The sequence below is a fragment of the Cryptomeria japonica genome, chromosome 9, assembly GCF_030272615.1.
Source record: "Cryptomeria japonica chromosome 9, Sugi_1.0, whole genome shotgun sequence".
NCBI classification, from domain to species: Eukaryota; Viridiplantae; Streptophyta; class Pinopsida; order Cupressales; family Cupressaceae; genus Cryptomeria; species Cryptomeria japonica.
This window is the reverse complement of record NC_081413.1, coordinates 553265052-553337140: the sequence shown is the minus strand read 5'-3', so window position 1 is coordinate 553337140 and position 72089 is coordinate 553265052. Positions and strand designations below refer to the sequence as shown.

Genomic DNA, 72089 nt, shown 5'->3' with positions numbered 1-72089 from the left:
AGGGTCAAATGTAATACAGGGGTTCTTAGGTATCGCTTGTTTCTCTACCATATTCACTAAATTTGAAGTTGTGGTAGTAATATCAGAGGGAGAGAAAGATGTATGTTCATTATCAATCACGTTAGAGGTATGAGAAGGAAAAGGAACAGTAAAATCTTAAGATTTTGATTAGGAGGAGCTACTGATTTGTTTCCCTTATCATTCACACCTACCACGGATATAGTATTATTATCAATCAAATCTTTAATTTTACTTTTCAATGTAAAACATTTCTCAGTATCATGATCAGGCTAACGATGAAATTGACAAAAGAAATTGCTATCAAAATAAGGGGATACAAGCTTAGATGGGTCCATTGGTCTTATAGGAGGAAGTTTGATAACATTTCTTTGTAACAACTGAGACTTGATACTATGTAAATATTCTTTCAAAGGAGTAAATTGTCTTTCTCTTTTATAGAATTTAGAAATAGGAGGCACACATGTTGTAGCATTCACATTGTTGTTGTTGATTGTATCATTGAACTTGATGAAGCCTTTTGTTGATTTGAACTTTGCAAACGGTTGTTGAACACTCTCCCCCTTATCACTTGGAGCCATAGGAGTAGATTGCTCCATCAGCCAGTTGATAATTGTGGAGTGTTGCACACAACTACGGAAAGGAAGTAAACTCAGACAAAAGAAGCTTTTCCCTAATATCTTTTTGAAAATTAGAAATGAAAATTCTTTGAATATCATTATCAAGTACTGGAAAAGAAATTTGAGCACACAAATGCTTATATCTACCAATGAAATCAAACACTTTTTCTTTAACACCTTGTTTACAATGCATTAAATCAATCAAAGTGATTGTAGGACCAATGTTGTTTTGAAATTATTGGATGAAAGCATTTGCTAATTGTTGAAAAGAAGTGATAGAATAATAAGGCAAAGAGCAATACCATTGTAAAGCCTTATCTCTTAGTATTCTTGTAAACAATTTTGCAAGCAATCTTTGATCATAAGCAAAATCGGTACACAAGGTTTGAAATGTTTTAACATGTGTTAGAGGATCACCTTTTTCATTAGAGAGTTCCAATTAAGGGACCTCAACATGCTTAGGCTGGACAAATCTAACAATATCAAGGGAAAGTGGGCTCGCAACATCAAATGTGGGCACACTAAACTTGGATTGACTCATGGAAGCAATTTGTTGTTGTAAGGAAGACACAGTTTGAGCAAGATTGTTAATGGTCACTTCAGTAGAAGAATTAATGTTAGACATGGTTGATTGAGAAGGTGGTGTGATGTTATTGAAGGAAGGCATTGGTTGAGAATAAGGTGGTGGGACATTATGATAAGTAGGCATAGGTGACGATTGAGTAGGAAATGGGACACTTAAAGGAGGAATAAAATTGTTGAATGAGTTGCCCCCTTGTGTCACATTGATTGGTTGAGGGATAATAGGAATACTTATTGAAGACATAGGTAAAGATGGAGGATTAAAAGAAGAAGAGGGATTGTCCACATGAATAATTGTTGTAGGAATGATATTTTATGTAGCCATGATGTTTGAGGTAAAAATAGGAACACTAGTCATAGGAGTAGTCAAAGGAATAGAAGAATTGATTTGATTTGAAGGTTGTGAATTACCTAGGTTTTAGGCACAACTCATTATAGGCATGACATTAGAATCAACAATATGAGCAATGCCACGCAATATATCAATTCCATTCTTATCACTTTGAATCATGTGTTTAAGGCCTTCAATTAATGGAAGAGCTTCACTATTAGGCTACTCTTGGGACACCCATTGTTGAAAGTTATCAAATTGATTGTCCAATTTTGAAAGCTAATCTATGGAAACTCTAGTCAAAGGTTCTTCGTGTTCATCACGGGATCCATCAATTGGATAGATAGGGATATGATTAGGATGGTAAGAATTAGCATTATCCTCATTATAGAAGTCACCCAAATTATGCTCCATCTCCTCGATAATTAAACCTTGGGAAGTCTTAATTCTAATGTTTTGTCTAACAAGGATAGTATAGGTAGGACTAATAGTGGTGAGACTCATGCACTAGAGGGAAAATTTGAAATTTTGAATTATAGGAACAAAGTATACAAAAATTGAATAATGCAAAATTTGGGAAAATAATGATTAAACAATTTGAACTTTGTTGAAAGAAGAAAATGACACAATTTTCAAAAATAATTTTATGATGAATGAAAGGAAATTGGAATTTAAAATTAGGGCCAATGGGATACCTCTTAACTTTAAAATTGACAAAATCAAAATTTTAAAGTCGGGGTGGATTATAATTAACTACTTAACTTTAAGAAAGTTTCTTGAAATTTAAAATGTTGAATTTTGGAGGTATTTTTTATTTTAGAGGGATCAAAAATCGACAAAATCAACCAATTTTCTAAAATTAAGATGAGAAGAAGACAACAGAATAACCCTAGAGGAAGGAGAAATACAAAGGACTGATGAGTGGCGGTATAGAGAAGTCTTATTGAAGACATAAGTAAAGATGGAGGATTAAAGGACTTATTGAAGACATAGGTAAAGATGGAGGATTAAATGAAGAAGAGGGATTGCCCCCATGAATAATTGTTGTAGAAATGATATTTTGAGTTTATGTAGCCATGATGTTTGAGGTAAAAATAGGAACACTAGTCATAGGAGTAGTCAAAGGAATAGAAGAATTGATTTGATTTGAAGGTTGTAATTTACCTAGGTTTTCGGCAGAACTCTTTATAGGCATGACATTAGAATCAACAATATGATCAATGCCACACAATATATCAATTCCATTCTTATCACTTTGAATCATGTGTTTAAGGCCTTCAATTAATGGAAGAGCTTCACTATTAGGGTACTCTTGGGACATCCATTGTTGAAAGTTATCAAATTGATTGTCCAATTTTGAAAGCTGATCTATGGAAACTCTAGTCAAAGATTCTTCGTGTTCATAATGGGATTCATCAATTGGATAGATAGGGATATGATTAGGATGGGAAGAATTAGCATTATCCTCATTAAAGAAGTCACCCAAATTATGTTCCATCTCCTCTGTAATTAAACCTTGGGAAGCCTTAATTCTAATGCTTCATCTAATGGGGATATTATAGGTAGGACTAATAAAGGTGAGACTCATGCACTAGAGGGAAAATTTGAAATTTTGAATTATAGAAACAAAGTTTACAAAAATTGAATAATGCAAAATTTGGGAAAATAATAATTAAACAATTTGAACTTTGTTGAAAGAAGAAAATGACACAATTTTCAAAAATAATTTTATGATAAATGAAAGGAAATTGGAATTTAAAATTAGGGCCAATGGGATACCTCTTAATTTTAAAATTGACAAAATCAGAAATTTTAAAATCAGGGCAGATTATAATTAACCACTTAACTTTAAAATTTTCTTAAAATTTGAAATGTTGAATTTTGGAGGTATTTTTTATTTTAGAGGGATCAAAAATTGACAAAATCAACCAATTTTCTAGATTTAAGCTATCAAACATGGTCATAACAGTCTCCCAAAATTTTGGGAAAAAAGTCGAGGACCGTGTTGAAAGTGCATAGGCCCGACCAACTTTTTTCAAAATTTTCAGGGATGAAAGTTACGATAATTTTAAAGCTAAACCCAAAAAATTGGTGGATTTTACGATCTCTAGATAGGCAAAATTAAGGTTTGAATGTGAAAATAGGACCCTATTAGGGTTTTGAGAAAAAAGAGGAATTGAATTGCAAAATTGAAAAGGGTCAAACCTAATGGATAGGGACACCTTGAAAAATGTTTAGAAAACTGAAATTGACTGAAATTGATTGAAATTTGTACAAAATCCAATTAAATTTGAAAATTAGGGTTTTAGGACCTAACCACTTAATTTTTGAAATTTTGAATTTTGAAAAGGAGAGAAATTAAAAATTTGAATTTTAGGAAAGGATAAATCTGAAAACAGTCACAAATCTGAAAATTAAATGGAAATTCAATTTTTGCACAATGTCAAGATGATGTTTGAAAATTAGGGTTTTGACAATTAACCTCTTAGTTTTGTGAATTTGATTTGCAAATTGATTTGGACAATGAAGAAATTGAATTTGACAAACAATCTAAGACAATAGCAAGCAATTTTTACAAGACACAAGTTCAATTTTAATTTTAAAAACTAGGGTTTTGAATGAATTGACCACTAAGTTTGTAGAAAATAAAACTTGTAAATGAAAAATATGCAATGATTTTCATAATAAAGCATGTAAGACGTTGAGTTCACCAAAATGTGATGTGGGGAAAAGTGAATGATGGAGAGATCAAGAGGAAAGCTTTTCTTCCCTCCGAGGAGAGATGAAAGTTTCACTGTGGATTTCCCTTCAAACACTTTATCCACATTACATTAAAAGAGGGGGGGGGATTCCCTAGATCCAATCTCTTAGGAAAGAGATTGAATACTAAATGAATTGATAATGGTGTGAAAATGACAAGCTAACCCCTCTTTTAGAATGGAAAATGGTTGAATTATGTGTTTTGAGACTAAGTGTAAAAGTAACAAAGAACTGATTATAACTTGAAATAGAGGCATGGGATGAAGTTGTGCACCTGGATCTGACAATGATATGTCAAGACGAAGGCACCCTGTGAATTTGAGGAAAAGTTGTCGGGACCGTGCTAAAAGTGCACACGGTCCTCCGAAAAATCTGTGAAACAAAAAGGGTTTTCCGCCTCTGCAAATGGAATTTGAATCTGCAAACACAGTTACGCACCTGCAACCTACACACAGAAAAGAGAGGAAAAGGGGTTGGGATTGGGGGTTTGCCTTTAGGTCAAACCCCAGTTTTGGAATTAACCAAATAATGAAAGAAAGTACTTGCAAGTAAATGTAAATGAAAGACTGAAATGTAATTCACCTCAAGGGAGGTTGTAGATAGAATTGCTTGTATGGAATTGAATGTTGAAAGGGATCTCTTCTTCAATGGTTGAATCCTTGACTTGAATGCAAGACCTATCCTTGAAGGGAGACTTGAGAATGCTCAATGCTGGAAAGGAATGCTTGAATTCTCTTGAATGCTTGAATGCGCGATCTCGTGTATTCCAACTTCTTCTCTTATCTAACTTATGCAAATGAGAGGACAAATGCGACTTATATATTCATCAATTAGGGTTAATTGATTGATTTTTCATCATAGGCCGACACAGGGAAAGTTTTCCCGCTTTAAGTGCAAAGCCCAATGCAAAGATAGGATAGAGGGGGCCCCAAAATAGGGCTGGAAAAGGGGCACCATGCCCCTATCCTACGCTTGTCTCAGGACAGGAAGCAGGTTCAGGCAGTGCAGAGGGCAGATAAAGTACAGTTTCTGAGGATGAGCAAGTCTCGGGTCTCCGATCAGGCTTGGGGATTCAAATCGCCAACGTGAAGACCCTAATGTGGTTGCAAATTTATGACACTACACTTACTAGAGATGATTGTATTGAGTACAAGAAAATGAAAAAGTGTGAATGTCCTCCATTACCAAGCATCTTGATGCCTAAGCAGATTCTTCCTTGTAAGAAATTATCCTAGTTGTCACTATTTTAATTGATCCATAATAGATTCAATCAAGCATCACATGTTTTTCCCAAATCTAGATTGAGTTGTCTACTTATCCAAGTACATGGAATAAGGTATTTATTGATAAAATTGATATTGATCCCATCAAATATTTCAACCCTAATTTGTATCTCAATATCTTATTTTTTTATGTTCTTTGGTTATAACATCAAGATCTTACACACCCAAAGAGGAGCAACTTTAAACTTGAGAGTAAGGATCTTCGATCTCTTTACTACAAGTTGTATCATTCACCTTTTCATCACTATTAGAATATCTAGAAATGATTAAAAACAAAATTAATATCATGGAATGAAATGGATAAAATAATTTTTATTCTCTTTATTTCTTGAGCTATAATCGAAGAGATAATCAAACTATCTACCTTTGTTAGCTAATTTGAATGTTTTTTGAGATTCACAATAACAAAACTATTTTTGGAACTCTCTTTTTTATAATGAATATTAGTAGAATGTGAATCATCGCACTTCACATATTTACAATCATCAACATTGCTACTTTGTAAATCAATTTCATATGACCATGGATACATTCAAATGTTTAAAATCATGCAATACTCATTTTTTGATATCATTAAGAACTACTAGAATGTCTTTTTCAAAGACTAAATCTTTAACTTTAGTAAGCAATATTGATTCATTATTGTCTCCATAAAATAATTAATTTCTTGGGGTGAACACATTGCAAAACTATTAAAATGTTTTTTTAATTGAGTTCACCTTCAACATCCCATTTGGATTTCTTCTACTCTTTTGATGCTAACTAAATCTCTAGTTCAATCCATTTTTGCTTTTGTAGGATTGTTTTCTCCAACTCATCCTCATTTATGTGTTCCTTCATGTATAATTTTGTCTTTGTTTCTAGTCTTCTTCTTCCAAGAATGGTGATTTAGTAGGATCTTTCTTTCTTATCAAAATATTTGAAAGAGATATTAGCTTGAAACTCTTCACTTTATACTTTGTTTTTATCTGAGAGTTATCTAATCCTCGTCTTCTTTGTATTATTGTCAAACTAAAAGTAGATTATGCTACTACTTCATGGATGCAACCCTTGCTCAAATGGCATGATCAATTTATCTTGGATATTTTGTATTTATATCATTGCATCTTGAAAATAATATGTGTTACTTTCTTTTATCTAATATCTAAATAATTCTTCAATGGCATATACCAATTTACCCTTTAGGAAGGGAAGATCAAAGTTCTGATAGCACTCTGGTGAGCTTCACCAAAAAAATTGTGATATTTTTCAAAGTTAAAAATACATTGCATAAACAAAAAATATTCACATACAAATTTGAACTATATATTTTTATTGATATTTTTAATTACATCTAACAATTTTTAACACAAATTGCAACCTCTATGGAAAATTCCCCTTAGGAAAATGAAGGGTTTTCATCCTCCAAACTTCAATAGGTCCATGGGATTTCATCCACTAATCTATAGAACGTAAGGGTTTTTCATCCTCATATACAATAGATGAACACCAAAGCTCAAACTATGACAAGTTGAAGGTTTTTTTATAGACTAGCAAAAAGTGTAAACTAATAAAGCTACCTAATATAAAAATTAAAGGCCTATCGTGGGGCTCAAACTCTCACACCAAAATCCACCTCAAGTGGACTATGAGAGAGAGTAAAGTTTTTTTGAAAGTGTACAAGTTGCCCATGCCTATCAGCATCATCTTCACATTATTGCATACTTTAAACTATGTCTTTGAGCGGACCACATGTGTTTATGGGTGTTAGAGATTCTCCCACTAGGTAGGAAGGATTTCCAATTGAAATGGTTAGAGTCTAAGGAAATTCATGCATGAAGGGTGCACTTATAAGAGAGACCAAGGGTTTAAAGATTTGCATGCCAAAGGGCACATGTGTAAGAGGGGTCATAGGTTTGTAGATTCACATGTTGAAGGATACATGTGTAAGAGGGATTGCCTACGGATTCAAATAAAGGGATACAATGATGTCTATATGTGAGAGGATACAAATGTTTGTTGACCCAAGAAGAAATAATGGGACAATGAAGAAGCGAGGATTATTGTTTGAATATACTTGATGTGGGAAAAAGTGAGGATCAAGATTCAACTATACTTAATATATGAAGGAGCAAGAGTCAAGATTCATGGATACCTAATGCAAGGAGTAGGGGATCGAATTTCAAAGATACTTGATTTGATGGTGAGTGAAGATAAGGGTTTTACAAAATGAGATATGAAGTGTCATCCGGGACGATACTGAAAATGTTTGAGTGTGCATAATGATAATGCAGCTTGACACAAAGGAACAAGGTGTTGGATGTTTGGGGAGATTGTTGGATAATGTGAAAATGTGTTTGGATTGACTTAGTGATGTGTTGTCATTGATGTCAACATATTCCTCTGTGTGTTTCAGTGTTGCAGTCAGATTAAGCAAGTTGGTTTGGTCAATGTGTTGCAGATTAAAGGGTTTTGAGATAAGTATCTCTAGTTGATTCAACTCAAGTTTTAGTGGTTCGTGTCATGCCCAAACTTTTGGGCAAAAATGGAACAACAATTTTTTTTTTTAAAACAACATAAATTCATTAAATAATTTACATTAAAATGGAATTAAATAAGCTTGTCTTAACTAAGGGTTAACTCTGGTTTAAATAGAATTGTTTACTAAAGTTGATTTAATTAACTAAATCAATATGGCGACAATAATCAGAAAAGACTAATTATTCCCTAAGAGGGTCATCTCAACTTAATTAATTAATCTAATTTAACTAATTACTTTCCTCTAATTAAAATTCTCCAACAAGAATCGGGAGATATTAATTATCTCAATAGTATTTAAAATACTTAGGGATAAATAAAATAATGATATTGCTAGCTTATATTAAAAATAATTAATTGGGCAACCGCGAAAACGCCTTTAATTAAATTAATAAAGTTAACCTAATTCAATTATAATATCAAATTAATTCATTCATTCTATATTACATTCAAATTTAAATCCCCTAAGACATTTGAATTTCAACTATTTAATAATCGGCCAATAATGACCTCATAGGCTAGAATTCGCATAAAACAATTAATAAATTTCATTAATACAATCCCCCAAAAGAAATTTAACCCTACATCCATATTTAATTAAATATGAGAAATAACTATATAAAATTTCTCATTAATAACCCTAGTTAATAAAATTAAATCAATTATGCGATTAATATAGCTATATAAAAGTTAATCCCCAATTTGGCCTGCTAATGGGCTTTTGAGGGCTAATCCTCAGAGGATAGGTGAAGTAAGACAGGAGTGGGGTCCGCCTGATAAGGATTGGACTAAGGTCAATTTTGATGGCGCTTCTAGGGAAAATCCCGGGGTCTCTGGTGCTGGTTTCATAGCCCGGGACGATTGTGGCAACATTCTAGCCATTGGAGCTAAAAGATCGGTGGATGGGTCAAACAATGATGTTGAGTGTCAAGCGGCTTTAGAAGCCATTCTAATGGCGAAGAAATTGGGAGTGAAGAAACTCCACCTGGAGGGAAACTCTCAGATTGTCGTGAACGGGATAGCTAGAGGTTGAATGGAGGCGTGGCAATTAGACAAATATATTAGAAGAATGAAATTTCTTTTATGTGGGTTCGAAGACTTTAAGGTGTCACACGTTCTCAGGGAAGCAAATGTAGAGGCTAACAAGCTCTCGAATGTGGGAGTGATTGGTTCATTGGATAACAACTTTAGTTTATTTGAGGACTTATGAAATGTATGTTCTCATGAATCTAGTTGAATTGCTTTATTTGAGGGAAGAGAACCCGATTTGTTATTGATGAGGTTGATTTTGACATTGGATTTGTGGGAAGTAATGCCCCTCATGGATTGTGATCTAGGAATTTGTAGCAAGTGGCTTTGGCGGCGATGGAGTGTTGATGGAGGCAATCAGTGAGATGACTTGGTGATGATGTGTGATTTGATGCACTTTGTGTGGTGTAATTATGTCATGTGATGGCGCTGGCTTTTTTAAGGCATTGGATTTTGGTTCCCTAGCATTTCGATGTTGTTGGTTTTGGCTTTGATAGTGTGTGCAGGTTTTGGTGTGGAGGCAAGGTAGGATGGAGGCAAATTTATCCTTGTCAACTAACGGTCCGATGCCAGCATTTCGCGACCTGATTTCGAGTAATAGACTGATGAATGTTTTCAAGGTGGAAGGGGAGGTGTTTTGGAGGGCAGTGTGGTTGATGGTGGGGGAGGAATTTCTAGTGTCTGATTGTCGTCCTCGAACAAACCTAGACATCTCATCGTTGTTCGTTGCGTTGGCATTGTCAGTGGGTAGGTCGTCGGAGGAGGTGCAACAGATTGCGTCCTTGGTGCTGCGACCTAAATGGTCAGGCGGTTTGGAAGAAGTGGTGGCTCGAGCTGTTGTTGGAGAAGGGCTGGAGATGCTAGAAGTTCCATGGCGGAGGATTAGCGTGGATATGGGGGGCTGCAACCGTTAGTGATTTGGTCAGCTTCCCAACCTGTAGAAATTCAGCTCGAAAACGCAAGGAAGGGGTGGAGGGATGTAGTGCATTTTGTGCATGAGTTGGGACCAACTGAGAGAGCGAAGATTCATGAGAAGAAGACCCCAATTCGGTCTGAAGCTCCTCTGGATGAGGATGGGAGGCCACTGATTCGCCATCAGACCCCTCGGAAGCAAGTGAAGGTGGTGGAGCACGGTTCGTTGCGTGGGGGCAGGCTGGGGACAATGCCAGGTGGAGGGAGGGAGTCGCATGTTGCAGGCCCCAGCCAGGGCATTCCAAACTTCTCAAGGGAAGAGGCCTTGGGATGGTTTCGTTAGACAGGTCCTTTGGGCCTGTCGGGTTTTGAGGGGGTTGTGTGTACGTATGGTTGGTTTTTTGTAGTGGTTGGTCCTATAGATCTGGTGTCTATTTCGGGTTCAAATGGTTTTGTAGGGGCAAGACCCCATGTAGTGGCAAGCTATTTAACAGCTTTTTGGATGTATTTTTTCCTTTTTTAAGCAATATATTATCCTAGTTATCGATCAAAAAAAAAAAAGTTAATCCCCAATTTTAATTATACCTTGATAATAAAGACTATATTAAAATTAATCAATTTTCACCTTAGTCAAAATAAAGAGTTAAAATCAATTTTTTTTTTTTCAAAATTTAAAAATGAATTCCCCCTCATTTCATTTTAATATTATATTAATTGTGAACCTTAATTAGGGTTGATATATTCCTATACTAACTATTCATTTTATATTTTCTAAATGCTAACCCTAACCCGAATATGGGCTAGGGTTGCATATCTTATTATCTCTATTATTTTAAATGCTAACCCTAACCCAAAAATGGGTTAGGGTTGCATATTTTATCATATCTTAATTTTTTTGTTCTTGTTTGCCCCTTTGTGTGTGTGTGCAGGTTTAATGGAGGCAGGGGAGGAAGGTCGAAGGCCATGGCCAAAGGGAGGCGTCGAGCAAAGGAGAGCCACAGTGTAAAGGAGGCGGCGCTGCCGCTGCCACGAGCGCCCCTGTGGGTTTTGGCCCACGGAGGGGGCTCGAGCCGCCAGCTGCGAGCTCGCTAGGGTTTTGAGGGGGAGGTTTGACCTCCCTCATTTTACTGTCAATTTTTTTTTTAATTTAAAAAATCTCTTTTTTTTAATGTTTATATATATATATATATAAGATTCTGGTTGACATGCATGATTTTAGTAAAAATCATAAACATAAAAAGATGAGTATTATTATTATTTTTTTCCAGAATATAATGATACACCTATGTTTTTTAATTTCCAAATGCAGCATACATATTTATTTTATCTTCTTTTTTTTTGAACAGCAACTTAGTTTTAAAAGATAAAACTACAGGCATTATCCCTTATATATATATATATATATATATATATATATATATATATATATATATATATATATATATATATATATATATATATATATATATATATATATAGAGAGAGAGAGAGAGAGAGAGAGGTTTAAAGTTGTATTTACATAATTTAGAGCAGGTTTTAATTAATAAAACGGAATGGATTATATTTGATTTTCTTCCAATAACATAAAGTTCCTTTTTTCTTTTTTTTGAAATCGAAATAACTAGATTTAAATTACCATTATATGTGCATTTCCAGAATTATAGCTTTAGCAGAAATGATTTATTTTATAGCTGCAAATTAACCTTTCTAATTTATTGATTTTCTACTTAACATGCATTTACAGAATATATAAAAAAAAAGTAGCAGAAATAAATTTATTGACAGCTACAACTAATATTTTCTAAAATCATTGATTGATAACAGAAAGATAAAATACAGTATTAACTCTAGATATCTATTTATTTTTCTCTTTTTTTTGTAACACATAGAAACAGAAAATAATTTTCATTCCTTTATACATTAATATTTTTAAGCAAAATAAAACATCATTTTTCCAGCATTATAACAAAACATAAATAATCTTAAATGCATTCATTTCAATTAACGGATCAATACTTCAAGTTAAATACAATGCCTTTTTTTTACATGGTAAAACTTAGTCAATATACATTTTCTTTTCTGCAATATAAATACAATAGAAAACTTATTTTTCTTTCTTTTCTTTGCAACTAAAATACAATAATAAACTCTTTTACTGCAACTAAAATACAATAATAAACTCTTATTTTCTGCAACTAAAATACAATCAGCAATAGGATCATCTCCAAGCTTTCCCTTCCAAATATTTTCCAAACAACCTGCAATAAAAGCTTGAGGTTGTGACCATGGAGGCTCACCTCCCAACCTAGGCTTAGTAAAAGCCACCCCCGAGCTAGGAGAATCAAGGCTAGACGGGAACACCCATACAAACACATACATGCAGAAACTCAAAACAACAAAAACACTCCCAACCCAAGGTTTAAACAATGTCACTTATGTGACTTTTTAAGTGGGGTGAAGGTGGACTAAGTACCCTTGAGGAGAATTCTACAAATAGTGAACATAATGCCATAACAAGGCTGCAAATATAACACATCCACAAGTTTCAAACTTGTCCTTATAATTTCTTATGACCCCCAAGGCATACAAGCCAACAAATCCCCTTATAACCCCCATTACATAACATAATACTATGCAGCAAAGGTCACAAAAATCCTTTGAGAATCACTCTCTTCCAAAGAGAGCCTCTCACTCAAAGGCTGTCAAACAGCGCTTCACCCCAAGGCCACTCTACCCTCCCAAGGGTGAGCTTGGCCTTGAAAACTCCCAAAACAAGGAAACATAAAAACACAACAAAAACACATAAGGAAGATTTCTACTCCTTCCTACACAAAAAACAACAACAATGGAAAGACAAAAACAACCACAATCTTTTCAAAAGAAAACAACATCATACAATAGTTAGGAATTCAACCAACCTTAATCTGCCAAAAAGGGTAAGAGAATTTGTAGGAGAGCTGCCCAAATCCACAACTTTTCTCCTTCCAAACTTAGCCCAAAAATCTTCCCAATACTTGCAAAAATTTTGAAAATTCTAAGTCTCCAAAATGGAGAGTGGGTGATCAAACTTCTCCCTCCCAAACTATTCCCTATGAAGCCACACCTCACTCTTTCCAACCCACTTGGGAAGGGTGAAGGATGCTCATTGGTTGGTCTTCCCAAAACCTTACACACTCTCTAACCAAGGCACCTCAAAAAGGGGAAATGGAATGGGGAAGAGAAATGGCACTCATGAAGTGGGTTATCTAACCTAGGAAGGCTCTTCTAAAGATGAAATTCGGCCAACTTGGGAAGCTCACTTTTTTGGGAGGTTAAACAAGCCCTGGGGAGTGAACACATGGCTAAATTTGGCCTTCATCCATAGGTACATCATATAGCCCACTAAAAATGCCCCTAACTTGACCCGAGGAGTTAGTTTAACCCCTTGGAAGTCCACCAAAAGTTTACCAACAAGTCAACCCTGAGTTGACCCTCCTAATGGCTCCCTATCCAAGGTTTACTTGGGACCATTTTAGGATAAATGAAAATATATGCATTGGTAAAATAAATTTCTTCAAAAAAGAGACATGACAATGCCAACTCATCTTACAACATGTGTCAAGTGACACTACAAAGAATTACACATCACTGAAACACACATGGCAATTGTCCCTTTTTTATAGCTTCACAATCGCACATAGGCCTAGGCTTGATTCTCCAAATAATTTCCATGGTCACGTGGAATAATTTTCCTGCACGTCTCACTTGCACATTAGTAATTCCAAAAATCATGTATAATATTATCAAAAGAATACAATTCAAACATCGCATAAAATTTCAATTATAAAAATCAAGTATCCAATTAACTGATAACATCCACATACAATCATCTATTAAATGGCATCATCCTCATAAACATGGAATTAAATCATTTATAGAGCATGCATCTATAATTTCAAGCATCAAAATAAAGTACTGCAAATCAAGGTAAATGACATAATCGTATCAATGTTATCCACCACACGAGATCATATATAATCTATGTCCAAAATGCATCACAATATAGTATCCAAAATAGGTCCAACATGAAAATAACAGAAATGCTATGACGGCTCGAGGTAGGGCCTCACACCCTCCCCCTCTAAGCATGAACTTCCTCCTGGAGTTCATCAAAAAGGTGGGGATACTGAGATCTTATCTACGCTACGTCCTCCCATGATGTTGTAACCTCGTCATAACAATCCCACTGGACCCTAACCTGGTCCAACTCTCGACCTCGAAGAGACAGCGTTCGGCGAGCCAAAATGAATGTAATAATCATTATGTGAGGTATCAAGTGAGCGAATAATGTATTGATCATTCGGTAGAAGAGCAGAAGTGTGAATAAGTGCAAAAGAGCATAATATGTGTCATGTGCCTAATCGGAACTGTAATCAGGCATGAGGGGATTCTATTCTACTAGTTCATCATCTTCCGGATGTAATCCGAATGTGTTTGTAAGACAATGAGTCTTCCTAAGGGTTGTAGCCCTCTTTGTTATGTGTTTTGAGCAGTGTGCCTGAATGCATGTGCATTCCCTATTGTAATATTTCACATATTTCTAACAGAGTATCACCATATTTATGCTTTCACTGTTAATCATCAAATCTGAAATCGTATTTGAGTTATGAAAAGATTTTGAGAAAACTGATTTACCCCTATTGGGGTGGTGAGGTTTGGGGTTCTAGTGTATCGAATACCCATTAGGTATGCCAATAAGGAAAATTGTGAGAACCCAATATAGTGGAAGTTGGGACTTGAGGATACTCAATATCATAAGGTTCAAAGATAAACAAACAATTCATTCAAAGGGAGTGCAAGGAGGGAAATGAAACTCTAAAATCACATGGGATAAAAAAGGGATTGTAGGATATGAAAAACAAAGGCATGGTATGATAAGAAATAAAACTTCAAAAGTCCAAAACACAAGGAAGCAAAGAATTTAAGACTTAAGTCGAATGAAGAACAAGCGACATCAACATAGGAAAGTTCAAAATGCTTATGGGTTAGATAAGTTGGGGATTTAGGGTATGAAAAACTAAAGGAAAGGTATTAAGGTAAGAGAAATTTTGAAATCCAATAAAAGGAAAGAGATTATGAAAGTGGGAAAGCAAATGATGGAGGAAGGATATAACAATGTGAAAAAAGCCCAAGATCATATTCAAAGCAAGTGATCCAACATTCTCAAGCTTAAATAAATTAAAAAGGGAAAATTGCAATATTCTAGTATTAGTTGGCAAGATAATTAGTGCACTTATGGGTTCTTGGGAGTTATTTATACCAACTTGCATTTTAGAGGTCAAAGATTCTTGTATAACACTTGTTTTCTAATCCTTTGCACATATGAAGGTCAAGAGAATTCATATCATGGTATTTTGGGACCTTGTTTGGGCCTATGGCATTGTCATTTGGCAGTTTTTTGGTCCTTCATAAGTTTATATATTGAAAGCATGTAATAGAGGACATACGAAATATATTTTACAAGGTTTGACAATTTTCTACCAAAGAAGTAGAAGTGTTATCTCATTGAAGTAATTAATGGGGAAGCTTTGTGAATATATCATAACCATGATTTATTTGGTGATATTTTGATTTGAATAGTGTTGTAGAGGTCGGATTTTTCCTAAAAGGGTTTTGCTAAGGTATATCTATTTGTCTTGTCTAATGTGGTTGTTTTTATTCTTATGCCACTCTTTATTTTTTGCAAGAACGGAAACACTAAAATACTAATAAATTTAATTTTTTGAATGTTATCCTCGAAGAGTTAATGCGGCAATAATTGCATGTCTAGTAGTTAAGCTTTGATTTTAGTTCAATTGCTAAAGGTTTTGTGGGTGCTTTTTTCTAACATTTCAAAGCATTACAATAACAAAAAAATACACTACACAAATTCGCAATGTCTTATTAAGTATAATGTCATTTTTACTCATATTGATGTTATCTTATTCATTTGTGTTTAATTTGAGTGCATTCAAATAGTTTAGAATAATTCACAAACTACTTGCAAACAAACAAATTTGTAATTATTACTTATCATTTTCTCATAAATGAATATTGCAATCATTACATTTTATGCAAGACTGGAAGCTTTCATGTTTTTAAGTACAATTTTTTTTCTTGTGATTGATTACAAAATCCCTCATAGCTCAAAATGAATCATGTCTATCTGGATTGTGAGCTAGCTTGACCACAAGAATCTATGTGTGCTTAAATTTATAGATCTTAAAAAAGAACCTAAGGAATTAGGTACACAAATTGCTACTCAATAGAGACAAGTCTCTAATCATTCATGAGCTTCCCTCATATAGACCCTAAAGAACTATATTATCTTTTTATGAATTCCTTGATCAAGGAGATTAGCAAGGAGGTCTAGATATTACCTTGAAAAACCTACAACAATGCTTTATAAAATGCTCTAAGAATTTATCAAGTTGTCTTAGATAGTGAAGGGTTTGTGTATAGTCCAAAAGGAAAGGTGTCACTAGTAGAAAAAATAACAGCACCAAGATTTGAAGAGTAACTAGAATGTTATTGCAAGGACTAACCAATTCCTCTCATAATAAGAAGTCTATAGAAATTACAAGAACGGAAACACTCAAAAGGATGTTTATTTAATGATATCAATCATTCCTAACTTATACAATGTAATGAAAATAACATTCAACCATATCCAAAATGATCAATCTAGCCCAAGTTGTAGGCCTTATGGTTACAATCCTAAAAAGTACATGTTTCATAAAGTCAAGGTCTCACGAAATTTATTTCTAGGACTAACAAAATCATCCAATTACTACCTAAAAAACAACAATTGTTAATTTATATGTTCCTCCATCCTTAATGTATTGTACCACAACCTAACCAAGAGCCAATTTAGTCCTAAAATTGAAGGACTTGTCAAGGAAACCATATCTTGTAAAACAAACCATTTGACCCTTCTTCCTCAAACTTTGTAGAGGTTTTTACTGTTCAAGATAACAATACAAAAATGTAGAATTGATTGAGTTAGACACGAAGCAAAAAATTCATGCCATAAAAATATAAAACCAAACCCAAACATTGATCCATACAACTTGATAGGAGAATGAAAAACAAGACATGTCTTTACATTTCATTATTATATCTCCTTAGACATTCTCCTACCCCTAGTATTGTGCACCTTGAAATTATGGGCATGGATCATTGAATGAATAAGCTCAAGTCAATCACAAAGACCTAGACATATATCTACTAAATTCAAACTTCAAGATGTGGGTGTTTTTTCTAACAACATAGAGTTGTTCCTCTCAAATTACATGATTGGGGTTCTCACTAAAATAAAGTTGACTTTATATAACAAAGTGTATAAATGAGTGCAATTATGAAGAGTTTTGTTGCTTAAATTTATATATTTTCATAAAATATAGATGATACCAATAAAGTTCATGTATAGCAATTCTTAGTTTAAATGGGATAGTAGACTATTTATTATGCATCCCACCTAAAGATCCCTAATCTAATATTTTCACTTATTATTATACGATTTTCTTCAATTCAAGTATTGGACCTATTACAATCAATGCTTTAACTCCTCTACTCAATACTGACAAGGCTTTGGCTTATTAGTTAACTTATCAACCCTCAACCCTCGCATATACTTACCCTTAACCACCTTTTCTATTTCTTTGTTGTTTTGAGTTTTTTGAATGCCTCCTTCATAGTTATATGATGTACATATATCACCTTACTTCAAAAAGATATGAAGAAAGCAATATTTAAACACCTAACACTTTGAGAGGGCGCAACAATCTCAAAACCACTTTCATCTTGTCACCTTCTGTCCAAAGGCAATCCCAACAAGATCTCATGTTGTAGCTAAGTATAGTTCTAACTTATTTTTTATTAGTAAAGCAGCATTAACTAAAGAGCTGACCTTAACATAGTCAAAAACAAGCAACTCCAAAAAACATGATGTTGGCAACAAAAACAACTACCTGAAGGTAGTAAGAGACAGAACACGGTCAAACAAGTAAAAGAAAACCTTGTCAAACTAAAGAACACCCAAAACCCCAATCAAGGAGGGAGAGACACCCAAACCACGACAAAGGGGGGTTTGGGTAAGGGGAGAAGACTTCCACTTCCGCCTACAAACAACCACAGTCCAAGCGATGTTGTCATTAGTACCATCAAAAGAGAGATCAAACAGAAGGGACCTTGCAAGGTTACAATCAGTGGTGTCAACAAAGTGTTGTAACAGAACAGCACGGGCGCTGCTGCAGAACAACATCAGGCTGTGACGAAACAGCACCAAAAACAGGACAGTAGGAGTAGATCGTGGTTACAGAACAGGAGAAGACTTCCCCTTCCCCTTGCGAGCAACCACAGTGTAGGCGATTATGTCATTAGGACCATCAAAAGAGAGATCAAACGGAAGGGACCTCGCAGGATTACAGTCAGTGGTGTCAATAGTGTGTTGTAACAAAATAGCAGGGAGCTACTGCAGAACAACAGAAGTTGCAGTGGGGACCTCAAAAAATGAGGTTACAAAGGGAGGATCAACAGGGGCTTCAGTAGTCGTGAGGGGCACGACTTTGTCTTGAGAGGAGACATCTTCCTCATGAGAGAAGCCTGGGGAAGCAAAGTCAGGTGCATTGATTGTTAAATGATCAATAGTAGCATTCTTCCACCAAGTAGCAACACCTTTGTAGCACGAAAAAGAGCAGTCTAAAGCAAAATGACCCGTAGAGAAGCATCTCCAACAACGATATAGGGGAGGCGCTCAAAATCATTGTGTCCAAGGCCTATCCCCCACCATGAGAACCGCATCTCCCGACAAAGGCGAGGAGATGTCAATGTTCACAAGGATGCAAGCAAAAGTAGTGTGATCCATTGAAGACACAGCGTCATCGACCTTTAAGAATCGGCCAATAGATTTTCTGATAGCTTCATAACAAAAGTACTCTCGAGAACCCAAACTGGACGCACATTAAGCGATTCAGTGAGCGGGTTAAAAGATGTTGTCCAAGGCTTAACAAAGAGGGAGTGCACTCCCCAAGCCCATAACATGCCCACAACAAAATCCCAATCAGCCGAAGATGTGAACGAAGTAACGAAAAAGCCACCTTTAGCATAGGGAAACAGCTCAATATTGTGAACCAACAAAGGCCTCCAAGAGTCGCTAACCCAGCAATGAAGGTTCAATGGTGAAACCCAAAAAATTTGCACACAAAAACACAGCATTGGTGGAACCCAATATTATCTACCATATCCCGTCCACAAACTAGCACAGTGAAGAGGACGATCTCCCTTGGAGGGTTGGGCAGCAGATCTGACCACACAAGGGCAGCAGATCTGACACCACAAGCAAAGCTACGCTTGCAGCAAAGGGAGGCTTGGACTTGGGAATTTTGACTTTTCCAAATCGAAACAAGTATATATGTTCCTAAAAATCCTAATACTTTCGACCTTCATACAACAAAAGAAACTGAAGCGAGTGTAAATTCATGACAACCATGAAACTTTAACAAATCAAAGAAGATATAATACTACCCAATCTGTAGCAAATAAAACCTTACAAGTTGAAGACTAACCAGAGTAGAAAAACATTCAATTCAAAGAGGAAAATTTAAGAATTGATAATATATTCTGAAAAAATAAAGGAAGCTACATTGTTGAGAAAGGATTTTTGCTATTTTAGTGCAGGCATTATTTAAGAATTATTAATAAACTGGAAAAAATAAGGTAGGCCAAAAATAAGCAGCAACTATTTATTGCCAGAGATATCACATGGGTCCACAAATTTATATCCTCTTTTTAACATTTTTATTTTTTATTTTTTTCCAAAATTTTAAATGCACAAATTATTACTAGCATCATTAATACCAATTTTAAAACGACTTAAAATAAACAGAAAAATAAGTATTCCTGGGGCCACCAGCTCCGCAAGTTAAATAGCGACAAACACCCACATGAAAACATGCCTTTAGATAGAGAATCGGTAATGATAGAACCTGTTTCCATTTAGGAAGGATAGGGGTTCACTATGATAAAATCTATCATACTCATCTGTTCGGCCAGGCATTCACCATTATGCCATTAAAAGGCCTTTCATATAGTGGTTAAAACATCGTCTTTACATGTCGAAGACGGGTTTCATTCCCAGTGTATAAGATACTCGTCTGTTCGGCCGAGCATTCACCATTGTGCCATTCAAAGGCCTTTCATCTAGTGGTTAAAAACATCATCTTTACATGTCGAAGACGGGTTAGATTCCCGCTCAAAGAGGAGGAACAGGTACGGGTTAGGGTAAGGCACAGCCTACTGCTTTTATTAGCTTTCTTGCTCCTGTAGTAAATATAAAATGACGTCAAAAAAGTCACATTCAAAATATCAACAGCATAGTTAAATAGGTCACTGGCGCTAGTAATAAGTCCAATTGAAGTTTCAAAGTACTCTTAAGACATAATTAGTAAAATAAAAGAACGCACGAAGCCCAATTGAGGCTTTAAAATCCTTGAAGAAATTAGAGTATATCAAATTGAAAACAAGAAAAGCCAATTAAGGTTTAAAATTTTTGAAGAAACTTAACGAGCAACCAATTGAAACTGCTCGCACTATTATTTTAGGGTATAGATATTTTACGCTGTAGGATAACTCTCTCATCTGAAAAAATCTTAATGGCACCTGTCAACAAACTACATCTAACAGCGACAAATGAGCACAAAACTTTACAGAAAAATTAAGCACTGGAACTTCAAACTGGATAAATTTCAGCATATTATTACTTGGTACAAGAATTACTTGTCAACCTTAAGTAATAAAGGCAGATAACATAATAGGATATTGCTCATATTTACAATGCAGTTGAATTGCATGTCACACAAATAATAACCAACCAGAACTCTTTAACTGATGTCAAAATCCTTCAAACAGATTAAATTAGCAATGAACATTAATAAATGGCACTATAAGCTGTCCTAAACTGAATCTACAAGGACTAAAGATAACATTTTTAAAAACCTCAAGTTCCTTTTTTGGCCATTATTAACAATATTACACGATAAGATTGGGTGGAAAGTAGTGATCGCATATAATTTGGAAATTATTGTTCAGTTTAATGCAGTTGCATATGCTAAACCATAAATAAAAACTTAATTGCATATCAAAATCCTCCAAAGCGTTTACAAGATCATAAATAATTTCCTTGAAAACTCCAAATGAAAGATACCCCAATTAGTAGAACGTTCTGGTAATTTCTACCCGCAATGACGTGGATAAGGTTAGGAAACTTTTAGATGTAGTTCACTATTTTAAGCAAATTGTAAAATTGGCCTTTGTGATTGTAAAAGCCTCTATACAATGAAGCAATAATGTAGTTTTGTCATCAGGGGTTTCACTGATCAAAGCGATCTCAATGAGAAGAGGATATATAAGCTAAAGCATCCAAGCAGTATGAATTTGTAATCAATTGATCGATCAAGAATTGTGCAGTAACACTCAAGGAGAATGTGTTCAATGTTTGTGTGTGATTAATTATGTTTCTGAATTTGTGTTCATCATCATCAATCCACCACCATCAAGAATCAATATATGCCACAAAAAAATGACTACATAAGATTTGGAAATTATTCATCTTACTTACAAGGCAGTTACATAAATAATGCCGTGTAAACTCATAAATGTATGAACCACAAGTAATCTTGTATGAAGTGAAGTGCAAAGAGCACAATAGATCTTACTAAAACTATAAATCCTCCGAACTGCAAAATAAACCTCAAGATATTTTTCCTACATACGTTTTTTTCCTTTTCCACGAGAAAAGAGCTAAATACTTTTCACTATCAAAAAAAGCTTCTCCAGCTTGAAATTCATAATAATATACAAATTCAGCTGATAAATGAAGAGATGCTAGCAAATCAGTATTTCACTGAAATTAATAATAATATCAATCGTCTCCAAACTTGGTCTTTTTGCCTGCAAAACAGCAATTGCCCGAGTCAATAGCCAATCACCGCAATCGAAGTTTATAATGTTCTCCAATAAAATTAATAAACAATACCTGTTCCCGAAGAAGCAATATCAAATCTTGGAGTTCCACGGCCTCCACTTCGGCCTCCACGACCCCGGCCACCACCACGGTCTCGTCCTATAAAATAATCAGAGACGGGTTTAATTCTTTTAAAAAAAGAAAAAAAAAACTGGTATATAATCTAAAGTTAGAACCAAGATGCTATACCAAAGAATTGAAGACTTTTTGAATTTGTTTCCAATTATGCATTAGGGGTAAAGATTGGGAGCCTCTCTTACATCCTAATCATGGATATAGAAGCAGAATACATATTATTGAACCTCTAGACCAAATAGCTCTAAACTAAAGAGATTTGTCTAGAGTGCAATTCATACAAAATCCAAAGTCCCATTCATGCAGAACCAACATCATTCCACAAGTTGTCTAACAGGAATAAACTAACAGTTCTAGTGATAGTCCCGAAATGGTAAGAAAGAAGAAGAGGTTTAAGTGCATCTTCTTACTAAACATAAAGTATATCACGGTTCCAGACTAACTCATGAGCCTACATCTATCTCAAACATTCTACAAAGACAACTGAGATCAATCTGAAGTCTAATTCAAGCAATATTCAAGTCACAATGATCAAAACAATGCACAAGACTACGATACGTCCCCACTAGCTCCTTATATTTTTTTCATTTTCAATTCCAATAATGAATGGAAACCTAAAATAAATATCAAATAAAGGCCTGTCAACCATTAAAAAAGGATATTTAACATGCAATTACTGCCGATTGAGGGACCCTGAAGTATGTACTAGAGTATGCCCCAGCCAGCTTTTATCTATGCAGAGGTGGTTGTGAGAATTGATGCTTGAAGTCTAATAAACAGTTATTCACATCCAAGCCTCCAAAGCTCTGTCCCTCTAAATCAGAGGAAAAGTTTCAACAGAAGACCCAGCATTAACTGTTTGCTTTACAAGAGAAAACCATCGGACGGAAAACACCAAGTAAAACAGTGTTTGGTGGGGCAGAAAATTCAATGAAACATCTCCCAACCAAAAACTCTATCCGTGGGGCCAGTGTATTCAACAAAACATCAACCAACAATATTGCTCTGCTAGTTTTGAAAAGTTTTTACTTTGTCTTGTAGGTATCATGTTTCAATGCTCGGATGCTGAATCCCATGCTTTTTCTACCTGTAATTCCCAATCTAGAATTATCTAGGTATTTGTAGATAAGCCCTTGCAATCTATAGTCATATTGTCACTAAAAATTCAGTTGAAGGCCATAAAACCATTGCTCTTAGTAATGAACCCATAATTGTCTATAGTATGAATTTTATAGTGCAAACAAGAAAGTAGACAAAAAAATTAACTTATTGTAGATAAGCTAGTTGTCTATAGTATGAATTTTATAGTACAAACGAGAAAGTAGACAAAAAATTAACTTACAGTGCAAACTTATTGTAGTAACAACAAGAAAGTTTTTCTCTGTCTTGTAGGTATATCATGTTTCAATGCTCGGATGCTGAATCCCAAGGTTTTTCTACTTGTAATTCCCAATCTAGAATTATCTAGGTATTTTTAGATAAGCCCTTACAATCTATAGTCATATTATCACTAAATTCAGTTAAAGGCCATAAACCCATAGTTGTCTATAGCATGAATTTTATAGTGCAAACAAGAAATTAGACAAAAAATTAACTTATTGTGGCAACCTCCTTCCCGATCTTCCCATTACAGAAAATATTTGCTCAATAGAAAAAATTAAGTCTAAACTTCATAAAAAAATATTATGCATTCAATGAATTTAAACAATTACAAATTGCGTCGGATTAGAAGTTCTCACCTCCAGAAAATCTACCCCCACCTCTTCCTCCAGAAAATCTACCCCCACCTCTTCCTCCAGAGGATCTACCTCCACTTCTTCCACCTCCATCACCACCTCCACTTCTTTCCATTGCTTCATCAACATATAAATCATTACCACTTAACTCTAGGGCCTTGGAGAGTGCATCTCGATCCTTAAACTGAATATATGCAAAACTAGATCACAGTTCAAGATTAGTGAGTCAGAATCATCATCGGATTAATAAAATTGATAATAGAACTATTGACAATTACCAACACTCACCCCTTGCTCTCTCCCGAATCCCTGTCCATCGGAATTCGAATATTCATAATCTCTCCACAATTTTTGAAATTCTCCGACAAGTTATTACGAATCTGAATGAAGAACAGATGGGCAACAAAATTAGTAACCATTACTACAGATATCTTTGACAACATATAAAGTCATTTTTTTTTATCAAGCAACATACAGAATCTTCCTCTTGAGTCCTGTCGAATCCCTTCACAAAAGCAGTTGGACCAGATGATTGCCTCTGCCGATTACTGCTATCATGTGTCATGTAAATAGCACCAATTGATGTCAACAAACATTATCAAAAAAAACTAACCAAAATATTCAAATTTATGCAACAGATTGAATGACCTGTAATTCCCATCCTGATTCCCAAAAGCTGCACCACGCTCTCCACGAGGTCTAGAAGGATCAAGTCTAATAGGTCGCCCACAAAACTCCTCTCCATTTTTTTCCATTGCCTGCAAAAAAGGATACTTCAATCATGGCTGTAGAAATTATACCGTGTTCCAGAAATATGGAACAAGTAAAAAATGATGAACAGAAAATAATGCTTGCCTGTTTTAAAAGGCAACTGTTTAACTCAAAATCCTGCAACTTCTAAAATCAAGTCGATAAAAGACGGGAATATATCCTAAGAAAAACATATATACAGAGAACAAATACCAAACCTTCGTAGCTGCAGCTTCAGTTGCAAACTCAATATGTCCAAAACCCTTCAAGGAGCCATCGTCATTCTTAGCTAGGCGAACATCTACCAAATCCCCAGTACCTTCAAAAAATTGGTACCTGTAAAATAATGAATTAAAGAAGTAAAACTTCACCAGCTTAAAATATACCTTATCAAGGATATCCAATAGGCACCCTTATTTAAATATAAATTGCTTTTAGTCAAGAAATAAGCTACATACACGCTATCCTCATCTACAGAAAACGGGATATTTCCCATAAACAGTGTTGTAACACCAGGAGTTGTCGGGGTTTTTGACATGTTTTGTGCGAATGACTGAAAAGCGACAATCCCAAATGAATAAGCAAACACAATCAAAGTTAGTGAAAAAAAAAGCAAGACAAGGACCACCAAAAAATAATTTGCTTAACTCTTCTATACCTTATCTTTCTGAGATGAAGATTTCTTAGAAGCTGGAGTTTCTTCCAAATCTTCCATTTCCTCATCACTGTCTTTTTGTTTGGTATCCTTCACATTAGAAGCAAATGCAACCTTGAGATTGGTATGGAAATAGATATTCCAGCATGAGAAATAACAAATAAGTATTTGAATTCTTATAATACATTTAAAAACGTCAACATTGAAATGTATCTACTAGGAAAAAATAGACATAAGCCCATACAATGTCAATCTGAGGTAATTCAAGAATGACTCACTGAAGACATTGTTTAAAAAAAATAAAAGCATAGAAGTGAAAAGTTTTTTAAAGGAAATTATACAGAGGACAAGGATCCATCCTCAACACATTTACATTGCAGCTATTTTAATCATACATAAAAATTGATTTTTTGAATTTTTATAATAATCAAAAAATCAACATTTCAATGAATCTACTACGAATATAAACATCAAAATAATGCATCCTCAAAACATTTACACCCTCCCATGTTCTGATAGTCTTAACATTCACTTAACCTCTATCCACATCAAGGATCTTGGCTTGCAGTTGAATAATCCTTCCGCAATGATAAGATGGAATCAACAGTTTGCTTTCATTAATGGCTGTCTTTTAAAATTTAGCCCCCACTTAAAAGCAGTAATGCTATCCAGTCAGCATTCTTCCTTTTCCCATACCATAATGGATGCCAAGGAGTTGATGCTTAAATTCTTTTAATCTTTTTTTTTCGGATTTAATACTGATCAAATTAAGCCACTGAGTAAGTCTAGGCATCAACGAAGGGGTTATACTGATTATTTTAAAGCCACGAAGGAAATCTTCGCATCACCAAAGGGGTTAAGTGATACTTGCACATCGCCGGTGAAATACCCAGGAAAGCATATCGCATACATGTCATCTCCAGACAGCCCCTGACAAGAGACATACACAAAGATGTCCCTGCCCACAGTTGCATCCTGTGGACAACCCCTGTTTGGACCTAGATGCATGACAGCGAGGGGATTTCTGTACACCAGTATGTTAACATTTGCTTCAATATCAGTCTAAGAGCTTTTCTTGCTAAAGCTTTCTTCCTCAATTATATCTTCCTTCATGTGGTCAAGTTCATTGCTTTCTTTAAACCATAGAACTGACAGTAAAGCACTGAAAACATGGTTGAAAACATGACTTATTCAGCAGAAACTATTACTAGTAATTACCCAAAGAACAATAAACCAATGTTAACCTAAGCAAATCTGGCTTCCACTTCTGCAATGACTATGAAAATTTAAATTAAGTTTTAACAAAGGCACTTGCAAACTTCACAAACACAAGACTAGCTCAGAAAACAGTGTAGATAATAGCTCAAGAAAAATCAAAGAGGTGAAAATAAACTAAGAACTTTATAGCCAACGATTAATCATAACTTCTAGGAACTTCATAGGCAAAAAGGTATGTCCTCAAACCAGTATCAGATACTCTGTGTGCTACTGTAAACTTGGATAAAATCGTAAAGACAAAATTACAAATAATGAACTATGGTTTCACTTGAGAAGATACGTGATATGAACAAAGGCATATCTGGAACAAGACAAGGTCGTGCACAAGAAGACTGGCAAGATAAAGGGTTGGGGATGCAAATTTAGACATTCACCCAAGGAAATTTAAAGACAAACTGATGGCAATAATTATGACCTAAAAATATTACTACAGATATTCAGAGAACACAGAGCAGCCATTTTCTCTCAGATCATGTAATCTTATGAGTTTCTCATTGTGCTACTTCAGAACTCTCTAAATAAAAGCAATTTGCTACAAGCACATATGAAGCTAACATGGAAGTTTCCAATTATCCATCTCCTCAACACAAATTTCCAATATAGTTACAAACTTTTACTGTATGATGACAGAAAAAAGAAATTAAAGGAGTTATAATTATCACTCCAAACTCCCTATATTTGAGAGCATTGCAATTGTCAACCATATCATTGGCTACTAATAAAACTTGACCACGCCAAACAAGTTGCTGTTCAACATCAAGTATTCACTGCATCAACTAGAATTTTAAGTACGTTCATCAGCTTTGCACGCCATTCATAAAAATAAAGAAACAACACAGGAAGACTTGACAGAGCAAGGCTTGGACATCGAAATAAGAAAATCAAGCACAAAGATTACAGAAGGGGACTGTTAACTTATAAGAAATTAAGGGGGATGTTGAAATTGTGTAAAAACTGGAACAATCCACAGAAGAAAATCACAGACCACACAGCTTGAGAATAGGAAGAAAAAGTGATGCTAGATAATAGCTCAAGAAATCTCAAAGAAAAGAGCATACACTAAGAAAATTCATACAAAAAAAAAGTCAGATCATAAATGCGTACAGCAAAAAAAAATGCCATGATAAGCATAAGATCATAGAAACTAGCTAAGGAAGCCAGTTAAAGACAAATCAGTAAGGACCCGCATACAATAAAGGACAGATCTTTCTTTAATAGGCATGCAACAGTCAAAAATATACCACATCAAAATGCAACCAGGCCAAAATTCTATCAGTTAAATCCAAAGGACCAAAATGTTAAATTCTTCCAGAAATGCAAAACACTAAACATATTGAAGCACTCAAACAGCTCATTTTAATTTTTGATAAAATTCATCATAGAAAAATATAGACATATAATAGGTTCTAACCTTGTTCATATTTGGAAGAATCACTTCAAAGATTAATATAGTGATGTTTTAGATGGTTAGATAGTGTTGTGTTTTACCTTAATGCCTTTCTTGGCCTTGGGTTCCTCGTCACTCTCTTCCGAGCTCTCATCCTCATCAGAGCTGCTCTCTTCCTTAGCTTTCTTAGCAGGTTGCTGCATTTTAGTGACCTAAAAATATGAGTTGCACATAGTAATTAAAAAGCTTGCAAAAGTTCAAATACACCAGAAAATATACACATATAAGACAGCTTAAATTTTAATATCTAGTTTCTATGAGTTTATAGGTAATGACTAGATCCAATGATCAGAGATGGCCATAGATTGCCTCTCAAGTGAGAAAATACTTCATAATTGTGTGAGTTTTTTTAGTGGCTGCAAGAACACTTGTTTTATTGAACTTTTAAACTCAAATTTGCCGAAATATTTGATTTCTACTAAAAATTAAATTTTGCTAAATTTTAAAAGTAAAGTAGGAAATGAAATTTATTTACCAATAATCATATTGGCAACCTTTTTTTATCGTATCTCTAATTTTTAATCATCCGAATCACTAATTTTTTATCACCAACATTGATTTTATTTATGATCTAATGGTTGGGATTGTAATTTATTGGTTAAGATGTACCCACGGAGATCCAACCTATTTGGGTCACTCAAGAATTATAATATAATGGCCAGGGTTAAATTCTATAGGCAAAATGGTACCTACAGAGCTCCAATGACCATGGAGCCTCAAATAGAACCCAAACCATTAGACTATAAATAAAAGCAATGGTGGTGAAAAAGTATTTAGAGCTGATTTAAATATTCAATGTTTGATTTACAATATTTAACAAATAATGAATTATAGAAACAATGAAGAGCAAAAAATCAAACCTTTCATAAAAATTAAAAAAAGAATCATGTTCAAAAATCCTCAGAAGACAAACTTCATGTTTTAAAATACAAGGAAGCTTAATGTTAAATGGTGGATAATTCAGTGAAAGAAATAGCTCTCACCCATGGTAACTAAAGCAATGGACATCCAAAAATATAAGTGAATGAAAAACATGATTAGTACCTTCTGCACTGGTTTTTTAGGTGCAGGCTCTTCATCACTCTCCTCAGAAGAAGACCCCTCCTCGCTGCTACTGCTCTCTTGTTTAGCAATTGGTTTGGTAACAGTTTTCTAAAAGGCATTTACATGTAAATATAATCCCAAAATAGAAAATAGGATTACATATTGTCATCAGATAATCAGTAACAAGTAAATAAAATGAAAACATGACACACCTTTGGTATCAGCTTTTGAGGTACAGGTTCTTCCTCACTCTCGTCGGAAGAGTCATCTTCACTACTGCTACCTTCTTGTTTAACAGCAGGTTTTGGGGCAGGTTTCTAAAATAGCATCAAATTAAAGATAGGATTAAATATTGCATCAGTTTATCAAAATTTGGCCTCAATACTCAAGAACAGAACACGATTAAAAGGATAAAACACTATATTTAACATCATTGATGTATAAAACTATTTAAGAACCACAGAAGAATAAATCCTCTGTAACTTTTCAGAGTCCTAACCCTTGATCAGGTCCTGCCTATATTTGCACAGAATCCTGACCCTATTAAATTAATATCCTGCTAGAGCTATGAAAGAACTAAATTTGAAGGACAGATTTCTAGAATAATCAACATTTGCATAAACATCAAATTAAAAAGAGGATTAAATATGACAGTGTCAAAAATTATCCTCCACACTAAAGCACCAATTGCAGAACACACAATTAAATGATAAACACTGCATTTAACATCACTTATGTATAAAACTATGTAGGGACTATAGAAGAAATAAATAATGTCATTCTTCAAAAACTCTTGCCAAGCCCAAACTAGTTCTGGATCCTGACAGTGGACCAGGTCCTGCGTAGATTGGCACAGGATTCTGCCCAATAATTAACGTTTGCATAAATATCAAATTAAAAATGGGATAACCAATAAAATATGGCAATCAGTTTGTCTAAAATCGTCCTCGACACACTAGCACCAAATACAGAGCACACAATTAAATGATTAGCACTGTATTTAACATAACTGATGTATAAAACTATGAAGGAACTATAGAAGAACTAAATCCTGTCAAACTTCAGCAACTCTAGCTGAGCCCAAACTAGTTCAGACTATATCCTGACCCCTTTCAATTGATGTACTGCTAGAGGAATCAAAGAACAAATTTGAGGTCACTTTAGCCTTCTTGTGTTTGCAGCTCCCATGTTTATGTTAACCTATGATAGCATAGGTATCTGCAGATTTATTTAGTCGTTTTGCTTCCAGCATGCATTTACTCTTAACCTTACAAAAGGGCCAACATGATTAATCTGCAATAATGCTGAACTTTTGTTTACAGGAACATTGTCAATGTTTTGAGAATGGCATCTAACAATCCACTGTCAAAATCTGTGGTTTTCCTTGATAATGTTATTTTGATCCAACCCTAAGGTATTAGACATTTCCACAGATAGGGAGTAATACACAATGCCCCACAAAATCAAATGCAGATGCACCCATATGAACCATTCAGATTTTACAAATTAATGTTTGACAATGGGCATTGAATTATCAATTAACAGCTTAATATATTTCAATTTGCACATTTTGTGGAAATCATGCACATATATTACACACATAGAGACAGTTTCAGTCCATGTTATTGAAATCAAGAATGTTTCTAAATGCAGCCGTGAGGTTTTCTACATCAACATTAAGGATCATATTCCAATACACCATCAGGATGAAGTGAAAAGAATGGTTGATTGCGATCCAGTGCTCACTAAAGTTTGAATTGGAAAATAAGATATCACAAAAAGGACAAAGAAGGCAAATAAGATAAGTTTCAGGTTTGATTTCATATTTTTTGTAAATATTTATACACCCAAGGTAGAGGATCCACTCATTGATTGTTAATTTTAATATAATTATGTGCTCATCAAATTAATATGGAAAGCAATTTCCTTTTTCGCTCTTCTGCAGATATTTCATATGCCCTTGTATATAGGTTAGTTTTTAGCAAAATTTTGACACACTTTGAAAGGGAACTTAGCATCAAGCCAAGAACAGGGATAGATATTCACCTTTTGAACAACATTCACCTCCTCAGACTCCTCACTGTCAGATTCTTCGGAACTGCTCTCTTCCTTTTTTAAAGGAGCTTTGACTGGCACATTCTGCAATAGAAATTAAAAAAAGACAAGAAAAGCTATGAATCAATTAGTTCAGCAAATAATACGATAAACAGCAACTTAAATAATGCTCGTTTTATATACCTTTTGAGATTCTGAGATTGCTATTTTTTTGTTTGGTTTAGTAACTTGAGGTGCTGGAACTTTGCGTTTCTGAAATGACATCAAATTTATATTAAATTCCAATAAGTAATCAAACATTATTGACATCAGATTCAAAAACTGATATATTGCATATAGTACAAATAGTGCTTACACACTTCGCAATTAAAAATCACTCCCAAAAGAACAGAAGAATCTATGCATCAGAAATAAGGAAAACAAAAAAATACAAGCAGAAACATTTTCAAGAGAGAATTCAATGTCAGGTTTTCTATGGGCTTGCAGGTACAGGGCAATTAAAAATCACTCCCAAAAGAACAGAAAAATCTATGCATCATCAGAAATAAGGAAAATGAAAAAATACGAGCAGAAACATTTTCAAGAGAGAATTCAATATCAAGTTTTCTATGGGCTTGCAGGTACAGGGATGGGGAACCGGTGCAGGAAATCCCCATCCCATCCCCTTTTTCTCAGAAAATGGAAAATTTTCTTAGCGACATGACACCCACTGAATCTGGGAGTCATTCCCCTGCATGTGTGGGGATGCAGGGTGGCTACAAGACATCATCAAACCCTTGCGACATTCCCTGTAGACCATTATCATTGTCTTATCATCAATTCAGACACTAATTAGTGGGTTAAACACTACAAAAAGTTGTCTATTTTGCATCATTAGAACTGCACATCAAAGATATTGTTTACAAGGGCATTCAACTCTGCCTTTAATAGCACTGTCACCACCTGCAGATTTGTTAACTAAAAGCAGTTTCATTCATCTGTTATTGCCTATTTCCAGAAAAGGAGGAAATAAAGAATCAATCCAAAACTGGGCAACTGCAAGAAAATAAAATAGCAGCAACAGATACAGCAGAGAGTAGTTGGACCTTTTATTTGGGACTTTAAAAACAAACAAACCATATGCTCCAACAGGATGCATAGCCAATTAAATATTTCTTTTAGTTGTTCAGCTTAATTCCCTTCGATTAGAGATCAAGATTGAAATTTAGATAATTAATTTAATTACCAGAAGACTGAGAAATCAAAGCTTGTTTTGTAAACTCATTTTTTAATGTGCGCAGGGAATATCCCCTAACCCCTTTTAAACTAATACTTTTGTGATACTGATTATATAGCACAAAAATACATTACCTCCTGAGCTTTTCTAAACAACAAAGTACTGGCAGTTTCGTTATTTATAATTTTATATATAATATATATATATATATATATCCCCATTCCCAAATTTTTGGATAGTTTTTCCCATAAACCACAGCCCCTGTACTGAAACGGGAAGAAACGCTCGAAGGAGTCGTCTTCAAAAAGCCGGTTCAACTGCTACCTTTTGATCAATATCTTCCTCAGATTCTTCACTATCAGACTCTTCGGAACTGCTCTCTTCATTCTTTGGAGGGGCTTTCACTAGTGTACTCTGTGCATCAAGATTGAAACTTGGCCATGAGAAACAAAGAATCAATGAAATGTAATAAAAATATCACTATCAAATATCATGTAATATCGTGTGGCAAAGAACATTCTTTTGTACTTCTGGTCTTACCATTTTTTTGTTTGTTTGACTAACATTTGTTATAGGAACCTGTACAAGAATACAAATTAAAAAACATGCACAAAAGAAAAATAAATAACCATTACTACAATAGCATAACAGGACCATTATGCCTAATTGGTGCAGACACAATGAACTATGATCTACCATCACACAAACAGAACAAGTAACAACACACCCTAACTAACATTTACCATAATCTACAACTCAAACTCTCTTTCTAGTGCTGGATTACTATTTACATGTACTATATAATATACCTTAGCTTTCAAATTTTGGAGGGCAGATTCTTCATCACTATCCTCAGAAGTTTCTTCTTCACTGGAGCTTTCTTGTTTGGATACAGATTTAACAATAGGTTTGGAAACAAGTTTCTGACATTCGAAAACAAATTAAAACACTTCCACAAAACCCAACAAGTACTTTTATTTATTACTATAATAGTATAACAATAAGAACCTGTACAAGAATACAAATTTTAAAAAAATGGACAAAAGAAAAATGAATAAATAACCATTCACTGCAATAGTATAACAAGATTATTGATCTAATTGGTGCAAACACAATGAAATAAAATCTATCATCACATAAACAGAACTCAAGTCACTACACACCCTAACTCACTAACATTTACCATTCTCCACACCTCAAAGTCTCTTTCTACTGCTTGAATACTACTTACATGTAATATGTAATATACCTTAGCTTTCAATTTTTGGGGGGCAGGTTCTTCATCACTATCCTCAGGAGTTTCTTCTTCACTGGAGCTTTCTTGTTTGGATACAGATTTAGCAATGGGTTGGGAAACAAGTTTCTGACATTTGAAAAAGCATTAAAACACTTCCACAAAACCCCAACAAGTATTCCTAACTATAGTTCAGACATATTGCGAATACGTTGTACATAGAAACTAATATTGTTTTCACAAAAGAAGCATCTTGTGGACGTATTCGTCCCATCCAAGAAACAAAAATTGTTTTCACAAATTCTTGTCCTGTCTTGTAGAAAATATAATTCTTACGACCAAGACATCAAAGAACTTACAACAGGGCCAATAACGAAAGCAAAACTTTTACCATATCTAAAAATGCATTTTTAAACTTATTACAAATAAAAATAGCAAACACAGCAATCACTTTTTGGAATAAAAAGTACTTCTATACCAACATAAAGCCATTCCAAAAAAGGAACTAGCTTATAGCTGTAAACAATTAACAAAGTAACGTATTTATTTTAATAAAACATGCATTTGCAGGCAGGTAAAAGGAATTGTGTAAATAAAATAAGTTGTCAACATGTACTTTTTAACAATGAAGGCAGCAGAGCACACAGATAAATAGGTGTTTTAATATCTATGAGGAATTAAAAAGCAAAAGTATTATAAATGACACTCTTTAAAATCTCGAATAATTCTTCCATATTGGCAAATGCAATCGCCCCTTGTATAGCAAACATCTTAAATTATAGACCATCTGCATATACAAATGTATCTTCCCTTGTAAAGCAAACATCTCAAATACAGACCAAGTGTGCGAGTGATACTTCAAATGCATCAGTAAGCCTACTGAAAAGGCATTGCATCTTGCCTAAGATTTTTGATCATACAAAGATACAACTACTTGAATGCGGAAAAATACAATATTAATTAGCATTATCCTCACTCCAAAGAGATAACCCTCTACCTTTTGTACGGTATCCTCTTCAGACTCTTCACTGTCAGATTCTTCAGAACTTGTACCCTCCTTTGGGGGCGCTTTCACTGGCACGGAAGCATTCTGTAAATGCAAATTACTAGAGAATTATCATACAAGATATATAAACTAGCTCCTTGAATTTCATATAAGAAAAAATGATTAAAGAAAAAACTGTGGACAAAACATTGGCTTTTTGTTAAAAAAAAAAATTTAAGCCCATCCAAAGCAAGAACTTAACTACTTGCCCCAATCTTATAATTTCATATGAATACATGACAAACTAGTATGATTATTTAAGTGAAGAGCCTGGGCATTAAAAAGCTATATTCACTGGTCAAGAGGATACCAAATAGACTTAAACCCTAAGAGATCATTGAAGTGAAGAGACCAGACATTAAAAAGCTATATTCACCATTGAAGAGGATATTAAATAGCTTTGAAAGAGAATGGTGAGATCCCATCCTCAGAAACATGCAAATGGCAGAAGTGGGCATCAAAGAGGAATGTTTGACAATAGAGGAGGAAAGCAAATAAGTAGATGATTTTACAGTAGACATAGAGAAGAGATCAAGAAGCTTTATGAATAATGAGTTCGTTTAAATGTAAAATTACTCTTCCATCTTTACAAATGCAACTTTTGCTTGTAGTTATATCATATGGCAAATATATCAAATGTGTATCAGGTATCACATAAGCTAAATGTATAGATGAGGGCATATAATAGTTTATAATTTAAGATTATGTTCTTTGAAGAAAAGGCATATTAATTTTGTTATACATACACAAAAAAAAAATATTGAACTGGAACACAATGAAATATAATGCGGTCCAGAATTGTCCTCACTTCACAATTCAAACAGGACACCCCTCTATACCTTTTGCACAGTGTCCTCTTCAGATTCTTCACTGTCAGATTCTTCAGAACTGCTGCTATCTTTCTTTTTTGGAATGGCTTTAGCTGGCATTGAAGCATTCTGTGAAACAAAATGTTTAGCAACTTGCAATAAAAAATATTAACTGACAATCTGTAATAATATAACATTAACTAGAAACTAAAAATAAAAAAGTTAAAAAACATAAACTAGCATTTTGAATTTTTTGGCAGGCAAACAAAGTAGCCTGTTATACCTTCTTAGTGCCTGAGGGAAGGGCCTCCTTTTTGGGCTGAACAATCTTGGCTGCAGGCTTCTGTGCATAAAAGTAATGTTAAGTTTAACCTATCAATGTTTTAGCGATATCTGTACATGTTATAAACCATTTTCACTTTTAATTAATAAACTGATAAGAAGAAAATAAATAACGCAGTTGGCAGCAAATATTAGTATTTTTGATGGAAAAATTACCATAACAGAGGATATCAGGAAAAAATCTTTGACAATAGAGGCAAAGGGAAAATAAACAAGTGTTTTAACAACTGACAGAGAAGGAAAAATCAAGAAGCGTTATGAAAAATGAAAGAGCCACTTAAATCTGTACTGATTTGTATCATATTGATGAATCAAAAAATATACAACACGGTAAAATATAATGTTATCAGAGGTCACATCTTCACTTAGAATGAACCCCTTTATACCTTTTGCACAATATCTTCTTCAGATTCTTCGCTATCAGATTCTTCTGAACTGCTATCTTTCTTCTTTGAAATGGCTTTAATTGGCACTGAAGCATTCTGTTAAACAAATTCATTAGCAACTTGTAATAAAATAAATTTGAAATAAACAACGTAAGTAGCAATTTCCAATAATAAAATTAGCTAGCAATTTAAACAAATATCAAAGAGCAGCTTGTAATAAAAACATAAAAACCAGCCACTTAAAATTTCTGTAAACAAATTAACCTGCTATACCTTCTTATTTGACTGAATAATTTTAGCTGCAGGCTCCTGTACAGAAAAAATATGACATGTTTTAAGTTTCTTTTACAAGCAATATTTGAACATATCAAATATCCAAAAAAATAACAATTGACTAATATTCATTTGCTTTATATTGTATTGATGATTTGGCTTAAACATAAAGTAAGTACCTCATCAGAAGACTCGTCTTCACTTGATTCTTCTTTACCATTTTTTAAAGCTGCAACTGACCCGTTCTTCGCTGCTAGTGTTCCATTCTTTACCAAAGCACTTAGTTTTTTATGTGTTTCCTATAGTACATTTTCATTACATATTAACCACAAATTTCTAATCTCTTTTAAAGCGTAAGAGAATATTTAATAATCAAACTGTGAGTGTCATTATCGTATAAACATTATTTCTAGAGAAAAATAAAGGTCTATTACTGATCTATCATGGAGAAGTGCAATAAATGTGATCAATATTTTGAGAGCACCAACTCCTTGTGTTCAATATTTTAATTTGGGCACTTACTTAATAAACAATTTGTTCACTTTTAAATATGAAAATTACATAAAATATGTTATGTTTAATTCTTAACATACAATGTTTTATTTCACCCATCAAAAACCTCATAAGTTTTCGTAAGTACACACCAATCAAAGCTAGATTGATATTTAAGCATGACCTGTATAATAATGGCCTCAACATTTTATGTATCGATTATGCTTACCTAGATATAGCACAAATATTATTAAAATTTAAAATTAAACAAGATAATAACAGACACAGTCGTAATAAATGGGTAACAGATTCATGTATACTATGATAAAGATAAAGAGATTACTAAATTATTGTGGTGGCAATTCATTGATGAAAGATATGTCATAAAGCTAACTTCAAAACTTATCTATAACCCATACACAATATTGAAGACTAGAACGAACTTATATATTATATGCTCGTGACCATACACAATATTTAACTAAACAAGCAATACAATCACAAGAGGTTTTCACCAACAAATTATAACGATGACTACTATAAGAGTTTGCATATGCTACCTCTTTTTCAGACTCAGAATCACTGCTATCAGATGATGTCTCTGGTTTCTTCTTTGGAGGAACTTTATTTGAAGATTTCAGTTTCTTCAAAGCTGGTTGTGCTGCAAGTTCAGTATCTGGTTCTCTCTTGCCTGAGAATTACGTAGATAAAACAATTATTATAGCGATGGAACAACAGCTTTGCCTCTCACGATAGCACGCACAGAGTCCAGTAAAACTGTTTTGTATTAATATAAAAAATAACACACCTTTCTTATCTTTCTTTGTTGTCGCAATTGGAGCAGATACAGCAACCTGAATAACGGGATAAGAGTCAAACCACTATATAAACTAAGAAAACAAAATGACAATCTTGGTATGCAGACTCACCTGGGTGTTAGCTTTCTTGTTCGACTTCCCCATTTTAGAGTGCTATAAAGTAGCCTGTAACAATATAACTTGTCATCAAAGGTACAACTGATGTATATCATCATAGATACTGAATTGAAAATCAAAAAAATATTATTATTTTTTTATGAAAACTCTGCACTCCCAATCGTTTTTATAAAGTATTCTGAAAGTATTTTCTAAAAAATACTTTGCACATGCGACTCTTATGTTGAATAATAATCCATTTCCTCCCAATTCAAATCCAAATCACCTAAAAGGGTACAAAAAGTGTCTATATTATATCCCCATTTTCATTAGCGTATCATAAAGCTGGCATTTCGACATTACCCCAGCCACTACCTACTAAATGCACAACCCAAACATGGAACTGACCGCAATCTAAAAGTAATACCTAACGTTAAAATGTGCACTGTAGGATTTCATTTCAGATTCCTACAAGTGAATCCCGCAGGTAAAAACTGAATCAACGACTCTAAGAAGAGAGCATCACGAAAACAAAATCCGCAAATCAAAACACAATCCTAAGAGAACTACTTGAAACAAAGGTTTACAAAACAAATCTACTGAAAAATTAAATTAGATTAAAGGGGCGGAAGAAAGCCTGCAGGTAAAACCTCAAGGGCTACAACTCGCCAAACAGCACCAACCAGGAAAAACCTTGAACAAATCCAATAAAATGAATGAAACATGCAAATAGAAGAAGAACGACTTACCTTAACAGTGTGCCGCCGCAGACAAAGAAGAAGCTTAAACCCTGAAACTTAAGCTTCCACTAAAACGCCAGAGAAATAAAAGCAAATTGAAATGTAAAACCCTGGCAAGGGTTTTCGATATTAATCGTTGTATCAACCAAATAGAAAGTTTTATATCGAGTGTAACCTATAATTCATCACACTATCAAATACAGCTTCTGAGATTTTGGAGTCCGGTTTAGGGTTTGATATTTTATCATCTTAGCGTTTATTCGAGAGGGGCTACACGCGTGCAACGGCTACCCTAATGCATTTCCTTGTCGGTGTTATTCCTAATCTCTTGTAAGATATTTTTAGTATAGAATTAAGTTGAATATATCAAGCTAATATAAATTATATAAACTAATCAATTTTGATATTTAATCATATAGTAGAAAAAATTAGAAATTTTTTTTAAAAATGTTATTTTGATGAAATAGATAATTTGTTGATGCAAGGAAAATTAGAGTTGATTAGATAAATGTTTTTGTATTTAAAAAATTTGTTGTCTATTATTATAGATCATTTATGTTGTTATAGAAGTGATTTGTGTATCTATTGATCTAATTTATACTTGCAAATCTAAACTTTGGTACACAAATATGATATGTCAATGTGTAACATATACTTCCAAATAGAGATGTGAATAATGTCTAGACCTATAATAAAAATGGCAACATTGACGAACATGTTTGGTGAGTTTGTTGAGCAAGGATCTTCACCTTGTGACAAGCTCTTAAGATATTGACTCAATGATTTGATGGAAGGAGTAATAAACTAGCATATGTCTATTTAATATACTAAGAGATATCCTTCATGAGGCACCTAGTACACTTTAATGTGAGATATTGATTAAAAAATAGGCACCTCGGGAAGGATATCTTTCGACATATATTGTATATAATATTAAATAAATATATGCTAGTAGCATTTGCAGTGCAACATGTAAGACATTAAATGAATTAGGTTTAGGATTAGGGATACAATGAGGGTTAGGGTTAACAATAGATATATGGTTAAGGTAGGGTTAGAGTTACTTTTTGGGTTTCGGTTAAGGTTGGGGTTAGGCTGGGATTACGATTAGGGTTAGGGTTAGGGTTAGGGTTAGAAATAGAGTTAGAATTGGGGATAGTGTTAGGTTTAGTTTTAAGGTTAGGGTTAGATAAAAATAGTGCTAGGGTTAGGGTTGGGGTTAGGTTTGACTTAGAGTTTGAGTTAGGGATAAGATTAAGATAAGGTTAAGGTTGGAGATAGAAAATGGGTGAGGGCTAAGGTTAGGGTTTGAATTAGAGTTTGGCTTGGGTATAAGGCTACAGTTAGAGTTGAGATTAGGGTTAGGCTTAGAGTTAACAATGGAATGTGTTAGGATTAGGATTAGGGTTAGGGTTGGGGTTGGGGATAAGGTTGGGATTATGATTAGGGTTAGGATTAAGATTGGGATTAGGGTTAGAAATAGAGTTAGGTTTGGGGATAGTATAAGTATTAGGGTTAGGTTTAGGGTTAGGAATAAAATGAGGGTTACAAGAGGGTTGTGGTTAAGATTAAGGTTAGTGTTGGGGTTTAGGTTATGGTTACGATTAGGTTTAGGGTTAGGGTTGATATTAAATTAAGGTTGGGTTAGGGTTAAAGATTAAATTAGGTTAGGGTTAGCGTTGGAGATAAGATTAGGGTTAAGTTTAGGGTTGAGATTAGTGTTAGGATTAAGATCGGGGTAAGAGATAAAATTAAGGTTAATTTGGGGATATAAATAGGCCTAGGGTTAGGGTTAGAATTAGAGTTGTGGTTATGGATAAGATTAAGGTTAGGGTTAGGGTTTAGGTTTGGGGTTGAATTAAAGTAAGGTTGGGGATGAGGTTAGGGTTAGGGTCAACATTAGACTTAGGGTTAAAGAAAAAAATGGAGTACATGGATTAGGGTTAGCATTAGAGATAAATTTAGGGTTAGGGTTAGAAGTAGGGTTTGGGTTATGATTTTGTTGCTGGGGTTAGGGTTAGGGTTATAATTAGTTATAGAGTTAGGGTTAGAACTAGAGTTTGGGTTGGGGATAAGATTAGGGTTAAAGATATACTTAAATGTAGAAAATAGTTTAGGGTTAGGGTTGGGGGTTAGAGATAGAATATAGGTATGGGTTAGGGTTAGGGTTAGAGTTAGAGTTTGAATTAAACTTAAGGTTCTAGGAATAAAGTTAGGTTTATGGTTAGAGAGAGAATATAGGTTAGTTTTATGGTTAAGGTTAAGGTTAGGCTCAGTGTGAGTGTTAAGGTTAGGGTTAGAGATAGAAATAAAGAGATTTAGATTTAGATTTATGGTTAGGGTTAGAATTAAAGTTTGGGTTGAGGATGAGGTTAGAATTAGGGTTTGAATTAAAGCTAGGATTAGAGATAGAATTAGGGTTACCAATATAATTATGGTGAATGTTAGGGTTAACCTTAGTATTAGCATATGGGTTACGACTACAGTTAGAGTTAGATATATAAAATTAAGTTGTGGTTAGGGTTAAGGTTTGGATTACAACTAGGGTTAGCATTGGGTTTAGGACTAAGATTGGAATTATATTAGAGACAAAACTAGATTTAGGGTTATTAGAATCAAGGTTAGGGTTGGAGATAAGGTTAGGATTAAAGTTAAGATTAGGCTTAAGGTCATGGCTAGAGAGAATTAGGGTTAAAGTTTTTTTATGGTTAGAGATAAATTAGGTTTAAATGTTGTGCTATAATTAAAGATGTAATTAAATGAATTAGGGTTAGGTTTAGAGATAGATTTAGAGTTACAATTAAGGTTAGGTTTGGAGATAGATTTAGAGTATGGATCAGGGTTATAAATATTGTTAGTTTTTTCAAGGTTGTGATTAGATTTAGAACTAGAATTAAAATTAGCATTAGGTTTGGTTAGGGTTAGGGTTAGGTTTAGAGTTAGAGTTAGGGTTAGGTATAGAAACAGTGTTAGTATTAGGGTTACAATTAGAGTTAGAATCAAAATTATTTTTAGTTTTAAGGTTGGGGTTAGGGTTAGAGATGGAATTAGTGTTAGGGTTATGTTTAGAGATGAAATCAGGGTAATGGTTATGACTAGAGTTAGAGTTATGGTCATCGTATTATTATATGTTAAGATTAGAGTTTTAGTTAGAGTTGGGCTTAAGGTTAGGGTTAGTATTTACGTTTGAGTTAGAGGTGGGAACATAATTAGTGTTAGTGTTATATTTATTATTTGTGCTATAATTTTATATGGATTATTAAAGATATATATATATATATATATATATATATATATATATATATATATATATATATATATATATATATATATATATATATATATATATATATATATATATATATATATATATATATATATATATATATATATATATATATATAAAATAAAGAATTTATATTCTTTTTTTTGGTCAGTAATATTTAGAATTATATTGATGTATTCATAAAATATATTACATTGTATACTTATAAACCGCCTACCAATTTAGATCAGGCCAAATTTTCACCAAAACCACCCCTATAATAGAGTTCCCCAGCTATAACAATATACACTTATCTCTAAAGATACCTAAATATATGTCAAAATCCTAGCCTCTTTTAGCATATATATATATATATATATATATATATATATATATATATATATATATATATATATATATATATATATATATATATATATATATATATATACAATCGTGTATTAGGGGCATACCCTATCCAGAACCACCCTAACTCTCCAAGGATACATACATAACATATTTAAAAAATATATCATGATTACTTACATAACTATGCATTTCAAAAAATAAAATTTTGCCACACATTTGCGAAATTAAAAGAAATCTATTCAACACACCCTGAGCAATCTAATCTCACAGAGAGCCCGACCTTTCAACCATGCCCAACCTTTGCCTAAAAATCCACCTTCTCCTTTCTCACTTTTCCCAACTTTCCCTCTACTCCCAGTGCCTTTACCCTCATCTCCTCTTCCATCTCTTGCAAATAAAATTTTAAAGTGTCCCACCCTACGACCACTTGCACTCGACTTTCATCAGGATTCGCACCAATGGCCCAACACATGAAGGGCACAAGATCCCACAACTCTTCTTCCTTACCACCCATAATCCCTTACAAATGTCAAACCCGACACTCAAGATGGCCCATTCCAAACTTGAGCTCAATCTATAAGTTCAGTCTTCATGGACGCATGCATTCATAGTTACCCATTTGATTTCTTCCTCCTCGCAACCTAATTCTAGTCCCCATGCAACTACCATTGAAACAATGCCAACATTCATCCAATATCTATGTTCAAAAAACATGAAAACATCGCACAATAAAGTCTCCAAAATTTCCACAAAGGCATCATCCTAAAACTTGAAAAGGGCCTTAATTCTTTTAATAAAAACCCTTCCCAAAAAAGCTAGCTGCTAGCAAGGTGTAGTGAGCGGGAAGATTGCCTCCAAATTGAAATAGAGAGATGCCACGTGCCCACTAGAATGCTCTCCATGCAATCACCTCCTCCCTTAAAAATATGCTTTGCACATGCATTGTGATGCAAGAGCATCCCCTGTCTTTGAGCAATCTTGCATCAACCAAAAATATTTCCTTTTTGTTTAGTTCTTGTTCAGTTCCAGTATGTAGTTTTTTTTGTTTATGTCGATATGTTTTGGTAGTTGCTTGCTTTTTATTGCAGATCAAATTTTGGGTTTCCAAGCTTGTTCATATGCTTAATTCTAGATTCTCGGTCCATTTGGATTTTTTTCTGGCAAGATATTGCTTTCAATTTGCCTATTTTTGGGTTATGAGACAGTTTCGGGCTTACCAATTAGTTTTCCTTCTTTTCCAAAGCGGTTTCTTGGCGTATGGATCTATTTTGGGTCTTGCTAGATGTTCTTTGGTGTGTGATTGACCTTCCTGTTGATTCGTACTTCTCGAAGGTTCTTTTTCAAAGAGATTTTCTTTCATTCTTAGGGTCGACCTATTTACACGTTTCATTTTCCTACTTTGGTAAATGTAATCTTTTGTGGCCAACCCGGATATGTTCTGAAGGGTATATATATGGTTTTATGTCATCATTCATAGGCAAGTCAATGGTTATGAGATTTTAGATTCATGATTTGAGATCCAGATGACTCTGAGAGTTTCAAATCGATTGTAATCTGGCATGTTAGCCTGCATGTAACTGGTTGATTACCGGATATTCTTGATGAATGTATGATGATAATCGCTTGGTTACCAGAGATTCTAAGATGATAATATGATCTGATTTTGTAATCTTTCAATGTTTTAATTGTTCCTTCCCTTGTGTTACTCTTGTTGCATGAGTCAGTCAGTTCTCTTTGAGGGTCCGCTGGTCATGGTTGCACCAAGTGGTATCAGAGCGGGTTTTGAACCTGTCGATGGAGGAAGAATCGGTTGTGAACCTTAAGGCATTCCTTTGGGTGGATAGATCGTCGATTGGAGGTAGGTTGCGGGTTGGTTTGGTAGATCATCGAGGAGAGGCAACCGAAACTAGTAGTCAGATCGCCGAGTTGAGGCAGTTCACTAGAACAGAGGAGGAGATGTCACTTAGAAGGATGAACCCCCATAGGGTGGAGCAGATGATGGAGGATTTCAAGAATGAGATGAGGAATGAGATCCAGAATGCATTGATTGGTTTGTGGAGGAATCCAGAGTCTGAGGATGATTATGAAGAAATCAGAGAGGAGCTTGAGGCAGATGAAGCTGAAAGAGAAGAAGATGAAAGAGAGGAAAGATTTCTGAGAGCAGTGGCACAAGCAAGTAAAGTTCATAAAGTGGAGGTTTCAAACTTTTCTGGAATGTTGAACCCAGAGGATCTAATTGATTGGATCAAAGAGTTGGAGGACTACTTTGAGTTTGAGGATATCAAGGACCCACAAAGAGTCCGACTAGCACAGACTAAGTTGAAGGGGCATGTTGCCTCGTGGTGGAAAGAATTGCAGAGAGACAAAGTGGATAATGGTGAGTTGAAGATCACCCAGTGGAGGCAAATGGTTGCAATATTGAAGGCTAAATTCATATCGGGAGACTATGAGTTGGAATTATTCAAGAAGTTGTAGAACCTAAAGCAGAGAAACCTGAGTGTGAAAGAGTATACTGAGGAATTCTACAAGGTGGTGATCAAATCTGGACATAGAGAGATGGATAGAGAAAAGGTGGCGAGGTACATAAATGGACTTGCATTTAACATTTAGGATGAGATGAGTATATTGAGGATTTCCATGGTTGAATAAGCTTATCGGTATGCTTTGAAGGCTGAGAGAAGGTGAGAAGAAGACAACAAAATAACCCTAGAGGGAAGGAGAAATACAAAGGACTGACGAGTGGCGACATAGAGAAGTCAGTTGTTGAAGATGAGTCAAAACCTAAGTAGAGTAAAGAACCGGATTAGAAGACATGGAGAAAAGATAGTGGTAGTAGCAGCTGAGACTTTCTCGACAAATGTTTTAAGTGTGGAGAAATTGGACATAGATTATATGAATGTAAGCAAGGAATGGCAAGAAGTTGTATGGCAAATGACGAACCGGAAGGAGGAGTTACCGAAACTAAGTGTGCATCGGAGCAAGGAGAATCCCTTATGTTCAGAAGAGTCATGATGGAGCAGAGTCGTGAGGATATCGGACCTACTAAGAGAAAGAGTCTTTTTCGGACTATGTGCAAATCAGGTGGTAAGTGTTGTGCAAGGTTATTGTGGATAGTGGAAGTACTGATGATTTGGTATCTAAGGAGATGGTAGTCAAGCTTGGATTGAAGAGGCTTGAGCATCCTTGTCCTTACAAGGTGAGTCGGTTACAAGATGATTAGAAGTTGGAGGTAAAAGAGCAGTGCTTGGTGAGTTTTAATATTGGGCCTTTTAGGGATGAAGTCTTATGTGATGTTTTATATATGAGTTCTTATCATGTCTCGTTGGGAAGACCTTGGCAGTTTGATAGAAGAGCTATTTATGACTGTAGAAGAAACCTAATCGCTATTGAGAAGGATGGGCAGAAGTTCACGTTGATTTATTTGAAGGGGAAAGAGAAGGAAGTGAAGGATCTGAATCTTGAGAAAAGTTGCAGTGCTGAGAAATCGGTTGCAGACGTTATACGAGAAGATGGCATGAGTTTGCAGGAGGACCTAGTTGAAAAGTCTGACAACAGGATGGACTCGGATGACAGTAAGGTGGTGATAGTGAACTGGATGAAGTCTTGTGGCAGAAACAAATCAGAGTTACAGAAGAAAGAGAGCAGTAAGCAGAGACAGTGTGCAAATTTGAAGCTAAAGAAGAGGAATAAAGAGAGTCATGAGTTAGAGAATCCAGTTGAGGTTCTGGAGGACCCGAGGAAGAGGTTTGCAGATAAGGAGGATGTTTGGATCAGGAATGGGCATGGGATCTATATCCCAAATCATTTTTGATGTTCATGAGTTGTCTCTCATGGAACATCTCCTTCTACCTGGGGTGTCTGATGCAGGAGCATCCCCAGTCTTTGAGCAATCTTGCATCAACCAAAAATATTTTCTTTTTGTTTAGTTCAGTATGCAGTTTTCTGTGTTCTTATCGGTATGTTTTGGTAGTTGCTTTCTTTTCATTGCAGATCAGATTTTTGGTTTCCAGGCTTGTTCATATGCTTAATTTCAGGTTCTCAGTCCATTTGGATTCTTTTCTGGCAAAATATTGCTTCCGATTTGATTGTTTCTGGGTTCCAGGACAGTTTTGGGCTTACCAGTTGGTTTTCCTTCTTTTTCAAACCGGTTTCTTGGCATGTGGATCTATTTTGGGTCTTTCTAGATGTTCTTTGGAGTGTTTGTCGACCTTCCTGTTGATCCATACTTCTTGGAGGTTCTTTTTTGGAGATATTTCCTTTCATTCTTAGGCCCAACCTATTTACACGTTTCATTTTCTTACTTTGGTAAATGTAATCTTTTGTGGTCGACCTAGATATGTTCCGAAGGGTATATATATGGTTTTATGTAATCATTTGTAGGTAAATCAATGGATATGAGATTTTAGATTCGTGATTTGAGATCCGGATGACTCTGAGAGTTTTAGATGAACTGTAATCTGGTATGTTAGCCTGCATGTAACTGGTTGATTACCAGATGTTCTTGATGAATGTATGATGATAAACGGTTGGTTACCAAAGATTCTAAGATGATAATACGATTTACTTTTGTAATCTTTCAATGTTTTGATTGTTGCTTCTATTGTGTTACTCTTGCTACATGAGTCGATCAATTTTGTTTAAGGGTCCACCGGTCATGGTTGCATCACATTGTCACTTCACCCAGCATACCATCCTCACATTATCTATTTAATGTGGTTGCCCATTTTGACACAGTGTTCGTTGCATAATTTTCGGAATGTGGAACGTGTGAAACCCCACAATCCACGATGGTTTACAGAATCTATTTAATTGAATGAAATTATTTATTTAAATGTCACACTTGGGCTTCCCCATTTTTAATTGCATTAACTATAATCAGAGAATCCCCCTCTAAATATTTTTTCGTAAGGCCCAACATTTTTCCCATTTTATGGCATGAAGAGCCGCTTGAGCTTCGGCCTCATTATCTGTTCCATCTGGTAATTTTCTTGCCCTTATCACAATTATATTACCATTCCAATCATGCACCACAAAGCCTACACCAAATAGTTCAAGATTACCTTTGGACACACCATCAAAATTTACCTCATGTCATCCCTCCTTTGGTTTTCTCCATTCCAAAATCACAAGATTTCTATTAATCGGATCAACCAAAGCTTGCCCATTAACAAGCCACAAGATAAAGAATTTCTTGTCCTAGCCATTTTTTAAATTATATACAAGAAAATAAAATACTTCAATAACAATAATTTTAACTTGACCTAAATAGAAAATGCAAATATTTATAATCACAACAACAATTAGTTTTTTCATCATTTATTGAAAATAGTTCTTTTAAAAAATCAAAGAATTCATTTTGGTTTATTTTCTTTGGATTCCTTTAGAAAATCTTTTTATTTAGCATTATATGTCTTCATTTAGTTCCTCCTCGAAACTTGTGATTATATTCTCCTCTTTTGGATTGACTTAAAGGTATTGCATCCATACCTCTTCACCTATTTTAGGGGCATTTCACCTGCATCCAAAAGGGAAGTCTTAACCTTAACTGGAAAAGGTTTACTCAACTTAGGTTTCCCTTCTATTTCCTTATTAATATTTTTTTCTTTATCAAATTTATTTGATCCATTGTTGAAGTGAGGATCTATGAGTTATATATCAATATTACCTCCTGTTAGGATGATTCAATGATTATTTTAACTTTATATATTGGTGTACTTTCAAACTTCTTGTTCTTTATTTTTCATTTCTAGGAATGTTTAGATTTTCCAATTTAACATAAAAATTTCAAATTGATAGATCACAAAATAATCAAGAACATTATTAGATTTTCTAACATGCTAAAACAATTACGCTCGGACACAAAATAATTTTACATAACTATCAAATAAAAATATAATCATATTAAAATGTATCTAAGTTAATTAATCTAAATAAAAAACATACAACTGAAAGACAAAAAAATTAACTAGGTATAAAATAATTGAAGTTAAAAACTAAATAAACATGGTTCCCTTATTATCTAACACTTTTCAACCATTAGAATCCCTCCAAAGGCATAATGAGAGCATATAGTGTTATATAAAAGGTTGTCAATTATCACATTGGCACAAAAACATACAAATATCAAACATAATTAATTTCATATTATTTTTATTTGTTTTTAAGATATATTTATGTGCACAGTTGCTATTAAATCTATCTACAATATTGTCTTCAAAATAAGAAAAAAATTGCTATGTAATGCTCAACTTGTCTGGCTTTATTTTTTTAGTATTCTTTTATAAATTTTCATTTACTTTGCTTAGTATGCTACAATCTACACAATTGGGTTTGATATGATTTATATGCAATGCAATAGATGAATTTTTTTTGTACGATGTTCTAAACATGGGCTATTGTATATAATATATAATAGATTAAAACACTTGATAGTCATTGAAGCAAATTTGAAGAAAATATGTTACATCAATAATATTCTAAAAATTTAAGTGAATGATGGCATTATTCCTAGGCTTTCTAGAGACTTTACACAAGATCTGACCATAAATGTCAATATTATGTTTTCTTTAGTCTTATATCAATAGCAACACCTGAAAGAGTTGAACTTTATGATTTATGTATTGTAAATTCCCAAGCCAATCTTAATGGTATTTGGATTGTGGTGCTCCTCTAGTTATAACAAAAAATATATCTGGATTATGATCGTCAACTAAATAGCTATCAAACCCAACCATAACATAAGTTAGTAGTTGTGGTGGAGCACTTCCATATACAATCTCTGGAATATATCTCAGAGCTCTATTTACAAGATGTGTTTATATAATAATGTTGTTTTTTGATTAAATTGTGTAAAGCTTCTTGGATCAAATATATTTAATCCAAAAAACTTTACACAATTTAATCTAGAAACAACATTATTAGTTCCTGTCGATAGGCATGATACTTATGCATCCATTAGATGCATTTTCTATTTTGAACTAACCAATCAACTTTTAAATTTTTTTAAAAAATTATATGCATTTGTATAGTTTCAATATTTATGCATAGTTAAATAGTTTAAACAAAATTATTTATTTGTGTACCTATTGGCTAATAAGAAGAACAGTCAAAAAGTTTTGGAATGTCGCTGTGCGTGGAGGGAGCCGAATGCAGGCTAGGGCATCGCAATCCTAGCTCGTAGGTGGAGCTTGCATGTTGGTGCGGCGACAAGAGGGTGGCGTCTGTGGGTGGGGGTGTTGCTGCGGGAGGGGTTAGCTACGGGGTTGCGGGGGTGGAAGGTGGTGCGGTGTCTATGGGTGGTGGGAGGTGTTGCGGGAGGCAGGGGTGTGGGGTTCCTACGGAGTCGCAACCTGTTCGCAAGGAAGGGCAGTGGGACTTCGATCTGCACGGTGGGGAGAGGGGTGTTCTTGCAAGGGGGTGTGGCATCCTTGGCCAATTCCTTTCGGGAGGTGGGCTCTCTGAGCGGTGCGGTGTTTAGATCTGGTGGAGAGGCCTCAAAGGCATCTCACGATATGGATTTCTGGGCTGCGGTGGGTTTGAAATATCCACCCCAAAACGTAAAGACCTTTGATAGTAACATTTTTGCCTCAGAATCTGAGGCTGGAAGTGCTGGGGGCTCTCAAATCTCAAAGATTAATGGTTGTCCGGAGAAGTGTAGCGAGAGACCAAGGTTGAGTATTCCTCTAGAGATGATAGCGAAAGATGTCAATTACTTTTCAAAATATTCATTATACTGCAAGTTTTTGGGGATGAGGGTTTCTCTGGAGTTTTTGGAGAATTGGGCTCAAAGATCTTGGGCACCTGAAGGAGAAATGGAGATTATGTTACTAGCAAACAACTACTTCATAGTTACCTTCAATTGCATGGAGGATCAGAGTAGGGTTTTTTAAGAAGGGTCATATTTTTACAACCAGGTGGGGTTGTTCATCAAACCTTAACATGTAGGGTTCAACCCTTCGGAGGAACTCCCGAATAGGATCCCAGTGCGGGTCTGTTTACCGCATCTTTTGGTGGAATGTTATTGGGAGGATGTGCTACGGATGCTTGCTTCAATGCTTGGGAGGCCAGTTGGAGCCTCATCACAAACCCTGGGGAGAAGGGTAATGACTTTCGCTCGTATCTGTGTTGAAATTGATCTTAGTAAGCTTCTGCCAGATGTTATAGATATGTGTGCGGGTTCTTATTCCTGGGTTCAGCAGCTAGATTATGAGACTTTACCTTTTCGGTGTCGTATGTGTCATGAGTATGGTCATTTGAAGCACAAGTGTCCTAGGTATAAACCAATGGTGCGCCAACCTCAACAGTCAACCCGTAACACAGATGGGGTTGATAAAGGAAAAGTCGCCATGACTGGGGAAGTTGTGGGTACTGATGGTTTTGTCCCAGTGAAGACAAAGAACAAGAATCGGGGACAAAAGAGGCCCCTATAGGAGAGACGGGAGGAGGATACCTTTAATAGGTTTGAAGCCCTGGACGACCTCACCCAGTAGGAGGTGAACCCTGGGCTAACTCCTTTGGATCAGGGTACACCAGGGTTGGTCAATGATAGTGTGAATTGGGACTCGACCCAGGCTCTGCAAATTGCTGGGAGCCAGCAAATGGAGATGGATCAGCCAGTTGTGGCTCAGTTGGGGACCATTCCTAGTGTTGTAGTGGAGCTGGTCGGGGGGGATGTTTCTCCTTTAGCTCAAAAATTGGAATTTGTTGGGGCCAAAAGTAACAAGATGGGCTTACATTTGGGTCTACACCAGAAGGACATTAAGAAAGGATCATCGGAGAAGAGTTCAAAGGTTGGCAGAAAAAAGGATTTGGATAAGATCAAATTGATGGGGGAGAATTTGGTTGAGTCAGGGTTAGTAAAGACTCTGGATTCTCATTTTTCCAATCCCCCTAAATGATTATTTTATCATGGAATGTGAGGGGCTTGAACAATCGCCCTAGACAAAAAGTTGTCTGGGAGTTGATAAGAAGCCATTCTCCTGATATCCTATTTTTGCAGGAGACAAAACTTTATGTGGAAAGTATGATGGATTTGGTGCCAAAGCTTCGGGGGAGATGCCATTGTCAATGTATTGGGGCTGTGGGCTCCTTGAGAGGGGTGGCTTATCTTTGGAACCCTCTAAGGATTCGCCATGTCTGGTGGGTGACCTCCAGATCTTCGTTATCTGGGGTTGTCTCTAGTCTTTAGACTGGGGAATATATCTTGGTTACTAATATCTATGGCCCCACTGATCTTTAGGGTAAGCATAACTTATGGTCCCATATTTCTTGTATGCGAAGGTTGGTCCCTTTTCATCCTTGGATTATGGCGGGCGATTTCAATGCCATCCTTAAGTTGAGTGAGAAGAAGGGGGTGTTATACGGTTAGAACCTTTGTCTCTCCTTTTTCGAGATAATATAGCTTTGTTGCATCTTGTTGACATTAAGCCTAGTAATGGTCTGTTCACCTGGAACAATAGGAGGGTAGGGGAGTATTGGATTGTGGAAAGGATGGATCATTTTCTGGTTTCTAGTTTTTGGATTGGTGGGGAGTGGTCCACAAGCTTAGAGATTCTTGACTCGAGGGGTCCGACCACTGGCCCATCAAGTTGGTTTCTTCTTCTGCTCGGGTCGCTCACTCTCCTTCTTTCAAATTCCAACTTATGTGGCTTCGGGATCTTGCTTTGCAGACTCTTGTAGCAGATTGGTGGAGGAAAGGGAGGCTTGCCTCTGGCACTGCTATGTACACTTTTGCCAAGTAGTTGCAATTTGTTAAGTTTCAGCTTAAACAATGGAACCATCAAGGATTCAGGAATATTTTTCATGCTAAGAAAGTTGCTCAGATAGTGTTGAATAGCATCACCAGTGACATCAGAGACCATGGTTTGTCTGAAGCCCTACTTAGGGAGGAAGACAAGGTTGTCAAGGCTTTAGAGGAATGGGAGCTTAGGGAGGAAATATACGGGAAACAAAGAGCTCGTATTGATTGGCTTCAAGAGGGGGATAAGAACACTGCCTTCTTCTTCAACTCAGTGAAAGCAAGAAGACATGGAAATGCCATTCCTATTCTGGTTAATGATAGAGGTGAGCAGCTTTTATCCTTGTAGGAGATCTTTAGGGAGTCTTTACATTATTTTAGGTCCCTCTTCAAGGAGGATTCTCAGGGGGAATCAATGGAGGAGAATCAAGTTATCGATTGCATCCCTTCTCTAGGTACTAGGGAGATGAATGAGCAACTTTTGGGGCCCATTTCGCTGGATGAACTAGAGAGGATTGTTTTTAACATGAGAAAGGGAAAGGCTCCTAGACCGGATGGGTTCCCGGTTTAATTCTTTCAAGATTTATGGGATATTATCAAACTGGATTTATGGAAAGTAGTTCAGAAGTCCCAGAGGAATAAGCAGATGCTTTGGGCTTTGAATGCGACTTTTAATGCACTTATCCCCAAGTGTGTTGGGGCTGACTGGTTAGGCCAATTCTGACCTATCTCTCTCTACAATGTGATTTACAAGATCATCTCTAAGCTGATAGTGGATAGGTTGAAAAAGTGTTTGGGAGATGTTATATCTGAGGAGCAGAGTGGGTTTGTGGAAGGGGTCAAATCCTGGACGGGGTGGTCATTGCTACATAGACCATTCACTCTATGGCAATTTCCAAGGAACAAGCTATGTTTATTAAGTTGGATATGGTTAAGGCTTACGCTAGAGTTCATTGGTCCTTCCTCCGGAAGATTCTCAAGGCGTTTGGCTTTTTTGACGAATGGATCCAATGCGTCATGAGTTGTGTTACATCTACATCTTTCTTAGTGCTAATCAATGGAGATCATACTGAGCTGTTTGGTGCTTCTAGGGGTCTTCGCTAGGGAGACCCCCTATCCCCTTACCTATTCATTATTTTGGCTGAGGGTCTGGGGAGGTTGATTAAGCATAATGTGGGTCTGGGTTTTATTCAGGGATGGAGTTGGGGTATTGACTTGCAGTCGTAGTCTCGTTTGCAGTTTGTTGATGACACGACCCTTATGGGACTTTCTCGAATCAAAGAGGCCACTAATCTGAGAAAGGTTTTGGATGTTTATCTTGTAGCTTCGGGCCAGATGATCAATGAGGATAAATCTTATATCCTCTTCTTCAACACTCCTGGTTCTATTCAAAGGAGGATTGCTCTTATCTTGAGATTCCAAGTTGGCTCTTTGCCCTTGACTTATTTGGGTATTCCTATTTCTCCTAGTAACCCTCCTAGGGAATCTTGGATAAATTTCACATGAAGGTTGATCGCTGGACTAATAGATGGTTATCCTTTGATGGGAGGGTTCAGCTGATTCAATTGGTGGTTTAGGCTCTTCCGATTTATCGATGTATGCTTCAAGTGGCTCCTAAGTGGTTCTTGAAGGGATTAGACTCTCTAGCAAAGCAATTCTTTGTTGGTATTTTGGTATGGTTTTGTCATTGATGTCAACACCTACTAAAAGCACTTTTGGAGATCCAACAAACATTCACCGGCAAGCAAGTAACCAGTGCACAATTACTGGTATATGGTACACCGGCAAGACATAATGATCACCGGCACTTGGAATGGCATGGAAGACACTTGGTAATGTCGAAGACATTGTGTGGACATCTTATCTTGGAAGATTGGTCATTGGTATATTCATATTTGCATATTTGCTTTTACCGGCAAATAGGTCCAGGGTTATCCAGGGTTACACCGACAGGTTTATCTTTTCCAGATCAGCATGGCACGCTATGGAGATAATTAATTAATGTTGTAAATGCATTAAGCCGACATGTTCAATCAGTTATTGCATCGGATATTATATTGTTTGTAAAATGTTTTTATTGTAATATCTTGTAGAGCCGAGCTACTAAAATTGGTCTTAGGTTATGGTATAAATGTAAGATCTTAATTGTAAGATCAAATGTGGAATGCAAAGAAGGTATATTGTGAAGAGATATGCGAGATTAAGCAGAGCTATACATGAAGACATCATTTGAAGGTGAAGCTATGGTTTTGTGAAGGCATATTAGCATTACACCAGTACTGAATCCAGCATATGAAGATGCTATTTCAAGCAATACATTCTTATTGGATTTAACCATCCAAATTGTAGTCAGTGTGACTCCCATTTGTGTTTGAGCAGTGAGCTCTAGGCGCTTGGCCTTTCTGCATGTGCAGACTCCATTTATGTACACTTACTATTTGTAGTAGTATCATTTGGTTGTGGGCAAGGTTTCCCACCGTGGTTTTTCCCCTTACAAGGTTTCCACGTACAAATATTGGTGTCATGTGTTGTAGATGATTTTATGTTTTGGTTTCATACATTAATCTTTACCGGTATTGCATTTATCTGGTAAATCTGTCCACCGGTATAACAGACTGTCTCACCAGTATTAAAGCAATAATTGATTAAGTTGTTTTTGGTTTAAAGTTTTTGACAACTAATTCACCCCCCCCCCTCTCTCAATTGTCCCCGGGACCTAACAATTGGTATCAGAGCCAAGTCCTCTTTTGCAGAAGTTTAACAACTTGAGGAGATCCAATGTCTACTAATTATTTCAGGAAGGACAGTCCTAAACTTGTTGGAACCAACTATGGGATATGGAAGATCAGAATGGAGACACATCTAAATTGCATTGGAAAGGACATCTGGGATGTTACAAAGAATGGTTATATTGCTCCTACTCAAAGTCAACCTAATCCACCTAACTTGACAAAAGATAAGGAAAATGATTGCAAAGCAAGAGAAGCACTTTTGAGTGCATTATCAGATCAGCAGATCATGGGACTATCAGATAGGTCTATTGCTAAAGCTATTTGGGATCATTTGGAAACACTGAATGAAGGAGATTCCACAGTCAAAATTGCAAAACTTGAAAGCTTCCGGGTCAGGTATGAAAATCTGAAAATGGAAGAAGATGAATAATTTTTGCTTTTATGGAAAGAGTAAATGAAATTGTTCTAGGTATAAAATGTTGTGGAGGAACTCTAAGTGAAGATGAAATTGTTTCAAAAGTTTTAAGAGGATTGCCACCAGCATACAAAATGAAGGTTACTGTTATAAATGAATTAAGAACAATGCCTAATACATCAGTAACCAAGGATACACTGATTGAAAAACTTTCAGCCTTTGAAATTGAGAAATTTGGTCATGTTGCTACTATAAAGACAAATTTAGCTTTCAAAGCATCAACATCATTTGCATCATCATTTGAGAAATCTGATTGGAAAGCCTTTTATGCAAGAGAACTTGAAGAAAGTAGGAAATAACTTAAAGCACTATTTGCAAGAAATATGCCTAAAGGTCCAGTTGGAAGTAAGTATGAAGGTAAAGCACCCTTTGAATGTTTTAACTGTAATAAGATTAGTCATATGGCTTCAAGATGCCCTGATAGACATGCTAGACTAAGAGAAGAAGCTAGAAGGACATACAAACCTAACCCTGAATATCAAAGATACAAATTCAAGAAAAATAAGGACAAATCTTGTTATGTAGCTGATGAAGGAGTGACTGATGATTCTGAGGAAGATCCGGCAGACAATGGATGGGTTTTTGTTGCTATAGCAGAAGATCAACCGGCACCTACAGTGCAACCGGTAGAACAGGCCTTGGCAGCTAAAATTGAGGTAAAAGATGAATGGATAATTGACTCTGGATGCTCACATCATATGACAAGTGATATAGGTAAATTCTTAAACTTTCAAGAATACAATGGCGGCTTAGTAAGATTTGGAGATGACAAAGCTTGTCAAATCAGAGGTAAGGGTTCAATATCTCTTAATGGTAAACATAACACTGACAATGTCTACTATGTTGAAGGTTTAAAACATAATCTTTTGAGTGTTGGTCAATTAGTTGAGAAAGGATTTCAGTTACAATTTAAGAATGGAAAATGCAAAATCATGAACAGAACTGGCTTAGAAATTGCAACCGGTAACCAGACTAGAGGTAATATCTTTCATTTGAATAACAGTGAAAAGACATGCTTGATTGCACATATAGATGAAAGTTGGTTATGGCATAAGAGACTCTGTCATGTAAACTTTGATTGCATGGTAAAGATCAGTACTACTAAGGCAGTTAGAGATTTACCTAAGATTGTCAAACCTCAGAATACAATATGTAAGGAATGTCAATTTGGAAAACAAGTTAGAGCTAGTTTCAAAAGTATTCCTGAAAAATCAAATAATGCTCTTGATTTAATTCACACTGGTTTATGTGGTCCAGCTAGAACTAAAAGCTTACAAGGTGATAGATATTTCATGCTAATCATTGATGACTATTCTAGAATGTGTTGGGTTACTTTTCTCAGAGAAAAATCAGAAGCACTTGGAAAATTTAAACCGTTCAAAGCAATGGTTGAAAATGAAACCAGTAAGAAAATTAAGTGTTTAAGATCAGATCAAGGAGGAGAATTCACATCTAAAAAGTTTAATACATTTTGTGAAGTGAATGGAATTAGAAGACAACTATCAACACCCCGGACACCTCAACAAAATGGAGTTGTTGAAAGGAAAAATAGAACTATCTTGGATGCAACAAGAAGTATGTTATCAGAAGCAAATTTACCACGTGTATTGGAGAGAAGTAGTCAGTATAGCGGTCTATACATTCAACAAAGTTCACATCAAAGGTGAAACCGATAAGACTCATGAACTATGGTTTGGTATCACTCCTACTCTTAAATATTTCAGAATATTTGGAAGCAAATGTTATATTAGAAGAGATGAGAGAATTGAGAAATTTGATCCTAGAAGTGATGAAGGTATATTTCTTGGTTATTCATCTAAGAGTAAAGCATATAGATGTTTTAACAAGAGATTGTAGAAAATTGTTGAAAGTACAAATGTAAAGATTGATGAACAATTCAGAGGAACTTCAAGGTACATAGATTCTAAACCGGCAACAAAAATTCTAATAAATGAACCTACACTGAATCCACCGGTACAAAGTGAAGATCCAATTACACCGGTATCATCTGAAAATTCCACTGTGATTGAGGAACAACAACAAACAAAGACACCCTGGTATATAAGATTGAATTATTCTGAAGATCAAATAATTGGAAACAAATACAAAGGAGTTATGACAAGAGGAAGATTGGAAAATGAAGAGGTATGTCTTATTTCTCAAATTGAACCATCATCAGTTAATGAGGCATGTGAAGATAAGTATTGGACTAAAGCTATGGAAGATGAATTAGAACAAATTGAGAAAAACAATACTTGGACATTAGTTCTCTGGCCTAAAGATAAAAATGTGATTGGAACCAAATGGGTATTCAGAAACAAACTTAATGAAGATGGTAAAGTTATCAGAAATAAAGCAAAACTAGTGTGTAAGGGATATTCTCAGAAAGAAGGAATTGACTACAATGAAACCTTTGCACCGGTAGCTAGAATTGAGGCAGTTAAATTATTTTTGGCTTTTGCAGCACATAAGAACTACAAAGTATATCAGATGGATAATAAATGTGCATTTTTGAATGGAAATCTTGAAGAGGAAGTCTATATTGAACAACCTGATGGATTTTCTTTGACAAATGACAAAGATATGGTTTGTAGGTCAAGGAAAGCTTTATATGGATTGAAGCAAGCTCCAAGAGCTTGGTATGCAAGATTGGATAAGTATCTTTTGAAAATTGGTTTTTCTAAAGGTAATGCTGACAGTAACTTATACTATAAAGTGACTAATAATGACATCTTGGCTATTGAAGTTTTTGTTGATGATATAGTTTTTGGAGGAGAAGATGGATTGTGTAAAGACTTTTCTATCAAAATGCAGCAAGAATTTGAAATGTCTATGATTGGTGAAGTAAGATTCTTTTTAGGATTGCAGATTTCACAAACTGAAAAAGGTATATTTTTGAGTCAATCAAAATACTTAAAGGAGTTACTCAAGAAATTTGGGATGGAAAACTCTAAGCCGGTAAGCACACCTATGACTACAAATGACAAACTATCTTTAAGAGATGAATCTACACCAGTTAATCCAACAAGGTACAAATCTATGATAGGAGGTTTACTGCATTTAACACAAACAAGACCTGATATCATGAATGCAGTGTGTATTGTTTCAAGATTTCAGAGTAATCCCAGAGAAAATCATGAATCAACAGTAAAAAGGATTTTTCGGTACTCACAAGGCACCCCAAATCTTGGTTTATGGTATCCTAGAGATGAAAACTTTGAATTATGTGCATACACAGATGCAAATTGGGTAGGAGACATTGATGACAGAAAAAGCACCACCAGAGGAGCATTTTTTCTTGGAAACATATTAGTTTCTTGGTTGAGTAAGAAACAGAGTTGTACATCTTTATCAACAGCAGAATCAGAATATGTTGCAGCAGCAACTAACTGTACACAGGTAATTTGGCTTAAACAAATGCTGAAAGACTTGAAGGTAAAATGCAAAGAACTTATAACTATCTATTGTGATAACACAACAACAATTGATATATCTAAGAATCCGGTATTACATTCTAAAACAAAACATGTCTCTATCAAACTGAATTTTCTAAGGGAAAAAGTTGAAGCAAAAGAAATACAACTGGTTTATGTAAATACTAAAGAACAACTTGCAGATATTTTCACTAAACTTTTGCCTAAGGAGACCTTTGAATATCTTAGAGAATAGCTTGGGGTCATATCCCCACCGGTAGACACTTAGAAAGTTGATGTCTGTCATCAACCGACAGAATTAACAGAGATATATTCTTACTCCGACTTTGATGAGGAAGCTACTTCTCAGGGGGAGTAGTTGGTATAGTAAAATTGGCTGGTATTTTGTATAAAACAATTGGTATGTTGTAACTTTGGCATTTGATGTCAAAGGGGGAGATATATCTATGGAAAAACACATTATCTTTTGAGAAAAGATTGGTATGGGAAAACTTTGGAAATCACATGTTGCTCCAAGGGGGAGAGATTGTTATTTAGGAGAGATTTTGATTTCTGGTTATGATCTTTTTGGAGATTGTTGGTTTTTGGTACTTGGCATTTCTGTTTTGGCACTTTGATGGTTTTTCCATCTTTTGATGCCATCAATGCCAAAGGGGGAGATTGTTGGTATTTTGGTATGGTTTTGTCATTGATGTCAACACTTACCAAAAGCACTTTTGGAGATCCAGCAAACATTCACCGGCAAGCACGTAACCAGTGCACAGTTATTGGTATATGGTACACCAGCAGGACATAATGATCACCGACACTTGGAATGGTATGGAAGACACTTAGTAATGTCGAAGACATCATTTGGACATCTTATCTTGGAAGATTGGTCATTGGTATATTCATATTTGCATATTTGCTTTTACCAGCAAATAGGTCCAAGGTTATCCAGGGTTACACCGGTAGGTTTATCTTTTCCAGATTAGCATGGCACACTATGGAGATTATTAATTAATATTGTAAATGCATTAAGCTGACATGTTTAATCGATTATTGCATCGGATATTATATTGTTTGTAAAATGTTTTTATTGTAATATCTTGTAGAGCTGACCTACTAAAATTGGTCTCAGGTTATGGTATAAATGTAAGATCTTAATTGTAAGATCAAATGTGGAATGCGAAGAAGGTATATTGTGAAGAGATATACAAGATTAAACAAAGCTATACATGAAGACATCATTTGAAGGTGAAGCTAGGGTTTTGTGAAGGCATATTAGCATTACACCGATACTGAATCCAGCACATGAAGATGCTATTTCAAGTAGTACATTCTTATTGGATTTAACCATCCAAATTGTAGTCAGTGTGACTCCCATTTGTGTTTGAGCAATGAGCTCTAGGTGCTTGGCCTTTCTGCATGTGCAGACCCCATTTATGTACACTTACTATCTGCAGTAGTATCATTTGATTATGGGTAAGGTTTCCCACCGTGGTTTTTCCCCTTACATGGTTTCCACATACAAATATTGGTGTCATGTGTTGTGGATGATTTTATGTTTTGGTTTCATACATTAATCTTTATCGGTATTGCATTTATCTGGTAAATCTGTCCACTGGTATAACAGACTGTCTCATCGGTATTAAAGCAGTAATTGATTAAGTTGTTTTTCGTTTAAAGTTTTTGACAACTGATTCACCCCCACCTCCTCTCAGTTGTCCCCGAGACCTAACATTCTTATGGGCAAGCAATCTTTCCTCCTCTAAATGGAGTCTTGTCAATTGGGATTTGGTGTGTAGCCCGAAGCAGTCGGGGGGGCTTGGTTCAAGGAAATCTATTTTATTTGGGGAGGCTCTAGCGGCTAAATTGTACTAGAGGTGGTGTGCTGAGCAAGATCATGGCTGGGCTAGGATTTTGGCCTACACATATATGCACAGGATCCCGATAGAGGAAATTCCAAGATATCCGCTTGAGGGAAAAGGCTCAACGATTTTGAGTAATCTTAAGAAGGGGGCTTCTCTTATTAATAAAGGTCTCTTCTAGATTTGCAGGAGGGGGGAAGAGGCCCTATTCTGGAACGACTCTTGGGATGGTTACCCCCCATCCTGGACCAGTTTCCCAACCTTGGGAATCTTTGCCAGAGGTTTTTGGAGGCAGGGTGGTCTAGGGTGAGTGACTTCAAGGCTATGTATAGGTGTGGGCGGCTGGAGATGGAACAGTGGAAGGCTCCTAATGAGTGGCCAGTTGTTGGGATGGAGGAAGAGTGTGCGAAGTTGCATGGCATTCTAGCGAATAGAGACTGTAGTTCACTCAATGGTAGGGATGGACTTGCTTGGTTTCCAAATCCCAAGGGTGTCTTTACTATAGCTAGTGGATACCGGGAACAGTTGAACCGAAGACTTGAGGGAAGATAGGTGCTCTGGTGGAAACAAGTGTGGAATAATCTTTCTTGGCCGAAGTGTAACTGCTTCGCTTGGACTTTGGCTTTGAACAGATGCCTAGCTTGGGACAATATTCGCAAGCAGGGATTTTTGGGGGCTTCCATTTGTGCTTTATGCGGTAATGGGGAGGAAGACTCCTCACACTTGTTCTTCATATGCCCCTTCTCTATGCTTATTTGGCACTATTGGTGGGGATGTGGAAGCATCCTTGTGTTCACGTGGATTCTCTGGTGGAGTTTTGGAGCAGTTTAGGCAAACCTCCTAACTTCTCCTCCTTCCTCCAGACTATCTGGTACATTGGGCCCATTTTCATATTGTGGCAGATCTGGCTCGAGAGGAACAGGAGGATCTTTCGTGAGGTCAGACTGGTGGTTCAGCAAGTGTGGAATAGAATCATTGTTATGATTCGGGAGATAGTGGAAGCTAAATGTGAGGTGCATTTTCCTCTGAATAGAGATGAGATGGATATTGTGAGTAGGTTGGGATTGCAAGAGTTGTCTCCTGCCTCAGCTTGTGTCAGGAGAGGTAGACGTACTTTGAAGAAGGTTCAAAGGATGGGAAGATGGATGCCTCGAGATGAGTTTATCAAGATTAATATCGATGGCTCCTCTAGGGGTAACCCAGGCCCTGTTGGGGTTGGTGGTGTTGATAGGGATCGTATGGGGGAGGTGGTCTTCTTCCTTTTGGTTCATAAAGGGCGGCATTCTAATAATTTTATGGAGGGTTTTGCAATTCTCTATGCCTTGGAGTGTGCTTGGGAGTTGGGTCGAAGGAAGGTTATCTGTGAATCGGATTCACAAATTATTGTGAACTTGTTGATAGAGGAGAAGGTGAGTGGGATTCATTGACAGTTAGTAGAGATTGTTCGTTAGATTCTTCATATTAGCTTGTCTATGGAGCAGGTGTCTTTCATCCACATTCCTCGTGAGTGGAATAGAGCAGCATATTGTTTAGCTAAGTGGGTGTCAAAACATGGTAGTGATCGGAAAGTTGAAGGTTGGAAGCATCTTTCCTCATATTACTGTCAGGACTTGCAGAAGATTCTTGCCGAGGACATGGATGAGTATGAAACTGGTTGATCTTGGGTTGGGCTTGTGGTTCATTTCTGGGGCCTTGGGGGCCCTGGTTCTCTTTGTAATTCTTGTGTTTGATTTTCAATAAAGTTTTTACCCCTTTATTTCAAATAAGAAGAGCAATCATTGCAAAGATTATATTTATTTATTTTTATTAAAAAATTGAATAATATCCCCAAACTTTACATAGTGTATCATTTTAAATTTTTTAGTACTTCATTTATTACGAGATAGCTGGCAATTCCATCAGGGTACAACCATCCCATCAGGGGTAAACGAAATATGGCAGATGTACAAAAGTCTTGCCCCGTCGAAGCAGGAAAGTACAAAGCACCAATAGCATGCAAACATTTGTTATCCCAAAATTTACAAAATCTTTTGCCATTGAATGCTTATTGAATGCATAGTGTGGACTATAATAACCCACTTAACTTAGTTCAAAAACCTCTACGATTTTTTTTTATTTTAGTTATTCTCGCTTGTGATTGATTCAATCGCATACTCAAGTACATCTATTCAAACGAGATAGGCATCCATCCAATCGGGATGGGCATCTAACCATACCGATTAGGCATCTATCCATATAGGACTAGGCATCTAACCATACGAGTTAGGCATCTATCCATATGGGACAAGAGGTTTCATCTATCCAATCCGGGATAGGCATTTATTTATAAGAATAGGAAATGCTCTCTCCAGAGATTTTAGACTCATCGGGACCATCTGGGTCCTTAGTCACTCTCTAAAGACTACACTCCCCTACTAGGAATGCACCAAGCTCACCGTCCTTAAGAGTATATGAAAAATAATTATGTATAAAAGCTTGAGTTTCACCTCAAAATTCAGCCTAAAGCCTCGGGAAGTCAAGCGGATCCATACGAGATTCCTTCTAAGTATGCATTGAATTAATCTTAATATTTCACTTGGCATCATCTGTACCCTTTGATTGAAGGACTTAAGGAGCTTCGAAAAACTATCAAATCACCCTTAACCAAAACCTAATCCCCATCCTCGAACACCTGAGTACAAGGGACAAATTCGTCCCTAGATTGCCTACATACCCATTTTGACACAGGATCAAGGCGTAAAGTATGTAATTCTAGTTTCTAACTATGGTTTAATGTAAACTGTTTGGTGGCTACACAACCCTTTCTAGGGTCAATGTCCCAGATAGTTTCTCTGCAGTTTCTACCCACGATGGTAGCTCTATAGCAAAAAGGCTCAAGGTGGCCTTCTGCTTGTGGCCTAAAACATCTAAGTGTTATTTTCTATCATCGGTGTCACCCTTGACCCATTATCATCCACCGAAAATCATCAAGATAAGGAAATTCTAAAACATCACACGCAACCAATACCCTAATGGGGTTTTTTTCTAAGGTTTAACTGAACGGATGTAAGTTCATTTAAAAATTTATCTTTTTAGATTATTGATCCAAGGGGGATTACCCACCCCTTGGATTTTAACTTCCAAATGACCCTTATTTCTCCCCAAAGATTTATAGGGACGATGCCACATACATCGTTGTTGTAGCTTTATTAGGTGTTAAGTGCAGTAGTTCAACACAACGACATTACTTATAAGTGTGGCCCAGAGGCACCATAGATATTGAATGTTGCTAAGGTTTTTGTTTCCAACTTGCCTTGTAGTTGTCTATCTAAGAATTACAACTCTATTATAGTAATGAAAGCTTAAATGAACATTATTCTAATGCAACTTGAAATAGAGACTGTTATTTGTAAATAATTAAACTATGATACTAGTTCTATGAAAATGAAGAATCACTTGAAAGTATCAACCTACTACTAGGTGATTAATATTGAAATTGAGAAGGACTATTATATCTAACTTCTTGAAATGTAACTTGCATGATATCAACAATTATGTAGCTTGCATGATAACAATAAATATGTAACTTACATGATAACAATAATATACTAGTAGTTGCAGGGGGAGTGCCTGCAATAGGAGGCCGATAGGTCTAATTGTAAAGGCATTATAACATTACAAGGAGGGTTTTTTTGTTTTTTTGAAGGAATTTGATTATTTGTAGATGCATCATAATGGGAGAAGGTAATTGAAAGCCAAAATGAATAATATATAAAAGTGCTTTGTAAATGCATCATAATGAGAGAAGGTAATTGAAAGCAAAAATGAATAATGTTTATTGATATATAGTATTGGCACTATACAAAACCCAACCAATGTTTATAGTTGTTCCCAAAATATGAAGTTGACCACCCACCATCCCCCGTGCTGTTGAATGTAGTATGATGTACAAAATGAAAGTGCAATGAAGAGTATTTTTTATAAATACTTTGTATTGCCATTAAGAGTACTTATTTTAAATGGTTTGTATTGTAGATTATATTAGTCCCAACCAATAGTATTTGTTGGACCCATAAATCTTTTATTATCCACCCTCCATCCCCCATGTTGGTAACAGTAGCATGTTATACAACCTTTTGATGTATATCCATTTGATGTATATCATCTTAAACCTGTGAGAAATAATTTGTATTAGGAAATTGTAAATGTATGAAGATAAATCATGCAAGAAATAAACTGTATTGGGAAATTGTAAATGCATGTAACACTTGTAGAATATAAATAATATGAAAGGAAGGTACTTACAATTTTTGTTGATGTTGTATTTTGTTTATGTGTTTTTTTTGTTTTGTGGGTTGCTTCATTGCTTGCCATTTCATACATGTGAGAAATAACATTGTACTAGAAAACTTGAAGTATTTTAAATTGCAGAGTTTGTAGTTTGACAAGAATTGTAAAGGATGGTAGTTACATCTGTTAATAGTAGGATTATCTTTGGTGGTGGTGTTGCAATCTGCAAAGGACATGGAGAGTAGAAACATAAGTTAGCATAATTGATTGTAAATTGTTAAAGATATTTGCATACCCTTATAGGTCCTGTTGTTTGAAATGGTATCTTATTTGATTCCCTGCAAGTAGAAGAAGACCTGCAAGTAGAAGAAGAGAAGGGAAGTTTAGTAACTATTAGAAGAAACATAATTATAAGGAAGCTAAATAGTTGAGAAGACAGTGGATGGCAGATGTGTACCTATTGTTAATTGAATCTAAATAGTAGTTAAAAATGTTTGTTGAGATGTAATCGGTTATATTTGTTGTTGATCCTGCAAGCCACGACTATTGTAATGCGTTGAAATGATTGACTGAAAATATATGGAATGTAAAATCACAACGAAGTTGTGTTTGCAGTACCTGTTTTTGTTTGTTTTGCAAGTAGTTTTCTTTCATGATCTGAGAAAGCTTCAACAAACGAGCTTTTTTTTTTTCTTTTCTTAAAATGGTTGATGCAGCAACACCTTGCAGTCTTGAGTACCTTTGGTAGGTGAAAGTCGGTGAATCCGTAGGTGGTTAATTGATTTCACTCGAGAAAGCATTGTAAATGTAAGACCTTGTTTCTCTGTCTTGCCAATGTCAACTGTTGCAAAGTTTGGTGTCAAACCCTGTGATTTGTGAATAATAATACCCCATACCATTGTCAATAGAATTTGTGTGTGGTTTCCCCTAGTAATTGGTGGTATGGGAACATGTTTTGCATTTGCTAGATCCCATGATGGGCTAGTGTAATGTTGGAAGAGGGTCACCACATATTTTGGCAGATTCGGTAGCTTAGAACTTGCATCGTAGACAATCATTTTGATTTGACCCAAAGCACCATTGACAAGCCCAACTTCTATCCAAAAATTTGCAATAAGCATTACTTCCTGGTCTATAAAAAGAAGGATTTCAAATGATAGTTGTTCTTCTTGGTGTGTTTGTTTATCCTTGTGGTGTGCAGTGATTGTTGTTGCATGTGCAATGGGTGAGTACAACTGCTTCAACATTTTAATGTTGTGTGCGTTTGAAGCTGCATTGGTTGCAAACAAATATTTTTGCTGGTTGAAGTGGTTGTTCTGATCAAGTGCCAAAGCTTGGGTTGAGTGCATCTATAGGCTTTCCCAGTCTGTTTGCAATGGTGTTGTGTTGCATATATTAAGCAAAATCTCACGAAAGTGCATCTGGGAGGGGCATGTATCTTGTTATCGAAAAGAAACATCCAAGGTGATAACATCATTGAAGGAGTGCCATAGAGCGAGTGTTGTTGAGTGGGATGCATGTAATGGTTCATCCATAATCGAGGGAAGTTGTGCAAGATCACCAACCAAGATAACTGAGAGTGCTGCAAATGATTCATGTTGTCTGGTGAGAAAAGCTTGTCGCAATCTGTTATCAATCTTGATCAGTAATTGAGGATCAACAAAACTCATTTCATCTATCCAAATGTAGCGTAGATGTTTGCATTGCTCTTGAAACATTAATAATGAATGACCTGTTAAAGGTTTTGTATATGGTGAAAATGGATAACAATAATAACAATATTGAAAGGCTAAATGAATTCAACCACCAAACCCTAGCCTAACAACAACAAAGATCCACCATAACATATGAAGATTACTTAAGACAATGCAAATCAAATGAAATCACAAAGATTATACCATCACATGTCCAATAGGGTTTTGATCTCCATTCTTCCTATCTCCATTGATCTTGCTTGATATATTTGCTCTCAGATTTTATGTGCACAAGAGCTCAACAAAGAACGAAATGTGGTTGCAAGTAGGATCGTAGTGTAGTCAATTGATCAAGTAGTTAGGTCATTAGCTCATTAGGGTTTGATAATGAAGGAAACATCTCCTTATATAGAAGACACTATATGAAATGGAGGGATAAGATTAAGAGGTGTAAAAGGAGGTCGGTTATGATTAGAGGGTAGGTAGAAGAAATAATAAAATAATGAAAGAGGTAGGTAGTGTAGGAATTAAGAGATGAATGACATGTGTCATGGGTAGAAAAGGCTAATGAATTAATTAAATAAATAAAGATTTATTTAATTAATAGAAGAAATGGGATAATTAAATAAATAAGATATTTATTTAATTTAGGAAAAGGATAATTTAAATAAATAAATGTATTTATTTAAATGAGAAATAAGGTTAGAAGAGGATAAATGAATTAATTAAATAAATAAAGATTTATTTAATTAATAGAAGAATTAGGCTTAGATAATTAAATAAATAAAATATTTATTTAATTAGATATGACAATTTTAGGTGTCTACATTTTGCCCCTCTTTGAGACAATGCGGTTTGTCGCGTTGTTTCAAAGAAGATAAGATGAACTGATACAGAGTTGCCCCAAGATGGGAATGATATGCCCCCTCAAGAGATTGGATGAAAATGTCTGAAAAGATCGCAGACAATCTCTAGATAAGAAAGACAGGATAGTATGGATTGACCAGATAAAGTGACAGAGTCACAGGATAAAGAAGACTGACTCGGGAAACGAGGGCTAAGGCGAGGGTAGGCTATAAGATAGACCACGGGCAGAATACATCCTCATTGTCATCTACACATCCACGAGAGCAGTAGCAGTTAGCAGCGATGGCTTTCGTTCACAGATTCGATCGCGTTCGCCGATTCCAGAGGCCAGCAGAGGCAGGAGAGCCGGTAAGTACCACCAAACCTCCTCGTTCTTTGACGCATTTAATTTTGTCATTAATGCATGCTAGGTAGAGCAATAAATGTGCATTAGGTCAGGGGTCAAAATTGTCAAAAAACGGTTAGGCGCGTCTGCGTTGGTGCTAGGTGCGTCTGTGTCCGCCAGGCACGTCTGGGTTTGTGCCAATCGCGTCTGTGTTTGGAGACGTGTCTGCGTCGAATGCGGTCGCGTCTGTGTAATGTAGGGGCGTCTGTGCCAAGAAGGCACGTTTGTGTCGCCAAGGCACGTCTGTGTCATTCAGGCGCGTTTGTGTTTTTCAGGCACGTCTGTGCAGTCTTTAAGCGCGTTTGTGTCAGGAAAGCGCGTTTATGTCCAAAAAAATGTGAATTTTGTTTTCTAGGTCAAATTGGCAGTTCTGTGATGAACATACGTTGTCGATTGGATAAGCTGCTGAGAGGATACACTCAAGCAGGTCCTCTAGGGAAGACTAGAATAGATCAAGACACTTTGTGATGAACAGTGAGTACCAAGATAGAGTACTATGTGATGAACAGGGAGTACCAAAATATGAGCAGCACTTTGTGATGAACAGGGAGTGCAAAACACGTAGTACTTTGTGATGAACAGGGAGTACCACTAGGATAGAAGCAACACTTTGTGATGAACAGTGAGTGTCACTGGGATAGATAGCCTTATGCATTTAGATAAAAAGTAGCATTTTGTGATAAACAGTGAATGCCACTATGACTGACATGATTGATTTGCTTGACTGTAGGAGTATTTGCCGATGCTAGAGTCACGGGAGAGATTCACGTCGACACAGAGATTGCGACTTGAGTTGACACTTGGGGACCGAGCAGCGATTGAGGCTATGGGATTGAGACATGTTCTATATGTGCCTGAGTTTCGGGCGAACATGGGATTGCTGACTGCTTTAGCCGAGAGATGGCATTCAGAGACATGTACCTTTCATTTACCGCTGGGGGAGATGACAGTCACCCTGGAGGATGTATACAGGATACTGAGGATACCGATCGATGGGGAACTAATTCCGTACGATCGAGATGGAGACAGGGAGGCCCTGAGATGAGTGTTTGAGGACCCTGGATTGGAGATGAGGGCTGGGCATGTGGCTTGGGACACTATGACTGCTACAGGATTGGCGCTGCCAGCAGTGATAGGAGGAGCGATCAGTGGGTTCCTGTGTCCTGATAGAGCGACACGGGGATTGACTGTGGGCTAGGGAGGAGCACTGGAGACACTGGTGACACATCACACTAGATATGCCTAGGGACCGTGTGTGCTGGCACACCTATATTATGAGCTGCATCAGTTTGTATACCACGGATCAGTGGGATTGGGCTGCGGGGTGACATTGTTGTAGGTGTGGGCTTATGAGCATCTGCCAGTGACGAGGCCGATACATTTCAGAGGCAGAGGGCACGGGCGTAGTTTTGTGCACCTGTATGATATGATCACGTCGCAGCCACGGATTAGTAGGTTAGAGTACTAGCGCCGAGTGATAGATGACATTGATGTGGTCATTTGGAGGCCATATCTGGGATGCGAGGAGTGGGAGGATGATGCAGTTGAGCTTCCTTACACCTTCCGGAGCAGGTACCTGATTGGGTGGATGCCCTATGCACTAGAGAGACAACTTGTGGATAGGGTTTGCAGGCAGTTTGGCAGGATCCAAAGGATGCCACGGGGCTCAGGCATGTATGCACGGACTGTCAGAGATCAGACACAATTTGGGCCCCTATTGTCATATGATCAGGCAGTTACACAGCTGGTAGAGATGATGCCCCTACCCTGGGACATGTGGCCAGAGATTAAGGATGTCGACATGGATGCTGAGTATACAGCATACTGGGCGGAGCATCCCTTCCCACACTTGACGGATCCGGGAGAGCTATTGGATGGAGATGGGGGTGGAGATGATGATGATGGTGGAGGTGATGGGGGCAGAGGTTGACGGAGGAGGAGGGGAGCAGTTGGAGAGAGGAGGGTTGCACCTCGAAGGGAGGGTGGTGAGGAGAGACAGGCTCGGGTGGTGAGGGTCACGGTGGATTGCCGCTACAGGTGCCAGCAGCACAGGGTCCCAAACAGGTACAGGTACAGGGATGGGGACAGATACAGGGACAGGTACCAGTACAGGTACAGGCACAAGGGCAGGCACCCGTACAGGGGGAGCCACAGGCAGAGGCGGAGGGGGTTGACGCAGAGGAGGATGAGCTGATAGAGTTGAGGGAGATCTGTCAGGGTTAGGCAGATGAGATCCAAGAGTTGGAGAGGGAGAGGGATTGGCTTAGGAGGAGGCTCCGAGATACTGAGCGGGAGCGAGATCAGGCTATTCAGCATTATACAGAGGCTGAGATAGCGCTGAGGGCGGGGAGACAGGCAGCGGAGGACACAGGGGCAGGATATGCTTATGTCCTGCTGGCAGGGGAGGAGATTGCCTACTGGCGGGATCTCTATTATGGTGCAGTTTCAGCAGATCAGCGGACGAGGAGCTTCCATAGACCATCGCAGACAGCAACAACTACGAGAGGGAGACAGAGGAGACAGGCATCTAGTGGTGGGGTCATGGGTCCTCCACCACCACCAGATAGAGGGGACAAGAGGGATGATCCTGGGGCAGGTCCTTCCAGGGCTCAGACTCCGTCGAGGCCAGGCGGCTCCGAGGGAGGGAGTTCATCATAGCCTTAGAGGGCTCCCTATGTATCAATTTTGTACCATTTTTTGTATGATGATGTAGACACCTGCGGGTGATTGTAGCCATATGATTTTGACATCATTGTATCATGACACTTTTGATTATATATATGAGATGATTCATCTTTGCGGCAGCTATATGCATGTGTACCTATGTGATGAGATGTTCTTATGTGATGCTTATGATATGGATGCAAATATGTACATGTGCAATGCAATATATATATATATATTTTGTTCTTTTATGTTTTATATGTGTATGCATGATGCAAATGTGAATGTATGTAATGCAGATGCAAATAATTATTTACATGATGAAAATGTAAGATGTGCTACCATATGTTGTGTGCAGGATATGATGCAATTGTGATATCTATATGTATGTATGAAATGCTTAATATGTGATAATGCAGGTGCAAACTACATGAAATGCAAATGTTTTTGGTGTGTCATTATACTCAGTCATGTGATAGTAGGCTACGCGAACTCAAGAAGGACGATGGAAGTCAATCAAGAAAGGGGGATGGAAGATAGAAGATATGAATGTGAAAGAGCTTCTTGTGCGTTATCATCATTGAGCTTTATTATGGCAAGTAGGTTATGACAATTGAGGCATATGTTTGACCTAGAAAGTCATTGTACCTATTTGCATGGAGATAAGACAGTCACAAACAAGGAATGCCCCAGTTCACACTAGACTCATAGTGTCCTCATATCCTTAGATAAGTCATAGCATTACTAAAAGACAATCCACAGACAGCAAATACAAATAGGTGACGATACCCATCCTCGCCTTTCTAGTCAAAGACATCCTGGAGATAGAATCTCTAGTCAGAGACATCCCGGAAAAGCTAAAAGACATGTCACCAAAAGATAAAATCAAAAGAAAACCAAGACTCGACACCAACATCCACTGTAGTCCTCAAGTTTTTAGTGTCTCTTGTCACTTGTATAAGTCTTATTTGATTGTGGTCACAATGTTTACTTTCACAAAAAGGATAGATAGCACTGAACCATATGTTGTCTGAGTCTGTTGAAAGATTTGATTTTGTTGAAGTCCATTGTTGCTGCTGTGTCTCATCTGAAACTGACTGAATCCATGAAACTGATACTTTATTGCGAAGAAGACAAAACTTTATTGCGGATCTGTGATGCAAATGTTGCTTTATTGCGGATTGTGCGCGGATAGACTGAAGGAAGCTGGAAGAAACTGTACTCCTCGAAACATGTGATGTTCTTAGTTCCACACCCATCACTAGACGTAGGATTTGCCTTAGCCATAGATAGGATCTGATTTATTATGGATGGAAAGGGAGGTTTATTATGAATGACTAACCAATCTTAGGTAGATCAATAACAAGCCATGATGGGAATGGGTAAGTTTATTATGAATGAATTGGTCATGAGTGTGTGCAAAGTGAAGTGATGAAAGTGGATCCTGAAGGAGGGAGGAGCAATGTCTCTACGCATGGCACTGGTGACCCAGTTTTCACCATGGTACTTGTTCAGGGCGCCACCGAAGTGGTTTTCACCGTTGGACGAAATTATTTCTCTTTACTTTTTTCGATTTTTCTGATTTTTTTGTTGTCACAAGGCGCTTGTTTGCCAGGTTTTCACTAAGTAATGATTTTTTTGTTTTTATAATTTTTTTTGTACTTTTGAATTTTTTTGATTTTTTTGTATTTTTCGAATTAGGATATTCCAAAGAGCTATGCGTAGAACCTGCGAAGGTGCGTGTTGTTGATAGGATCCTTCAAAGG

At 36.1% G+C, this 72089-nt stretch overlaps 1 protein-coding gene across 13 annotated transcripts; it reads right to left on the bottom strand.

Annotated features, from left to right (window-relative positions):
- Window positions 1–21634: 21634 nt before the first annotated feature.
- Window positions 21635–38920, bottom strand: LOC131070418 (nucleolin 1). Of its 13 annotated transcripts, none has more exons than XM_059210979.1 (28): window positions 38593–38920; window positions 37859–37912; window positions 37738–37783; window positions 37490–37620; window positions 36617–36736; window positions 36438–36473; window positions 36165–36260; window positions 35720–35779; window positions 35467–35565; window positions 34580–34672; window positions 33598–33711; window positions 33158–33271; window positions 32889–32927; window positions 32673–32762; window positions 31316–31384; window positions 31124–31216; window positions 29290–29394; window positions 29078–29185; window positions 28075–28185; window positions 25312–25398; window positions 25112–25206; window positions 24872–24989; window positions 24552–24661; window positions 24379–24451; window positions 24192–24283; window positions 23907–24103; window positions 22105–22191; window positions 21635–22019 (listed from the first exon to the last, which is right to left on the bottom strand). In XM_059210979.1, exons 2-28 carry the CDS (start codon window positions 37889–37891, stop codon window positions 21991–21993), a joined length of 2445 nt encoding a protein of 814 aa, XP_059066962.1. In that variant the 5' UTR covers window positions 37892–37912; window positions 38593–38920; the 3' UTR covers window positions 21635–21990. The 13 variants fall into 13 exon arrangements, with proteins under 13 accessions (XP_059066962.1, XP_059066963.1, XP_057861914.2 ...); XM_059210980.1 differs by having other exon boundaries at window positions 35720–35776; XM_058005931.2 differs by having other exon boundaries at window positions 28075–28170; window positions 38593–38828.
- Between the last annotated feature and the right edge of the window lie 33169 nt (window positions 38921–72089).

Coding starts and splice junctions, on each gene's coding strand:
- LOC131070418 (XM_059210979.1), bottom strand. CDS start 37,891: ATGGGGAAGTCGAACAAGAAAGCTAACACCCAG. Junction 37,784..37,858: donor ACAAGAAAGCTAACACCCAG/GTGAGTCTGCAT, acceptor CCCGTTATTCAG/GTTGCTGTATCTGCTCCAAT. Junction 24,104..24,191: donor GATTCGGGAGAGAGCAAGGG/GTGAGTGTTGGT, acceptor ACTGTGATCTAG/TTTTGCATATATTCAGTTTA.